Source organism: Cupressus sempervirens, chromosome 1 (assembly GCF_028749045.1).
Source record: "Cupressus sempervirens isolate cs-2001-9-10 chromosome 1, ASM2874904v1, whole genome shotgun sequence".
NCBI lineage: Eukaryota > Viridiplantae > Streptophyta > Pinopsida > Cupressales > Cupressaceae > Cupressus > Cupressus sempervirens.
Genome location: NC_143118.1, coordinates 574,310,501 through 574,382,589, shown reverse-complemented (window position 1 = coordinate 574,382,589; position 72,089 = coordinate 574,310,501). Strand labels below are relative to the sequence as shown.

The 72,089-nt window shown below is 33.1% G+C and overlaps 1 pseudogene; it reads right to left on the bottom strand.

Moving 5' to 3' along the window:
- Window positions 1–56,808: 56,808 nt before the first annotated feature.
- Window positions 56,809–57,779, bottom strand: LOC149578723 (potassium channel KAT2 pseudogene; annotated as a pseudogene).
- Window positions 57,780–72,089: the final 14,310 nt, after the last annotated feature.

Here is a 72,089-nt window from a genome sequence, read left to right as displayed (position 1 = left end):
AAGCTATTGTAGGTTGTAATATTGCTAAAAATAGATGTGCCAAGAATTGCAAATGGATATTTTGTTGTATCCACTATTATATGTGTAATATCCACTTGCATAAATTCAATACCTATAACTATATTAGGTGGTTAGGGTACATGCTATGTCTCCTCAACCTCTTTCCATCATCAGTGGGAGTATTGGCTTCTACATAAATTGGACTATCTAGTTGTGGTTGTGCAGTCTCTTTTAATAATGAAGATACCAAGGTCATATTTTTAACTATGGTGTCCTCTATTTCCTTTTGTACATCCTCATAATTGACTCTCATAAGAATAAATTCTCTTCTTTTGTTCCTCAAAAAGGGCTCAATACCCTTCAAAATTTTGTCCATGTCCTTCTTAGAGTTAACTTCACACAATTTGTTAATCATTTTTATTTTCAATTTTGTGTCCTCTTCTGTCACTCTTTTCTTCCTATTTAATATCCTATTGTATAGGTCCTTTAGAATCTTATTCTTAATTTTATCAAATTTTTTGTTCCTCAAAATCATATTCCTCACTATAGCATTCTCTAGCTTCCTTATATCCATATTATTATACAAGCCATAATACATTTTTAACTATACAAAATTGTCATCATTTATAATTTGCATGTTAAGGTTTTCTACCTTTGGTTTCTAGGCCTTCTTTCCTGCTAGTGTTCTTCATTCTTGTGCTACTTGCTTCACTAGTCTATCCTCAATTTCATCCTTTGATTCCTCAAAATAACTAACTTGTAGAGTTTTTCTTCTTTTTTTGGGTCCACTAGTAGTTTGCTTGAACTTTTTCTTGGTAGGTGGTATGGTTTTCTTTCCAATTTTACCAATCTTTCTAATTTCCTCTATGCAATAGATGTGATAACCTCTAATTTCTTTTCTAGTAGCTAAATTGCTACTCATTGCACTTGCACAACTTCTAGATATGGTGCATGTGCACTTGGTTTAGTAATAGTTACACCTTCAAAAGGTGCTACAATAGTAATAGGTGTTGCTTCTATCACCTTAGATTACACACCTATTGTAACTACTAGTGGAATTCCTTTGGCCTCATTCAAATCCTCTTGAGTCATGCCAAATTCATTAAGAATAGAATATATCATTTTCTCTAGTTTCTTCTTTCTTTCCTTACTGTGAAGTTTAGAATGAACTTCTCTCACTTTCTCTTCAAAAGTACCCTAGGGCACTTAGTGTCCTTCCTTGACTAGAGTATGATGTGTGTATACCATTCTATGATATTTTCACTCATCTCATATCCCATGGGCTCCATGAATTTCACGATAGGTTCTATTGCTTCCATGCATGTGTTATTAGTTTCCACCACAAAGCATAAATCATCTTTATACTTCTCTACCATGGAAGGTGTTGGAAGATTTGGTAAATTGGTTGGAAGCATGAATATTGATGATATTTCTATGGAGGAGTACTACTATGATGATAAGTTACATTCATGACTGATTTTGTCATTGATGTCAACATAGTAGTTTTCTGTGGTATTTGATAGAAGAACATCAAAAATATCAAGTTGGTATGGAAGAGTAGTTGAGTATTATAACTATTTGAGGTCATGGGAGATAATTTTTATTATCAAGTATATGAAGTTAACATTGAAAGGATAAAGGATAAGTCTAGAAGAAGTTTTGTAAGTTTTGGTGATGTCTATTTTGAGATAGAGTTTACAAAGGCATGTTCTGGTAAACTTGTTATATCTCTTAGTAGAGTTGATATCTTGAGGATCGAGGTTGAGGATAAGAAGAAGACATGTTTTTGATGACATTTCTAAGCTCTCTCATCATAATATTGTGTGTAAAAAAGGTTATTCAAGTTACAAGGTGGAAGATTAATGTTATCACTAAGTGTAACATATTTCTAATGTGGTCCTATAACAATTATTTGAGAATGTCCAATAGTGACTCAGAGAAATTTTTTGAGGATATGATATAAAGAAAGGACATTTTCCTTTATCCTGAAAGGTGTGAATATTATTTGATGACTAATTTTAAGTAGTAGTGGAGTGTAAAATGTGAAGTTGAGCAAAGAAGAGTGGAGTGAAGGAAACTTCATTGCTGAGGTTCTACTAAGTGATCGAAGGTTTGGTATTTGGATCCGAGATTTGTGACTTGGTATACAAGGTCTAATAGTGATTTTTCTAATTAATGAGATAGAGGAAAGGGGAATATAATAGTAAATTACTTGTTTGGGTAGTGATCTCGTCTTGTAGTTTAAATTGCATGTTTGGGTAGTGGGTTGATCTGGTATACATTGTACTACAACTCCTAATAGGGTTGGAATCTCCTAATAGGGATTAAAAGTCTCTTAAAAGGGAAATTGTAATAAATGTTGTAATAGACTCCTAATAAGGTCTATCCTCTAAAAAGGAATATTTATATTAGTACATCATCTTGTGGGCATCATTCCCACTAGGGTTTCCCTAGTCAATATATCTGGTATAATTGTCTATATGAATTTTATTATGGTTGTTGTTTACTTTTTTTGCATTGTTAATTTTTATTAAAGAAGATAAATTTTTCAATTTTTGGATAATTAATTCACCCCCACCTCAGTTATTTTGGTTTACTATTGTTTTGAACAATTGGTATCAGAGCATTAGGTCCTTGAAGATAAAGTTTAACAACTTTGGAAGATGCATGGTGAACATGTTTAGGAAAGATAATCTAATATAGAAGAAAAAGATGAAGAAATTTTTTTTGTGTATGGATTTGGTATATTGGATCTTGACTAAATTAGTGAAGATAATCATTGCTAAAGTAGATTTGGAAATTTTCACTGAGGTAGAAAGAGATCTTTTCATGTGTGACATGAGAGCTAGAGAAGCACTATTGACTACACTTCTTGAAATTAAGTACAATCAAGTAAAATCATTTGATACTTCACATTTGATTTGGAAATATTTGGAAAATAGTTTTGAAGGTGATGCATATTCTATGAAGTTGAGGCTACAAAGTTGGATTTGTGTGTTTCAAGATGCTAAAATGATTGAAGATGATTCTATAAGAACATATATAGGTAGGATATCAAAAATTATTGTAGGTATTAAAGATAAAGGAGGAACCAAAGAACATTATGAGGTTATATGGAAGATATTGAGAAATCTAACACCACCATTTAAGTCAATAGTTTAGATGATACAGTTATTTATATCTTGTACCAAAAATTTCACAATGGAGACATTTCTTGGAGAATTGAAGTAGTTGATAATGAACTTAGATGGTTTAGAGAACTAACCATAATAGAGATATATTTTAGTGCCTTGAACATTTGAATTAATTTATCAAGGACCACAAGTGCTAGGGGAGATTTTTCTAGTAGTAGGAGATCTGAGGAGGATAGAAAATTGAAGGAGTAGCCCTTCTGGTAAGAAGAGAAAAGGAGGTAAGAAAATCTTTAAATGTTGGACTTGTGATGAATATGGTCATTATGCATCTAAGTGTCCTAAAAGAGAGAAAAATTATAAGATAAATCATAAACCTAGAAAAGATAGAGAGTGTTTGTATTGAAATGAAGATAATGATTCTAATGAACAAGCATTGAGTGTTAGTGATGATGAAATTGGATTTGTGGAAATTAAAGAAGAAATTCCTGAGAAGGTAAATTTGGTATCACAAGTTGAGAAGAAATCTAATTGGATAATTTACAGTGGTTGTTCACATCATATGATAGTGACATGAACAAGTTTGTTGACTTCAAAAGTCAAGATGGAGGAATTGTTAGAGTTGGAAATAATGTCGCATACCAAGTAAAAGGTATTAGATCTATAACTCTTGATGGTAAAACTAACACTAAGGATGTATACTTTTTTGGTGGTTTAAAGCACAATCTCTTAATGTTAGACAACTAGAAGACAAAGGTTATCAATTGAAATTCACAAAAAAGACATGCATGATCAAAGATAAAAAAATAAAAAGGTAATTGGAATAGGAACTAGATCTAGAGGTAATGTATTTCAAAATGAATCCTACTAAAATGACATGTTCAGTCACAAAGGTTAATGATAATTGGTTATGGCATAAGGGGATTTTTTATATAAACTTTGAAAGTATTGTGAGAACTAGTTGAATGTTTGTAGTTAGAGATTTGCCAAAGATTGTAAAACCTACTAACACAATTTGCAAGGAATGTATTTTGGCTAAGCATAATAGAACTTCTTTTCGTAGCAAGAAGCTTACCACTATAGTGAAGTTGGAGATTGTACATATAGATCTCATTGGTCCTACAAAGACTAAAAGATTCTATGGTGAAAGGCATTTTATTACTCTAGTTGATGATTTTTCTAGAATGATGTGGGTTTCATTTCTTAAAGAGAAATTTGAGGAATTTAATAAGTTCAAGATATTCAAGAATAGAGATGAGAATGAACCCGATATCAAGATTAAATGTTTAAGAACAAATAAAGGAGGAGAATTTACTTTGATTGAGTTTAACATGTTTTTCCAAGAAAATGAAATTAAAAGAGAACTATCATCTCTAAGAACCACTAAATAGAATGAAATTGCTGAAAGAAGAAACAAGTTAGTTATAGAAACTGTAAGAGCTATGTTAGTAGAGAATGATGTATCCAAGATATTTTGGAGAGAAGCTATGAATACATTAGTCTACACTATGAATAGAGTGAAAGTTAGGAAAGACACAAAAAAGACCCCTTATGAACTATGGTTTGATCACTCACTTACTGTTAAGTATTTCAAAATCTTTGGAAGTAAGTGTTACATAAAGAGAGATGATGATATTAGTAATTTTTATGCTAGAAGTGATAAAAGTATGTTTCTTGGTCATTCATTGAAAAGCAAGGCTTATAGATGTTACAATCAAAGAACTAAGACTATTATGGAAAGTATAAATGTGAGAATCAATGAAAAATTTAGAATACAAGAGAGAATAGTTGATTGAAATTCAGATGATGATGTTATTACTAAGCCAAGAAATGATGAGGTATTTCTTGAGACTAACAATTATTTTTAGAGTGAAGAAGAGCCAAGGTAGGAAAAAAGCTCAAAACCTTTAGTAGAGACAAGAGTTAAGATAGCAATTCCTACTTCAAGAAAGAATATGACAAAGAATCACCCATCTGAATAGATTATTAGAAGTAAAGATAAAAGTGTGATTATAAGAAGTAGAGTAAATGAAGAACTATGCTTGATACCTCAAGTTGAGCCTAAGAATGGAGATGAAGCATGTAAAGATGATTACTAGAAACAAGCTATGAAAGAGGAATTGGATCATATAATAAAGAATGAGACATGATAATTGGTCCCTAGACTAGTAGAAAGGAATGTGATAGGAACTAAATGGATATTCAGGAATAAGATGACTAAGCAAGGAGAAGTTGTAAGGAACAAAGAAAGATTGGTATTTAAAGTTTACTCACAACAAGAAGGAATAGATTATGATGAGACTTATGTTCTAGTGGCTAGAATAGAAGAATTAAGATTATTGTTAGCCTATGTAGCATTGAAAAAATTCAAAGTATATCAAATGGATGTTAAGTTAATGTTTCTGAATGGAGAACTTAAAGAAGAGGCATACAATGAGCATCCTGAAGGATGTCCTTTGATAGATAACAAAGACATAGTATGTAGACTAAGGAAAGCATTATATGGATTGAAGCAAGCACCCATAACTTGGTATGCAAGGTTGGACAAACATTTGACAAAGCTTGGATATAACAAAGGTATGGTAGATAGTAATCTATATTGAAAAGAAACTGATGATGGTTTGATGATTTTAGTAATATTTTTTGATGATATTATATTTGGAGGAAATGAGAAAGAAAGTAAGAAGTTTTCAAAAGAAATGAAGAAATAATTTGAAATGAGTATGATAGGAGAGATGAAAGGTTTCCTAGGATTGTAGATTATACCAAATAAAGAAGGAATCTTTATTTATTAGACTAAGTACTTGAAGGATTTACTAGAATGGTCTGGTTTAGAAACATGCAAACCCATTGGAACGTCAATGCTAATTGGACACAACTTATCTAAAAAGGATGAGACATCTACTGTTGAGAAAAAAAAGTACAGATCTATGATTGGAGGATTGTAATGTCTAACTCACACAAGGTCAAATATAGAAAATTTAGTTGGAATTGTTGCAAGATTCTAGGTTGATTCTAGATAAGCACATTATGTAGTAGTCAAAAGGATATTCGATATCTAAAAAACATCAAAGTAAAGATTGTGGTATGACAGAACTAATGATTTTACTCTAAGTGCTTATACTAATGCAAATTGGATAGTATGGATGATAGAAAGAGAACTAGTGAATGAGATTTCATTCTTAAAGGAAGATTGGTTTCTTGGTTAAGCAAGAAGTAGGATTGTACATCTTAAAATATAGTAGAGGTGGATTACATTTTTATAGTAGTAAATAATTGCAATCAAGTCATTTGGATGAATCAGATGCTAAAGGATATAAGGATAGAAATTAGTAAACATATTGTTATACATTGTGACAACACAAGCATGGTAAATATTTCTAAGAATCCAGTATTGCATTTGAGGACTAAGCACATTTCTATTAAGTATCATATGTTAAGATAAAAAGTTGTAGAAAAGGAAACCAAATTGGAGTATGTGAGCACTAAAGACAATATTGTAGATATATTCACTAAGCCTCTTCCCAAATAGACTTTTGAGTATTTGTGAGGTATGCTTGGGGTTATCTCCCTTCCTACATCAGAGTAGAAGATGTAAGAGTGCATCAATCTAGGGTAACAAAGCACCATTTTTTGTCTAGAATAAATGTTGATGCTTCCTATATGGGGGATTATCTATGATGGATAGAGTCATCTAGGACTCTTGTTGGTTGTTGTTTTGAATAGTGTCATTTAACACTCAAGCTAGTAAGAATCACTTGTTGTAGAATCTGATGTAGAGATGTTGGTTGATGAAACCTTTGACATTGATGTTAATGGGGGAGAGTATTGCATGAAAAACATTATGCTGAGGAAAATGTTCAACATAACCACATTATGTAAAATAACATTTTGGTATAGAGCACATTGAGGCATATCAATGGGGTAAAATGATTGATGAAGAGGATTTGAAGATGAATAGCCTTTTGTCGGTATTCTTAGAACTAGATGTTTCTTCATCTATGTTTCCATCAATGCCAAAGGGGGAGATTGGTTGGAAGCATGAATTCTAATGATATTCCTATGGGGGAGTACTAATATGATGATATGTTACATTCATGATTGAGTTTGTCATTGATGTCAACATAGTAGTTTTCTATGGTATCTGACAAAAGAACAATAAAAATATCACGTGGGTATGGATGGCTAGTTGAGAATTGTAACTATTTGAGATTATGGGAGATACTTCTAAATATCTAGTATATGTAGTTAACATAAGATGAAGAACTGATAAGTCTAGAAGAAGTTATGTAAGTTTTGCTGATGTTTATTCTGTGATAGAGTTTACAAAGGAATGTTTTGGTAAACTTGTTATATCTCTTAGCAAAGTCAATATATTAGGGATTGAGGTTGAGGATATGAAGAATACACATTGATGATGACATGATTAAGCTTGTTCATCAAAATATTGTGTGTACGAAATGTTATTCAAGTTACAAGGTGGACAATTAATGTTATCACAAAGTGTAACATGTTCTTAATGTTAACCTATAACAATCATTTGAGAAGGTCTAACAATCAACTCGAGGATTTTTTTTGAGGACTCGATATAAAGGAACAATATTTTCCTTTATCATGAAAGGTGTGAATATGATTTGATGACTGATGATAAGTAGTAGAGAGTGTAGAATGCAAAGTTGAGTAGAGCAGTGCAAAAGTGAAGGAAACTTCATTATTGAGGTTTTTTTGAGTGATCTAAGGTTTGGTATTTGGATCCAAGGTTTGTGACCTATTCTACAAGGTCTGATAGTGATTGATTCAATTGATAGGATAGATGAAAGAGGAAGATAATAGTAAATTACTTGTTTGGGTAGTGAGTTGTTCTTGTAGTTGAAATTTCATGTTTGGGTAGGGGGCTTATCTTACATACATTTTACTACAACTCCTAACAAGGTTGGCACAACTCTTGACAGGGTTGGAATCTTATAACAAGGATTCAAAGTCTCTTAATAGAGACTCATTTTACTAAATGTAATAATAGACTCCTAATAGGGTCCATCCTCTAACAAGAAATATTTATATTAGTACATCATCTTGTGGGCATAATTCCCACTAGGGTTTTTCCTCTGATTAAGGGTTTCCCTAGTCAACATATTTGGTGTAATTATCTATGTGCATTGTATTGTGGTTCTTGTTTACTTTGGTTGAATGGTTAAGTTTGGTTAAAGAAGATAAATGTTTTAATTTTTGGATAACTGATTCAAACCCCCCCCCCCCCCCCCCACCTCCCCCCCCCCCCCACCAAGTTATCTTGGTGGACTATTGTTTCTAATAGACTGAGGTATTATGCAACTTTGTTTCATCTTAGTTTGAAATATCTTCATCATTCTATCTATGTCACTATCTCTAACATTTTCCAGCTTTTCCCTATAGCATCAAGTCACAAACTTCATTGCACACTCATTACTTTCTCAATTTGTCATCCCTAGGAACTTCTTTGTTGCATAGTAAAAAAAAAAGAGTTAGTAAGGACTCAATTTTACAATCTTATCCAATAACTGTACTTGAATTATGTCACATAAGTTCACTTTTCTCCTCTCAATAGGCATTACATAATTTGAATGCAAGAATATACCTGGTCTTGAGCTAACCATTGTACCATGGTTAAACTTGTACCCTAAAATCTAAAGAATTCATTCTTGGTCTTCTTTAGTTTTGCAATGCTATCTAATAATTATACTTTGATTATCTCACATAAGTTCACCTTTCTCCTCTCAATTGCCATTACATAGTTTGCATGGAAGAATCTAGCCGGTATCAAATTAACCCTTGTACTATGGTTAAACTTGTACCCTAAAATCTTACTCAGTACCTTGACTCATTTATCTTGAATTGTATCCACCTCCATGTTTCTTCCATCAAATCTAGTAAATAGGTTTTTCTCAACAAACTTCCTTACATTTTTGTCATTTATAGGATTTCATCCCTCATTACTTAGACCTATGACCTTATCAATTAGTTCATTGTTAATTTTTACATGTGCATCACCTAACCAAAACATTTCATCATGAATCATACTCAAAATGATTCTAGTCAAGTCATAATTGTCAAACTTTGTATTAAATATATATTTCACTAGGTTTAACTTGTTGAGATGTGCATACACATATTTCAAGGTTAGGTCATTATTACACATGAATCCTAAGTCCTTATGTATATCCTCATCTCCAATACTTTTAATTTTGTAGTGGATATAACTCTAGACATCTTCTACATGAAGCAAATTTTGTGGGATTTGCAAAAATGCACCTAATGGGTCATCCACAAGAGAAACAAATGGATGATTCTTGAACTTGTGCCTTGGCCTTTCACTATCATCATATAATTTCTAACTAGCCATTGAATCTCTAACTATATGAAATAAAAATTTAGTTTGAGCTTTGTAAAATACCTTGAAAGTCACATGTTTTAGGGATTCGACATCTTCACAATTCAAGAACTTATTTTTGTACTTTAATTCATTGTAAAATTGTTCATAAAGTCTTTGTAGACAATTCACATGATTAAATAATACTCAAAATATTTCTTGTCATCTTTAAATAACTTCAAATTAGACTCTGCATTAAATGTGTATCTACCACAAATTCCAAAATTGTCACTGACTACTAGTAAACTTGTTTTCCATCTTATACCTTACCGCAATCAAATCTAAGCTTGTGCACTTGACCATAGCTTTCTCACTATGTCCTCTACCTTTTATTGACTAAAAAACTTCTAATTTTCTCTCTAACATTAGTTCTAACAAACTAATGCACTACCCCTATGAAAACTACTTAATTTAGATACGATGAGTCACAAACAACTTCTAACTTCAATCTCTCATTAGGTGCATCAAAATATTTTTCCTCCAAAACTGTCTAAGAACTTTCTAGATCATTACATTTTACAAATGCTTCTTTGAATTCATCAACATGTTCCTTGATTGCTTCCTTCTAACTATTGTCACTCCCACTATCATTTTGTGTTATTTTTACTTCTCTAATTAGGATTCCTATTGAAGTTCCTTTTATCGATTCTACAAAATACAGGTGCATTCATTCTTTGATTGGTTCTATTCTAACTATCAGGTGCTATACAATTCTTGCAATGTATCTAGGATTATTACACTTCTAATATACAAACTATTTCCTTTCTCCATCAAATCTTCCTCCATCATTAGATCTTCTTTGCGTTTGTCCTCTTCCACTAGCTATAGGCTTAGTGTTCCTAACATTTTTCTACTTTTCAAACTTAGGTTTCTTGTATGTCCATAACCATGACAATTATAATAATATAAATTAGTAATAGGTGAAAGATTTACTTGTGCATTCTCTTTTCATATGACCAATTTAATTGCATATGAAACATATACCTCTAAACTCATATCTAACTTCCTTGGTTGATTCATCTTTCTTAAGTTTATCAAATTTCTCTATTTTCTTAGGATCATCATGTCTCATAGAAAGGTTAACTAGTTCAATCTCTATAGATACTTTAGTAGTAATACCTAATTCAATCTTAGATCATAATCATTAGGGGATTCAACAACTGGATATGGTTCTTTTATAATTTCAATTTTCCTAGTAGATTTCTCTACAATAGGGTAACTAGGGCTGATCTTATCATAAGAAGGTCTCTAGTGGAATATACGTTCATCAATTTTCTCACTATTGGAATAAAGTTTCTCTAACTATTGCTTAGCTTGTGCCAATTTTTATTTCACAATAGTAGTGTACTTTTCTAATTTTGCATGCTCAATCTTAATAGAATGTAATTTAGATGTTAGTGTATCATCTTAATATGGAAGAACTTCCATGTCAAGAGGGTTTAGCCCTCTGAGTAAGTGGTCTATGGTCATGTCAAGCAACTTAAATGGGTCTTTGCATGGATCTAGCTATTTTCCCCTACTCTCTCTCTCTCTCTCTCTCTCTCTCTCTCTCTCTCTCTCTCTCTCTCTCTCTCTCTCTCTCTCTCTCTCTCTCTCTCTCTCTCTCTCTCTCTCTCGCTCTAGCCTATTTCTAGAAAATTTCTCTATGAAATTGAGTACTTTGACTTTCTAGGTCAAGGTCAACCTTGACCCTAACCAAGGTCAAGGATGAGCTTGACCCTGAACCCAAGTCCAATTTTCAACTTCTGAGAGTTTTAGGATATTCAACTTTGGAAAGTTTCATTTTCATGCTTCCAGGTTAGCTATTTTAGGTCTTAAAATGGTAGACTCTTAAATTAAATTTAATCTAGGTTCATTTCTATGTTAGCCTTGTCTAGAAGTTTGTGCCCTAGATCTCTATATAAGGAAGTCTTCTTCCCTTATTTGGACATCTATGATCTATCCACTTATCATTAGTGACTACCTAATTTTTAGAAGGAGATATTATATTGGAAGATCCATTATCAAGAATCCATTTTGAAGTGAGCAATCATTTTACCATTCAAGTATTCAAGTTTTCCATTAAAGATCAAGAATTGAAGCATCCAATCCTTTGAAGGGATTTGGTTCAAGCATTCAAGATTTATCATTTAAACCTTAGATCTAACCATCATGGTGGTGTGATCTTCCTTCAATATCCTTTGTTCATTTTCTAGATTTATTCATTCTTATCTCAAGGTAGATTCCAAGCATACAATCATGGAGGTTTTGATTTACATTTTCTAATGTTATGTTCAAGCTTTCATTATTAGATTTATTGTTACTACTTGCTAGGATTCTCTATTTTAATTCCATTATTAAGGTTGATTCCAAATTGGGGTTTGACTAAGGAAAACAGAGAATTAAAGTGTAGATTTTGATACCCTTTTCATCAAGCTTGAGGGCTCTATGAACATAAATTTTTTTGAAGCTATGTAGTTCAAAGTCAACTTTTTGGGGTACAATTGTGCCCCAAGGTAAGATTGTGCCCCTCTATCTCGGTCAAGGTCAACCTGCCTTCAAAAGGACAAAATAATTTTGGGTTTTCTCTCTTGATATTTCTAGTCTGGGATAGGTTGCAAAATTACTTAAAACTAAACACAAACAATAGAAATTAGCATTGTCCAAATTTTTTTACAACCTAGAGTTGTCATTGCACCAAAAGATAGACCTGTGAATGCCTGATACAACCACCAGACTTTTAAAACATAGGAGGTAGTTAAGCCATGTCATTAAACCCAAAGGGGAACATTCATAGGTAGTCTAAAAATCCCCTCCTCAATGTTATCCAAGGAGATTTGAATTTGTGACCAAGCTCTGATACTGCTTGTTAAAAGCTAGAGTTGTCATTGCACCAAAAGATCAACCTGTTAATGTCTAATACAAACACTAGACTTATAGAACACAGGAGGTGGTTAATCCATGTCACGAATCCTAAAGGGGAACATTGGTAGTTACTTCAATAGATTCATCCTATTTTAAGGTAAGTATTTTTCTTCTATTTATTTCACATTTCTGGAACTTACTTCTCAAATAGAAAGACCATAGGATCTATTCTTTTCTTCATATTCTTCATTGCTTGATCCATTTGTCCATTGATCACTTACTTGTACTTAATCAATTTGGATCATTCATTTTTGGGAATTTGGGTTGAGGATAGGTCTTATTTCTTCCTATGCAGTTTGGTGAACCCAACACACTTAGCCTCTTTTCTTTAGTGGAATTATATTCCCTATTCTATTTTGTGGTGTTACATTTCATTTAATATTTGTTAGGTTTTTTCTTGCATTAAGATTAGATTTAGTTTATACTCATGCATTTTATATTCAAAAATAAATAAAAATCTATATTAAATAAAATACACAAACATTTCTTTCATTTCATTTACTATTAAGATTATCAAGATACTTTGGTGTGTGGGTATGTTCATTATTACCCTTTTTTTAGCATTTATTTACCATAATTATGACATTTATGAGAGTATCATTCATTTTATTATGTTCATGATCTTTCATTTTATTCTCTCTTATGCTTTTGTGAATTCAACTAATACTAGTCTTCCTACATTCAAAACTTTCATTAAAGATTCATGTGGTAGAATAATTATTCTTTTGGATTATGTGAAGGATTTGGTAGATGATACACCATCTCTTAATCTTCCTAATCTAAATCTTATTATTCCTAATCCAATGGCTAACCCTCCGTCTATTAATCCTCATTCTTCCTCTACTTATGATGGAATTCAAGATATAGCTCAAGATATAGATGTACAAGACTTCTTTGATTTACCTTCTCCTCTTATTCATGATGATATTAAAGGAAATAGTAAAGACACTTCTTCCAAACTTGTTATTCCACCTTAAACAACCTTCACTTATGAACATGATAAACAATCACCTCTTGTAGAAGATTTACATGATATGTACACTACATGATATAATATGATAACTAAGCAAGGTTATAATGGTTTGGGGCTTGGAGTTAATGAACATGGTATTAAGTATCCCATTCTTACACCTTCTAAACTATATTTTCATGGTTTTGGGTGTTGAAAATCTAAGTTATTTAGAAAAGTGATGTTAATCATCATCCTTCTCTTCATGAGCTTCTCCCAACACCTACTTTGGATAATTCTGATATTCATCAAGAGGTGGCTAAACATGGGTATGTTGAATTAATTAATTCCATAAAAAATCTTTAAACCTATACTTCAAGATGCCTTATATAAGTACAAATTTCATTTTCATTATTTTAATACACACATAGTTACTATTTGTAGACATTTCAAATTGTATTTTCCATAACAAGCTACTTTAGAAATTATATCTCACTCTTGTGTTGTTTTAAAATTACTTTAGAATATTGATATAGGGGATTCTCCTTTTTTGATATAATATAGATTTATTCTCCTCTTGTCTCTAGACTAGGGGACAAGAGGTGTATTTCCATCTAGTCTCCTAGGATCCATTGAGCCTTTTATTGGGCTTAAGTGGTATTCTTTCTTCCTATTTTTGTATGATTTTGTATTATGTTTATAATCTTTCATAAAATCTATTCAAGATATCTTTTCTAAGACATTTTTTGCAAAGATATCCCTTGTCCTCCTCCCTAGGGGGCAAGGTTCTTCCTTCTTTCTCTTTGTCCAAGGAACTGCTTTCCTTATCTTAGTTGCACTTATTTATATTTCAATATTATTTCTTCATATAGATAGATGTTTTGACTATGGATAATCTTTTAATATAAGAGGTTTTTTTCCTAGGTCATCACCTCTTCTCTATGTTGTAAATTATGCTTTTTATAAACTCTTACCCTTGCTTTGGTGTTAGAGTTTTTTTCCTCAATCAAAAGATTCATCTTCCTCTTCTTTATAGGGGCCTTGATGATTGAATATTTGTTCCCACTTGGTTTATCTTTGAAAGACAATATTTTATCTAAATGTACTCCTCTATGGTGGGGGTCTTGTCGATAAGATCTCTTTCTAGTTGTAAGGATCAATATTCTTCACTATGAATATGGTATACATTATTGTTAATAGGATATTTTGTTGCATTGTGAAGTAGTTATCCTCTTCCTCTTCCTTATCATGTCTAGTAGACAACCATGATAAGGAAGGGGGCATATATAGGGTATCCATTATACTATAGATTTTTATTTATATGATAAATCTTGGAAGGTAACACATATAAGTTGCTAAATCTTAAAGAGACATGCATTTCTCAATTTTATATTCTAAATCCTCTAAAGATAATGCACATAAGTTGATAAATCTTGAAGAGACATGCATTGCTAAATCATTTGAAGGAAATGCTCATATGTTACTAAGTCTTGAAGAGATATGCATTTTTCAATTTTCAATATGCTAAATATTTTGAAGGTAACACACATAAGTTGCTAAATCCTAAGGAGACATGCATTTCATATTCATAATGATACAAGAAGGTAGATGTATGGATATTCTAGAAGATGCCAGAAGATGAATTAAAATTGAAAGCATAGTTTTTGGGTAAACTATTAGGTTTGGCCACCTTTTGGGCTCTCCCACTCTCTTGGTGATTCACAGTAAAGTGGGCATCTTACTAGTTAAGGTAATTACTTTTTCTTTTCTTTATTTTTTCTTTCATGCTAGAAGGATTGGATCATGAAGATATGTTATTTATAGTTTTTCTCTTGTCTTTCTTATATAATCATTTATGTTTTTATCATAGCTTTCCAAATATGACATTAGTATGAGACATATTTCTTAGCAAGGTTTCTTGTACTAGTTGATTTGGGATTGTTTAGTACTAACCCTTTCTTTTCTATTGTTTTGGTTTTCTTTTTGTTTTTGTACCCTTGTGTGTGTATGTTGGGTTAGAATTCTTAGCTAGGGGCTTGTGTCCTTAGCTAAGTGTTATTTTATCTTGTGGTGAATCCACTTGGGTCTCTTCTTTACCAAGAGGTTACATCAAATCTATATTCTTTCTAATGTGGGGCTAAATTTATCATCTTAAATAGAAGCACTTCCATGTTAAGAGTGTTTAGCCCTCTGAGTAAGTGTTCTAGGGTCATGTCAAGTGCCTTAAATTGTTCTTAGCATGGATCTGGTTGTTTTCCAAATATTCTCCTTCTCTCTTCATTTCCAGCCTAATTCTAGCAACTTTATCTATGAAACTAAGAACTTTGACTTTCTAGGTCAAGGATAACCTTGTAGGTCAAGGTCGACCTAAACCTTGACCTAGGTCATGGATGACCTCAACCTGACCTAGGGTAGGGTTGACCTTGTCCCTAACCCTAGGTCCACTTTCCAAGTACCATGAGTTATGGGATACTAGGCTTCAAAATTTTTTTTTTTTTCTTTTAGGTCAATTACTTTGGGTTTCAAAATGGTAGAATCTTAAATTACATTTAATCTAGGTATATTTCTAGGGGTTAATGTTAATTGGAATTTAATGCTACTATGTCAGCCTTCTCTAGAATTTTGTGTGCTAGATCTCTATATAAGGAAGCCTTCTTCCCTCGTTTGGACATCTATGATCTATCTACCTAATATGAAGTTTTGATCCACTTATTATGACTAACTACCTACTTTTCATAAGGAGATATTATATCGAACAATCATTATCAAGCATCCATTTTCAAGTGAGCAACCAATTTTCCATTCAAGCATTCATGTTTTCTATTGAAGATCAAGGATTTAAGAATTTAAGCCTTTGAAGGGATTTAGTTAAAGAAATCAAGATTTATTATTTAAACCCTAGATCTAACCATCATGGTGGTGTGATCTTCCTTCAAGATCATTTGTTCATCTTCTAGATTTATTCATTCTTCTCTCAAGGTGTATTCCAAGCTTATAATCATGGAGATTTGATTTACATTTGCTAATGTTATGTTCAAGCTTTCATATCAATATACTTGTTTATATTTCAAATACAATTGCATAATTGTTAAGTATCATAGCTTTATTGTTAGATTTAATTCTACTACTTGCTACCATTCTCTATTTCAATTCCAATATTAAGGTTTATTCCAAATAAATGTTCAACTAAGGAAAACCCCTCATCCAAGTTTTAAAAAAAACATTTTTCTTGTAGATATAGGTGTTGAATAATGAATTAGGTGCAAATTTGGATACACTATTCATCAAACTTGCAAGATATGTGAACATAATTCTCATTGGAGCTATGCAGGTCAAGGTATACTTTTAGGGCCACAATTGTGCCTTGAGGTAAGATTGTGCTCCTCTATCTAGGTCAAGGTCAACTTTCTTTCAAAAGGACAAAAGATTTCTAGGTTTTCTCCATCTCAAAATTTCCAGTCTAGAATGGTTTGCTGAATTCCCTAAAACTAAAAATAGAGATCAAAAATTAGAATTTTCTAGATTCATGCTATTTTGAGGTTAGTATTTGTATTTTTTTCATTTTAAATTTAAAGTACATACTTTTTCATACCAAAGATTATAGGATCTCCTCCTTTCTCTCTATTCTGCATTTCTTGATCCATTTGTGCATTGATCAATTCCTTATGGTTAATCAATTTGGATCATTCCTTTTGGGAATTGGGGTTGAGAACATTTCATATTTTTTTCCTATTAAATTACTTCACTCTACTAGGATATAAGGTCTATATTCTCAAATTTTAGATCAGATTCACTCTTACTACTATCTTGCTTAAGACTCAATTTAAGCTCCACAATATTCAACTCAAGTTTCAAGATCTCATTTTCTTTCTTGATATTTCCTACTTCATCATTGTCACTAGTTTGCACATTTGATTCCTTACTAGATTTTGGATCATCAATTTTTCTTTCAGTGTTCTTATATAAACTTTTTCATCTTCACACCTATCTTTCAAGTTATCTCTTTCTTCTATAAGAAGGTCAATTTGTTCAAGAGCTTCTTCAAGATTCCTCTTTAACTATTCCATATCCATAGGGATCTTATCAAGTTGGTAAGCCTCTTCAGAGTAACTATCCTATGATACCAAATGTTACAAATAGATAATACTAAGAGTGAGACGGGTGAATTAGTATTCTACAAACCTTTTCCCACAACTGAATATTGTTAATTACTTTATAACTTTCATATGAAAGTAAACCAACAATTTTGAATAGTAAATATAACCATGCACAAAAAGAAATCATAACACTATTATTTTTCAACAAGGGAAACCCTGGCCAAAGGAAAACCACAGCGTGGATGATACCCACTAGATGATCCACTAAACAAAAGAACCATGTTAAGGATATTAACCCTATCAGGAGTCTATAAAGTGCATACAATGTCTCAAGTTCTTGTTAGAGGGCTAGGCCTTGTGAGAAGCCTCAACCCTATTAGGAGTTGCTTTAACCATGCTAGGATTTGGTAGATTAAATACAATAAATGTGAGAAGATCCCACTACCCTAACATGCAATTATATAATTAATTTCTTCACAAGAATAGGTATACATATAATTCTTTCTAATCGCTAAAACTCACACTTTATCTGATCATACATCAGATATCACATCACATAAGGCCCACATATCTTTCAAGCTATCTTCACAATAGTTTGTATGTCATACAAATTTCACATCAACTTCCAATTCTTTGCACAAGATAAGATCACTACTAATATCATGTAAATTAATAATTCTCTACTTAGTATGCCTTCATCTATTCACATGCTTGACATAATATAAAATCACTTATGTATTAATATTCACAAAGTTGGCTCATCATGACTTAGTAATTATTTTGTTACCAAAATAATTCCTTAAGTCATACAATTCATATTTCTAATATGCACAATTTTATTGTCTCAAATACTTAAACTTTATTGTATCTAAAACTTGTGTCTTATTGTCTATACACATCTATGCACTAATTTACATCATCATAAAATTTTCATCAAGTTATCCAGAACTATACATGAGATAACTTGAAGTGTTCATTTTTACACATCACATCTATCTCTGTACTACTTCAAACTATCTAACACTTAAACAATTTTCTATCTATAAATGCATAAATGAAATGTTGAATACATGTTTCCATAAAGGAAACCTCTCTAGACATCTAACTAACCATATTTCAAACACATGGTTATTTATGACCTGAAAGATAGGGTCATATCTCTTTTCCAACATTGTTAGAAGATCATCCTCCATGAAAACACTTGGCATAACCAACATTCCATTGTTTAATTCCCAAACATTTCTTAGTGTTGTATCATGGTTTCTTTCAAAAAACCATTTCCTAAACAACTCAAAACTCCCCATTGATGTCTCTACATCCTTCAACCAACTTTGTCATAGAAACCATCATCAATCTTCAATCTAGGGCTTTTTAGGATCAATTATCTTTTCTTCATTGTTTCATTTATTGAAGAAAATAATTTATAAAAGAAATCATGATGCACATTCCTATGTTGATAGTCCATTTTTCCAAAAAAAATCCCTTTGTGGAGGCATCTTACCAATTCAAAAAATTTAAATAGAAAAAGTTTTCAAAGAAAATATCTAGGCATTTATTTGCAAACCTCTAATAACAACAAAAAAACTTGTTCATAATAATTCATACAATGAAGGATGAGAAATCAAGATTCACTCACACAAGGTGTCTTGATTCACCATTAATGTTTCAAAAATCAAATTATGCATGTAGCACAATAAATTTGGAAACTAGTCATTGATATGCAAGAAATCTGACTTCTATGATTCAAACTCGATGTTATGTCATTTTTTACTTAGTGGGACAGATTTCATCTTCTTTATTTGTCACTTTTGTTAAACATCCTGTACTTTAAATTTGAAACATAATGATAACCCTTGATTATCTTTCCATCTGACATTAAAAGAAAGCTATGCTTTCTTGATTGTTATTTTAGAAAATGGGCCACTAAATTTGAAACATAATGATAACCCTTGATTATCTTTCCATCTGACATTAAAAGAAAGCTATGCTTTCTTGATTGTTATTTTAGAAAATGGGCCACTAAGATGCGTGTAACTTTGTCGCTTTCTTTCTTTGGTTAATAATCTTGCATGTTTCTTTTGTGAGAATGAGACCACCATAGATCTTTAGATATTGGAAGGTTATGATTTCTACATGCTATTGTATTAAAAGGATGGCCTACAGTGACATGTTGTAGTTCCTTGCATTATATCTTTTGTTAAAACATAGACATCTTGGTTTTATGAGATAAAGAGAAGTGTAGATCACCTTTTGATATGATGTTTGGGAAGAAAAAGTTTAATGTTATATGAATAATATTAAGAGTGAATCAAAGCATTCCACCTAGTATTTCATGTTGACATCATATGTTTTTAAAGCTTACAATACAGCTAGGCCCACTAACTCCATGTGTCATTATCTCACATAGTTGATTTTGTTAAAAAACTTTCATATTTCTTTTCTGGCTTTGTGACCATTGTAGATCTTCATCTCAATTAGTGGCTGAGAAAAATGCTCATTATTTAGACTTGTTAAATAAAATGGGCCCACTAACTCCAAATTTTGAAAAATTGCATTCTTGCACTTTTTAAATACCATGCATCTTGATTTTATGACAATGCAAGGATCATTGATCTTGTCTTTGATCAATGTTTGAAAAGTTTCCATACCACTCCATGTTGACATTTAGGTTAATTTTTCTATCAGTGACTCAACAGTTAGTCAAATGGTTACATTTCTACCGAGCTCTATAGTTTCTACTGAGCTTATCATTCATCCTATAGTGTTAACTAAATGTTTTAGTTTCTCTTGAGCCAAGTAGTCAAAATGCAGTGCCTACCAAGAAACTAAATCAGTTTAGAGTGTTTTCTAAGCTTCTTGGTGTTTATTGAGCTTCAAAGACTATGTACACTACAAACTAGATGTAGTAAGGGCTATTGAGCTATTCAACAGAAGTGAAGAAGATCATAGTGTTAACCAAACTCAAGTATGTTAACCAAGCTCTATTATATCTAAAAAGCTCATAGTGTTAACAATGTGAATCTAGTGTTGACTGATTCATACAATGTCAACTGACTGATTCAAAAACTACTAATTTTCTTAGTGTTGATTGAGTTTGAGCTACTTGGATGTGATTAGTATGGACCAAGCTTCAAGTTCAACTGAGTACCATAGTTTTCTAAGCATTGAGAGTGTTTGTAATGTATTAGTACATTACCAATTTTGTCTTCTAAACCTAAGTTATAGTAGTTGGTCCAACTTTATGAATTATGATGAAATTAGTATTGTAGCCAACTCGAGTAATTTGTTATTTGGATTGGTATATATGTAATGCATTGTATCATATCCAAATATGTCATTAAAAGAAGATTATGAAGTATGTGAGTATGAATTAAAGAAGGCTACAAGAAGTATAAAGGACAAAAGAGATTTATCTATCATAGTTAGGTGATCATTGTAATACAAGGAATCTCATTTAGTAAATTAGATTTGTAGATTAGAGATCATCAACTAGTTCATCCTAATAGGTGTATCACTCAAATTTATTAATAGGGTAGACTTAATACTCTTTTTTTAAATGTCTTAACCAAGTGCATAATTCATTATATGTTTGTAAATCCTTTAATAATGTAGAACTTAAAGTCCTTATTCCTTCTAACATGACATATCATGAGAAGGGGTTAATTGTAAGCCTTAGTAGGTCAACTTTATACTAGAGTAGTAAGGCTTGTGGTTATCATCCCCACCCTAGTTTTACTTTCTAACTAAAAGTTTTTGGATCACCATAGCTTGTGTGAAAGTGTTATGAATGTTTAATTGCTTTCATTCATTCATGTACACAATTAGATCAAAATATTATATGAAGGATTAACTGGTGAAATAAATTATTTTTTATTGGTTCTTGATTCACCCCTCCTCTGTTAGTAATCTTACCAACCTTAGATTTTCAACAATTGGTATTAGAGCAACAGGTTCTCACATTATAAGTTGAACATCTTGAGATAATACTAGAGGTAATGAAGGTATATAGGCTAGGTAAGGCTATTGAGAATGAAAAGTTGGATCTGGAATTGGCCATTGGACAACTCAAGATAGCAAAGAGGCAACTCTCTCAATCATTGAAAATAAGGAAAGATCTTGCAGTAGAAATGGATTAAAATATCTAGATTGAAAGTACAATTTAAGAGTTATGTCCTAAAATAAATTTAGATGAAGCTAATGCAACACTCAAAGATATATTAGAGAAAAATTCCAATCTTCAAGAAGAAGTTAGAAAGTTGAAAAGAGAGCAAGAAATCCAATCAATTAGATTATGTGAAGTCATAGAAGAAAAATAAAAAGCTAAAGAAGTGATAGAAGATAAGGGTAATGAAATTCAACAACTATCCCTTTAGCAATAAGACTTTATTGATCAAATCAATGATGGAAATCAAGAGCTTATCAATCTAAGGACAATGAATGAAAAACTATAGAATGATCTCAACAATGAAAATAAAACTAATAAAAGAATGATGAAATCTCAAGAAAGCATGAATCAATTGAATGAGAAAAGTTAGCATAGACACAAAGGAAAAGCCCAATTAGGATATAAAAAAGAAGGTGAATCATCTTAGAAAGGAACTCAAAAGAACAAAATTCCTATTTGTAATCATTGTGGTAAGATAGGTCATACATCAAACAAATGCTAGAGAAATGGTAAAGAAAAATTTAATAGAAAGTGTTACAGTTGCAACAAGCATGGTCATAAAGCAAGTGAATGCATAGCAAAACCTAAGTTTGATGGAAATTTCCACAATTGCAAGAACAAAGGACACAAATCTTTAGAGTGCAAAACCAAGAAGTGGAATCCAACAAAAAAAATTATGAAAGAAATATTTAGATGGGATTACAATACATGGTGTGGATGTCACTACTGTGGTGAGTTTGGACACATTGGAGAAAACTGTGTGAAACATCATATGAGGAAAATAGATACTACAAATAGATATTTTATTTGTACAGAACTTGGACATCTTTCTAAGAACTACATAAACATAGGAAGAATCGAAGATGAAAAGAAAACTAAAGCTAACAATATTAGACAAAAAATGAGGTAGAAATGTGTAACAAAATCTTTAGAAAATGCAAGCCAAAATCATGAAGTGAATGACACCCAAGTCAATGAGTTGGGTGGCACAATCATTTAAACTAAGTTATATATGGTGATTATTGGAATTGTGATTTAGAAGAAGTCATCTAAATTAGCTCTAGCTAGCAAGAAAAATCATCCAATCAACATTCAAGATGAAAAAGGATCACTAAGTGATGATGGTAAATTTAAGACCTTACTAAGCTAGGTCAGGTCACAAGACCTTATCGAGTGAAGTGAGGATACACTATAAAATTGGAATCAGATATTGAGTGGTAGTGACTCTACCAAGTTGTGAATGACTCCAAAGCATTAAAATCCAAACCAAGTGGAGGAGAGGCTATTATCAACTAAGTATGAAGAAAAAAGCATTAATGGTGATAGAAAAGAAGAAATTTGTTGAACGAAATAAATTGATTGCATTATATCACTATGAATTTTATAGAGCACAAAGAAAATAATGCATTTAGAGCTCCTGAGTGGTTTCAGTATTTTGTGTTGAAAATTGCTTGCATTTTTAGAAAACCTATTGAGAAATTAAGAAAGGTTCTAAAATTTTTGTATGTGGAGTCGACTACAAGGAACCTACTTTCAAGTTGAGTTTGGTGATTATAAAGGCACTCAACCTAGTTGGTGTGTAGTCTCAAATTCTACCCAAGGTATTACTCACCTATTATATTCTTTCATTCTAACACTCTTCTATTCAAGAACTTGATACTCTATAAATGAATGAGGCATTCAATGAATTATGTGTGGATGGTGTATTAAATCTCAAACATCAACATTTGGAAACCTAGGTTTAATGCATATTTCACATATTCCATGGGATTTTGAAGTCAAATGGATTAGAATTATCCAAAGCCATGTTCATAATAGGAAATTATGGTTCAACCAAACCATTCAAATTACAAAGAAAATGATTCACAAAATCATAGGACGACCAATGCTAAACAAAGTAAAGACAAGCAAAATCCTAGGTCAAGTTGAATTTGCTAAGTGAATTCTTACCAAGTGGAACTAAAGAGGCATGAAGCTTAATGGTGTGACAAACATGGAGCTGAAATTTGACATACATGTGATCTCTTAGAAAATATACAACTCTATTCAATTGAAAAATATGTCATGTGAAGTTTTTGATCTTTCATACAAGGTGGTAAAGAATAATATATTCTTTGACCTTACTGAGTTGTTGTGGAGCCAATTCAACAAGAACATGGAGAGCATCAGTGTGTCAAAGAATAAGCCATGTATTTTAAACTCCATTTTTTCTTGTCTATTCTTCTTTTTTCAAAAGCTTTTCCCTCTCAAAGGTTTTGTAGTATGGAGGAAGGATGTTCTAGTTTTATATCAAATAAGTGAATATATTAAAGAAATGGGTGAGAATTTTGATAGCATCATGGATAATTATTTTGAAACATTCAAAGAAAAGATAAAAAATAGGTTTAGGATACCCAAGAAGCTTGTGGAAGACTATAAGAAAGATATATGTTTCATGGTTGACTGTGATAAAGTTTATATTCAAGTAGTCAGAACTAAAGTGGCATGGGTTAAACCTTTAGAGTATGATGTTAACATTGATGACACTAAGGATATCATTTACATTCTACTAAATGAGCTTGTGGATCCCAAAGCCACCTATTTTGGAACATATGATGAAGAAAAGGCAAGAATTGAGCTTGAGATCAAGCTATCTCAATAAATTAACAAAGGAATTAAGAGGATAGAAAAGTTAATGTAAAACACAAAGCAAGAAAGTTCTCCCCTCACAATGGCATAAAGAAAAGGAGATTATGTAGAGCATGATAATAAAGAGGACAAAGCAGAGATATTTTAATCTAAGAGGAAGAGCCTCCCAAGAAGAAGGGGAAGATCATTATGACCATACCTACCAAATCCTCTCCTACTATATTTATAAAAAGGGGAGCCAAATTCAAAAGCAAATTGAAGTTAGGTGAAGATACATCCAAATAGATTATTTTCAAAAGATCATTACCTATAGTCCAAGAAAGATTCAAGAGGGTGGAAGAAGGAATTGGCATGGCATGTTTTAAGTTTCTCAAGTATGAAACAAGGAATATAGAAGAGAAAAGGTAGATTGAGGGTACTCTTGTGACTAAATTGGGCAAATGGAAGTACTCACCAGGTGAGGTTTCACAACAAATTCTTAAAGAACTTATGAAGGTAGTAAAACCTTGATGGGAAAATGATGAAATGTCCCTTTTCTAATTTTACATGATATTTCCAACCTTTAATCATATCTTTAAGATCAAACAATTAATATCACAAAGATCCTCCAAATTTCTCAAGAAACCCCAAATCGGGTATGGCAGAAATTGTGCCAAAAGCTTCACAGCTTCACCAATTATTAATAAATCTGAAAGTGGACATTCTTACAGAAATTTAAGCAGCATAGTATCCTACAAAATGACATTTCTAGATCCGTATAACCTTTACACAACAGTTCTCAAATGTAGGACAAAAACTATGCTCATCGGGCTCCCGAAATTAACACAAAAATGCCCGGAAACACCACACAACACTAATAAACTATCTCAAAAGTTTAATCACGTCCCAATACATATATTCAGCTCTATTTTAATAGCTTAAAGTCTGAAATACAGCAGCAACCAAAACTGATATGAAATGCTCAACTGAAAACACCAAACTCATGCAAAAAACACACCCAAAAACCCACAAATCTACACTGTTCAGCACAAAGGCAAACTCTGTATGAGCATGCACATGGAATGGCTTCAAACTCCTGTCCTTAGCCTTCCTGGAAAACTGCAAATTCCCGTTCTTGGATCTCCCTGGAAACCTACAAACTCCTGTTCTTGGGTCTCCTTCTCCACAGGTTTGGCAGCCTCTGAAGAATAACAAAGAATGAGCAAAAATCAAGTTCTCCTCCTCCCAAAAATGCCTCCAAACCCCTTAAAAGGGGCCATAACCATAACTCATGTCCAAGAGAGGTTAATGAAACATATTTTAATAATAATTTCATTTATTAGTCCAATAGTTTCCAAAGATTAACCCCCCTTTTTCTGAAACTTCACTTTCTTGGGCATGCCTATCTTAGCAAAGATTTTTTTTTTATTATTATTTGAAATGGGGACATGACAAGTCCTCCCCTCCCCAAACATTGCTTGTCCTCAAGCAATGGCTAAACAATAAACCAATCAATCCACCTGGATCCCAAATGTAGTCATGAACTATACTACTACCAATCAACACAGGCTCCTGCAATATCCTCTGAAATATGACCAAGAGGAATCCATAATCAAATTGACAATTATAGCTCAACCAAACTCCAAAATCACCACCACCATAGTCAAAAACCCATGAGACAAAAACTCTTAGAACATTAGAACCCAAGTAAAGTGGACAAATCAAACTACTAACATAGTAAATACCATCAACGCATCCCACTGGCCTATACGAAATGTACAATCCAACTCTGCAACAATGGTGAACGCTCTCAAATGAAACTATACCAAGTATGGAGAATCCACACACTATACAACTCCTGTAGTCAACACAACTTTACAAATCACCGGCCACTATCTCATAACCATAACTAACCATGCACCCCTGATGGTGAAAAGCCATCACAAGACAAATAGCAAGAATTGGAACCCAAACCAAATCTTCCTGCCATCAACTCCTCAACACAAGGATCAAATGCTAACTGATGTACATACCTTGCAATATAATTTTGATAAAAAAAACCAACCTTAGTCAACAACTCACCATGAACAAGTGATACAACCCACTGTGACTGATCACCAGCTAAGTCAGGAGATGTCATAGCCAAAGGAGTAGAATCAATAACAACACCCACTGAAGCATCACTCTGAAACTCCTGCTCTAAGTCATGTATTATCAAGCTGTCAACTGTAGAACCTATCACCATGTCATGCCCATCACAACTCTCATCTTGAGGCATCAAATTGTCCCATAACTGATGATAAGCACTAGGAACCAAAGTACATCTATGTATCATTATCTCATTAATATGGTCATCAAAGGTAAATTGATGAGCATACCTCATAGTGTAATGCCGATAGAATGCACCAATCTCAGTCAGTGGCTCAGACTGTAATCTAGATGAAACTAACTGCAATTGATCATTAACCATGTTGGAACTAACTACTACCTCTGAAGATATCACCAAGGGAGTAGTGTTACTAGTAGGAACCATGCCAACTGCCGACTCACCAACATCACACATGATCTTTGATAAATCTCTAGTCTCTGTGCCATCAATACTAGAGGCCACCACCATGTCAGGCATACAACAATTTGCTACAACACCCAACTCAACTAAACCTAACTCTAGTGGGAATGAACCTGATATTCCAATGTTAGTATCAAGAATGGATGCATCCCCATCTCCACTGTCTCTGACAATCTCGGCCATGGACATCCTCGGATCACCAAACACCACTGCTTGTGACTGTATAGAATTAGGTGAAGACTGTAGTCGCTCTAACTCCATGGTCACCTTAGCCAAATGAAACTGTGACTCCTTGAAAGCCAACTGTGTACTCTCAAGAATCTCAAAAGTCACCACAAGCTGCTCAGTAAGCTCACTCACCTCATCTTCCTTGGCCAACAAAGCATCATATGCTGTACTGCCCCACTTCATAAGATAATCTCTGTCGGCTACCAACTGCATATAATCCTGTCTCATAATCTGGATAGCCTCCCATAAAGAGTGGAACTCTGTCAAGGAAAGATAACTGCCTCCCTGCTCATCACTAGTAGGAGAACCCCATCCATAAACTGCTAAAAACTGACGAGCAACATCGAAATGCTGGCAAGTGATAGCAATGTCTTGGTCACTAACTCTCAACTGATTAGACACATGATGGCACTAGCTTGACTGTCTCCTACAAACCTCCTCTGATGCACTGTCTAAAGGAGTATCCTCAAAGTTACTAGTCTCTAGAGTATTACCATCCATATCCTGTGAATCAAATCTAAAACTCATATCAACATATGGAGTATCAAAAACATTAGCATTGCTGTCCAACTCCTCTATACCCAAGGAAACTAAGTCTTCAAAATTGCCCACTGCATCCTCCTGGATGTCATCAATGCCAATATGATCCTGGGACTCATCTATACACACTGCCAAATATGAAATATCATCAACACATTCTAGCAAGTATGGTTGACTGGATATATGAACAAAGCCCAACATCGGTGTATAAAAACTAATACCAACATTGGACAAGCTACTAGCACAAGGAAAGACAACATCGTGCAATCCGCTAATCAAATCCATGATAGCACCCAAACAAACACTGCTACCAAAAAGTGTTAAAGATCTCCTGTCAACTGAATGCCAAATGCCAATATAACAATCTTGAGTCCATATCTGTAAACTAGAATCAACTGGTAACTCAAGAAAAATCCTCACTTGAGTAATATAACCAATACCAACTAACTCCACATACCTATCATGATGAGATAATGAATTCAAAATACTATCTTCACTCACCTTCAGCTAGCGGGATAAATCATGTGAAGTACTACCTGCCTCAACCTCATGTGATGAAGCATCTAACTGTGCCTGGTACTCTTTCTCAGCAAAGTCATGAATGCTCAATGTTTGCTCATCTCTACCAGGTATCTCACCATCCTACACAACAACATCCTCATAATCATCATGTAAACCCACTACACTGTAGTCACTGCCTGTTGTAACTATACCATCTTGAATACCTGTGGCATCACCCTTTGACAACCTGTAAACAATTGTCTCAATTTGAGTATCAAGTTGACCGTTACTATCAATCTGTGTAATATCCTTTCCCACCACCTCCTGTGGCAGAGTAGAATATGAGACCTCTACCTGGCTATCAGCTAGTTTCTCAAACTCCTCATGCAAGTTCTTGGGAATTGTGTCATCTGTCCTGTGAGAAAATCTACCAAATAGAAATCCAGTCAACTTATCCACCTTAGTTGGGTCAGATAACATGGCATTCATTATACGGTGGTGCTCAACCAACTGTTTAGACATGTCATGGCTTATTTTCATAATTTTATCTCAAATGTCTAAATAACCATCCTTTCTACTATTTTGACTCTGGCTATCAATTGTCCAAGATCGTTCCCTCTAAGACTCTATACTATACCTGTCCATTCTGCATAAAGTAGAGTGTAACCCCAATAGGATATAACTTCTTCAAACACCAAGAACTAACATGAAAATAATTAGAAGTAGCATGCAACCATAGATTTGGACATGCAACTAATTAGAAGCAACATGCAACCACCAAATTATGACATGCAAGATCTGGGTAGTTGTCAAAACTGACATGCAAGATCTGGGTAGTTGTCAAAACTGACATGCAAACTTCTACAACCACCAAATTCACCAAGAACTAACATGCAAATGATTAGAAGTAGCATGGAACCATAGATTTGGACATGCAACTGATTAGAAGCAACATGCAACCACCAAATTATGACATGCAAGATCTAGGTAGTTGTCAAAACTGACATGCAAGATCTGGGTACTTGTCAAAACTGAAATGCAAACTTCTACAACCACCAAATTCACCAAGAACTGCAAACTTCTACAAACCCTTAGGCTGGCAAGATCATGGCTCTGATACCACTAAAATGTCCCTTTTCTAATTTTACATGATATTTCCAACCTTTAATCAGATCTTTAAGATCAAACAACTAATAGCACAAAGATCCTCCAAATTTCTCAAGAAACCCCAAATCAGGTATGCCAGAAATTGTGCCAAAAGCTTCACAGCTTCACCAATTATTAATAAATCTGAAAGTGGAAATTTTTATAGAAATTTAAGCAGCATAACAGCCTACAAAATGACATTTCTAGATCCGTATAACCTTTACACAACAGTTCTCAAATGTAGGACAAAAACTATGCTCATCGGGCTCCCGAAATTAACACAAAAATGCCCGAAAACACCACACAACACTAATAAACTATCTCAGAAGTTTAATCATGTCCCAATACATATATTCAGCTCTATTTTAATAGCTTAAAGTCTGAAATACAGCAGCAGCCAAAACTGATATGAAATGCTCAACTGAAAACACCAAACTCATGCAAAAAACACATCCAAAAACCCACAAATCTACACTGTTCAGCACAAAGGCAAACTCTGTATGAGCATGCACATGGAATGGCTTCAAAATCCCATCCTTAGTCTTCCTAGAAACCTGCAAACTCCCATTCTTAGGTCTCCCTGGAAACCTGCAAACTCCCGTTCTTGGGTCTCCTTCTCCACAGGTTTGGCAGCCTCTGAAGAATAACAAAGAATGAGCAAAAATCAAGTTCTCCTCCTCCCCAAAATGCCTCCAAACCCCTTAAAAGGGGACATAACCGTAACTCACATCCAAGAGAGGTTAATGAAACATATTTTAATAATAATTTCATTTATTAGTCCAATAGTTTCCAAAGATTAACCCCCCTTTTTCCGAAACTTCACTTTCTTGGGCCTGCCTATCTTAGCAAGGATTTTTTTATTATTATTATTTGAAAAGGGGACATGAGAAATGAAAAGAAGACTATCAAGGATATCTTTGAAATTTTTTTAAAGCAACTCATGTTGAGTCTTAGTGAGAAGGAAGTGAAGGAATCCTTGAAGAAAAATGAGAAGAAGTTCACCCTTAAGTTAAACACATGTATGATATTGCTTAAGGATATTGAATATGTGGTTAAGATAGCTACTAATACATGTAAAACATCTAACAATTGCACAAACCCAATGAATTTTTTGTGCATATATTATGACAAAGATGGTGAAGATGAGGAAGAATAAGTAGAAATAAATGATGATGTAAATCTTGATGATGAGGAGGAAGAACGTGAATCTACTAGAGGAAGTCTTCAAGAGATACAAAGCATTGAAGAATCTAATGCAAAAAATATTGCATCTCAGATTATGACCTCATTTCCTCACTCTTTGAGAACAACCTTAGTTAAATTAGGCTCAAAGAAAGCTTTTACCAAGTTGGTTGTGGATACCACTTCTACACCAAGAACTCAACCAAAATTTGGTCTATTAAGTCAACTGTTATATTAACTAAAGTTCCCAACACTTCATCTATCAGGAAGCAAATTCCTCCTATTAGAAACAATAGTCCACCAAGATAACTAAGGGGGGAGGTGAATTAGTTATCTGATGATTAAAACATTTATCTTTTTTAACCATTCAACCAAAGTAAACAACAACTATAACAAAATGCACATAGAAAATTACACCAAATATGTTAACTAGGGAAACCATTGATCAGAGGGAAAACCCTGATGTGAGTGATGCCCACAAGATGATGTACTAATATAGATATTCCTTTTTAGAGGATGGACACTATTAGGAATCTATTAAAAAATTTAGTACATAGAGTCCCTATTAGGAGACATTGAATCCTTGTTAAGAGATTCTAACTATATTATGAGTTGTGGTACAATGTATGTAAGATGAGCCCACTTTCCAAATATGCAATTTCAACTACAAGAAGAGCTCACTGCTTAAATATGTAATTTAATGTTATGTTCTTATTTGTTTGTACTATCAACTAAACCAATCATTTTTAGACCTTGTAGACTAGGTCATGAATGTTAGATTTGAATATCAAACCTCAGATCACTCAGTAAAACCTTGGCAATGGAGTTTCCTTCACTTCCACACTACTCTGCTCAAGTTTACATTCTGTTCTCTCTCTACATCAATATAATTTGTATCATTACTTTGGTAAAGGAAAATATCCCTCCTTTATACTAAGTCCTCAAAATAATTCCCTTAGTTTTCTGTTAGACCTTGTCAATTAATTATTATAGGACCACATTAAAAACATGTTACACTTTAGTGATAACATAAATTTTTCACCTTGAAACTTGAACAACTTTCCATAGACACAATATTATAATGAGTGAACTTAGCCACATCATTGTCAACATGTCTTCTTCATGTCCTCAATGCCAATCCTTAGAATATCAACTTTACTAAGAGATATAACAAGTTTACCAAAACATGCCTCTGTAAACTCTATCTCAAAAAAGACATCACCAAAACTTACATAACTTCTTCTACATGTATCCTTTCTTCTTTCAATGTTAATTGCATATACCAAATCCTCAAAAGTATCTCCCATAACCTTGGATGGTTAGAATACTCAACTGGTCATTTTTACCAACTTGATATTTCTATTGTTCTTCCACAAAAAATTGCTATGTTGACATCAATGACAAACTCATTCATGAATGTAACATATCTATAGTACTTCCCAATAGAAATATCATCAACATTCATGCTTCCAAAAATTTCTCCCTTTAGCATTGATGGCAACATAGATGAAAAACATCTAGTTCCAAGAATACCAAAAAAAGATTGTTCATCTTTTCAAATCCTCTTCATCAATCATTCTCCCTTGTTGATGTACCTTAATTTTCCTTTTGACAAGCTATCATTCCATTTTGTACTTATGTCAAACATAATATACTCATACCAAACTTCTACAACTATCATGCATACTGCTTTACCATGCTATTTTTCATGCGAAACATCTTCCCCATTAACATCAATGTCAAAGGTTTTAGTAACCCAACTAATTCTTACTTAGCTTGAGTGTCAAAAGGCACTGTTCAAAACAACATCGAACAAGATTCCTAGATAACTTTGTCCATCACGAATACTCCCCCATACAAAAAGCATCAACATTCAATCTAGACATCAATGGTGCTATGTTACACTAGGTTGATACACTCTTGCATCTTTTACTCTAATGTAGGAAGGGGCATAACGCCAAGAATACCTTGTAAATACTCAAAAGTCTCTTTGGGAAGAGACTTGCTGAATATATCTACAATTTTCTCTTTATTGCTCACATACTCTAATCCTATTTCCTTTTCTACAACTTTCTCTCTCAACATATGAAAATTAAAAGAAATGTGCTTGGTCTTAGAATGCAATACTGGATTCTTAGACATATTCACTATACTTGTGTTTTCATAATGTATGACAATAGGTTCATTAATTTCTATCCTTATATCCTATAACATCCACTTCATCCAAATGAGTTGATTACAATTATTTTCTGTCATAACATACTCTACTTATACTATAAATTGTAATGTAAAATCCTACTTCTTGCTTAACCAAGAAACTAATATTCCTCCAAGAAACAAGGCTCCACCATTGGTGCTTTTTCTATCATCCATGTTGCCTACCCAATCTGCATTAGTATAAACACTTAGAGTAAAATCATAAGATTTTTCATACTACAATCCAAACTCAGACATTTGTTTTAAATATCTAACTATCCTTTTGACTATTACATAATGTGCTTCTCTAGGATCAACTTGGAATCTTGTAACAATTCCAACTACATTTGTTATATCTAGCCTTGTGTGCATTAGATATTGCAATTCTCTAATCATAGATTTGGACTTCTTTTGCTCAACAATAGGTGTATCATACTTTGTAGATAACTTGTGTCTAGTTACCATGGGTGTTCCAATGGGTTTGCATGTTTTCAAACCAAACCTTCTTTCAGTAAATCCTTCAAGTACTTAGTCTAAGAAATAAAGATTCCTTCTTTATTTGGTACAATATGCAATCCTAGGAAATATTTCATCTCTCCTATCATACTCATTTGAAATTCTTTCTTCATCTCATCAGAAAAATTCTTACTTACTTCATCATTTCCTCTAAATATGATATGGTCAACAAATATTACCAAAATCATCAAACCATCATCAATTTATTTCCATTATAGATTATTTTTTGTCATAGCTCTTCTATATCCAAGTTTTTCCAAATGTTTGTCCAACCTTGAATACCATGTCTTGGGTTCTTGCTTTAATCCATACAATGCTTTCCTTAGTTTGCATACTATGTCCTTTTCATCTATCAAAGGATGTGCTTCAAGTTGCTCAATGTATATTTCTTCTTTGAGTTCTCCATTCAGAAATGGTAACTTAACATCCATCTGATATAATTTGAATTTCTTCCATGCTAAATAGGCTAAGAATAATCTTATTACTTCTATTCTAGCCATTGGAGCATAATTTTTCTCATAATCTATCCCTTCTTGTTGTGAGTAACCTTTACATACCAATCTTTCTTTGTTTCTTACAACTTCACCTTGCTCATTAATTTTGTTATTGAATACCCATTTAGTTCCTATCATATTCTTTTGTACTAGTCTAGGGACCAACTCTCATATCTCATTCTTTACTATCTGATCTAATTCCTCTTTCATGGCTTGTTTCCAATAATCATCTTTACATTGTGCATCTACATTCTTAGGCTCAACTTGAGATATCAAGCATAGTTCTTCATTGGTTTTGCTTCTTTTCATCATACCTTTCTCTTTTCTTCCCATGATCTACTTGGATGGGTGATTCTTTATCATATTCTTTTCTAAAGTAGGAGTTGTTATCTCAACTCTTGGCTTTACTAAAGGTTCCAATCTTTGTTCCTACCTTGGCTCTCCTTCATTCTACAAATCATTGTTAGTCTCAAGAAATGCTTCATCATTCCTTAGCTTAGAAACAACATCATAATCTAAATTGTAATCAACTATTCTTTCTTTTATTCTAAATTTTTCATTAATTCTCACGTTTGCACTTTCCATAATAGTCTTAGTTCTCTAATTATAACATCTATAAACCTTGATTTTCAATAAATAACCAAGATATGTACTTTCATCACTTCTAGCATCAAACTTACCAATATCATCATCTCTTTTGATATAACACTTACTCCAAAAAAATTGAAATAGTTAACTATAGGTGAGTAACCAAACCATAGTTGATAAGGTGTCTTGTTTGTGTCTTTCTTGACTTGCACTATGCTCATAGTGTAGATTGTCGTATTCACAACTTCTCTCAAAAAAATATTGGATACATCATTCTCTACTAACATAGCTCTTGTAGCTTCTATAACTAACTTGTTCCTTCTCTCTACAATGCCATTCTATTCAGGGGTTCTTAGAGTTGATAACTATCTTTTAATTCCATTTTCTTAACACAACATGTTAAAATAATTTGATGTAAATTCTCCTCCTCTATTTAATCTTAAATAAATAATCATCATACTAGATTCATTCTCAACCCTATTCTTGAATACTTAAACTTATAAATTTCCTCAGATTTCTCTTTAAGAAATGTAATGCACAACATTCTAGAAAAATTATCAACTAGAATCATAAAATAGCTTTCACTATAGAATCCTTTAGTCATTGTAATGCTCCTAAGATCTATGTGTACAATCTCCAACTTTTCTATAGTGGTAACCTTTTTTTTGGGAAAAGAAGTTATGGTATGCTTAGCCAAAACACACTCCTTGTAAATTGTGTTAGTAGGCTTTATAATCTTTGGAAAATCTCTAACTATAGAAATTCTAATAGTCTTCACAATACTATCAAATTTTATATGAAAAAATCTCTTATGCCATAACCAACTCTCATCTACCTTTGCAACCAAAAACCTCATTTCAATAGGATTTAACTAATCTAATTCCTATTCCAATTACCTTTCCATCTTTATCTTTGATCATGCACATCTTTTCTGTGAACTACAATTGATAACCTTTGTCTACTTATTGTTCAACTCTCAAAATATTTTTCTTTAAACCATCAACAAAGTATACATCCTCAGTGTTAGTTTTACCATCAAGATTTATAGATTCAACACCTTTAACTTGGCATATTACATTATTTCCAACTTTGATAATGCCTCCATCCTGACTTTTGAAGTTAACAAAATTTCTCATCTGACTAGTCATATGATGTGAACAACCACTATCAATTATCCAATTAGATTTCTTCTCAACTTGTAACACCAAAGCTACCTTTTCTAGACTTTCTTCTTTAAATGCCACAAATCCAATTTCATCATCACTAGCACTTACTGCTTGTTCATCAGAATCATTATCTTCATTTGCATACAAACACTCTCTATCTTTTGTAGGTTTGTAATTTTCCTTAAAATTTTCTCTCTTTTAGGACACTTAGATGCATAATAACCATATTTAACACAATTCAAACATTTAAAGATTTTCTTACCTCCTTTTTCTCATTTTACCAGAAGGGCTACTCCTTCTACAATATTTCTATCCACTTAGATTTGCTACTACTAGAAAAATTTCCTCTAGAACTTGTGCTCCTTGATAGACTAGGTTGAATATTCAAAGCATTGAAAGTTGTCTCTATTCTAGTTAAGTACACAAATTGTTTGAGCTCATTCTCAACTACAAGTTTTCCAGGCAATGATTCTATTGTGAAATCTTTGGTACAAGATATCAACAAGTGTATCATCTAAACTGCTGACTTAAATAGTGGTGTTAGATTCTTCAATATCTTTCATATAACCTCATCATCTTCTTTGGTTCCTCAATGAGCTTTGATATCGATAGTAATTTCTAATATCATGTCTATATATGTTCTTATAGATTCATCTTCCATCATTAGCATCTTGAAATGCACAAATCCAACTTTGTAGTCTTCACTTCTTAGAATATGCATCTCCTTCAAAACTATTTTTCAAAGCTTTTCAAATAAAATGTGAAGTAGCAAGTGATTTTACCTGATTGTACTCAATTTAAAGAAGTATAGTCAATAGTGCTTCTCTAGCTCTCATGTCACACATAAAAATATCTCTTTCATCCTTGGTACAAATTTCTAAATTCTTTTCAACAATGATTTTCTTCTCTAATTTTGTCAAGATCCAATATCCTAGACTCTTACATAACAAATGTGTCTTCATATTTTCTTTCTAGCTATCATAATTTGTTCCATCAAACTTCAAACTATCTTTCCTAAACATGTTCAACATGGATTTCCCAAAGTTGTTAAACTTTACCTTTAAGGACCTGATGATCTGATACCATTTGTTAGAAAAAATAGTCCACCAAGATAATTGAGAGGATGGGGGGGGGGGGGGGGGGGGGGGTGGGGGGTGAATTAGTTATTAATGATTAAAATATTTATCTTCCTTAAACAAACTTAACCATTCAACCAAAGTAAACAATAACCATAACAAAATGCACATATTGTAATTACACTAGATATGTTGACTAGGGAAACCCTTGATCAGAGTGAAAGCCTCAACTATAATTATTCTTGTAAGATGATGTACTCATTTATAAATATTCATTGTTAGAGGATGGAACCTATTAGGAGTCTATTACAACATTTAGTACATAGATTCCCTATTGGGGGACTTTGAATCCCTATTAGGAGTTGTGGTACAATGTATGCAAGATGAGCCCACTACCCAAACATGCAATTTCAACTACAAGAAGAGCTCACTACTCAAATAGGTAAGTTATTTTTATGTTCTTCTTTCTTTGTACTATCAACTAAACCAATCACTATCAAACCTTGACAATGAAGTTTCCTTCACTTCTACATTTCTCTGTTCAACTTCACATTCTACTCTCTCTACTTACAATCTCTCTACATTGATATAATTCATGTCATTACTTTGATAAAGGAAAGTTTCTTTCCTTTGTATTGTGTCCTCAAAAAAATTCCTTGATTTGGTGGTTATACCTTCTCAATTAATTATTATAGGACCACATTAAGAACACATTACACTTTAGCAATAACATAAATCTTCTACCTTGCAACTTGAATAACTTTCCATACACACAATATTAATTATGGTGAGAGAACTTAGCCATGTCATCATCAACATGTCTTCTTCATGTCCTCAACCTCCATCATCAGGCTTGACTAAGAAATAACAAGGTATTCTTGATATTAGTACCATTTCTACATTTATTTATATTCAATCTATTTCTACAATTATTTCTATTCTGAGTGTTTGGATGTCTAGTGCAATGATAGTTGAGAATCATTCTCAACTGAGCACTATAGTTCTAAATAAGGGTAAAAAAGAGGAAGAAATTTATCTAGCTAAGGACATTTTTATTCTAATTTGGTATATCTCTCTCCTGACTCATGATCAGATGGATACCTTGGGATAACTATTAACAAAGAGAGCTAAGAAACATAAGCTTAGAGAAGAGAAGAAGAAGAAGAAAAATCAAGTCCTTGAGGACATAAAGAGCATATTTATTGATGCTCTAAGTATTGAGGTTGAAATTACACAACCTATTCTTGATTAGCTAACATAAATTATCCAAAAATTTGATGAAGATTTGAATGGATAGGAAAAACTACTACAATGAGCTGAAAAAGACTTGAGAACAAAGGATTGGAGCAATTTACACAAAAAATTGCAATAGATCAAGTAGAGTTGTCTACTATTCTTGTTTCACTAGAAACATCTGTAAGTAACATTATTTCACTATTTTTCAAATTGAGTGACACATCTATCTTCACAAAGGAGATCAAGGATAAATTTTCAAAGATAGATGGGGATATAAAAGAAAGTACACATCAACTATCACTTGACTCAAGTTATAGTTCTACACAGTTTACAAAGATAAGATATCTGACAAATCTACAAGCCAAATTTTGAAGGAAGAAGCTAGAATGAGGGCTACACTTGCACAAATTTAGGGTGTAATTATTCCAAACTTGGATGCATTATAGAAAAACATTGCACGTGCAAAGAATTTCATCCATGGCAACAACTTCTCCATAGCTGATCACATGATGAAACTATCAGTAGAAGTTCAAATAGCCTTGCAGGCAAGTAAGGTATTACTAGAGAATTGGGACAAAACTATGGTACTAATTTTGAAGGTACATTCTCATTTCTTGTCACATTTTTCTATTAACATATAGATATTATACACCTTTGGCATTTGCATCAAAAAGGGGGACAAGATATTGTATATTTTATTATTTTAGAAGAAGAGAGAAGATATTGACATAGTGAGAAAATATTACTATACTCTAGATGTATGTATAGAGGAGAGATATATGTATGGGAGAGTAGTATAGTATTATACAGATACATGTATAGATAAGTAGAAAATATATTTACAAAATAAATTTTGAAAAATTAGAAAAATAGAGTACGCTACCAAGCTACAATAGCAGGAAGTCAAAACCAAGTTAAAGACTTAGAATGATGATAAATAATTTTTTTCTTATAGCTTTGAATGGTCAAATTGTTGGTTTGACAAGTGTTATTGTCACTAATGCCAAAAGAGGAATTTTTTGACATTTAGGTCAATTTTTAAATTAGTGGATCAATTTCTCTATCAGTGACTCAACACTTAGTCAAATGGTTAGATTGTTACTAATCTCTATAGTTTCTACCAATTTGATAAATCCTATAGTGTTAACAAAATGTTTTAGTTTCTCTAGAGCCAAGTAGCCAAAATATAGTTTCTACCAAGAATTTGAGTTAATTTATAGTGTTTTCCAAGCTTCTCATTGTCTACCAAGCTTCAAATACTATGTATAGTGAAAACTGAGTGTAGCAGAGGCTATCACGCTATTCAAAAAAAGCAAAGAAGATTGCAGTCTTAACCAAACTTTAGAATGTTAACCATGTTCTATTATATCTATAGAGCTCACAACATTAACAATATGAACCTAGTGTTGACCAAGCCATGTAGTGTCAATCAAGTGATTCAACAACTATTGAGTTTCTTACTATTCACTGAGTCACATAATACTAACTAAGTTTGAGCTACTTAGAACAGATTAGTATGGACTAAGCTTCAAGTTCAACTGAGTGCCAAAGTTATTTTGTGTTGATAGTATTTTTTGTGTATTAGAACATCATCAAGTTTGTATTCTAAACCTAAGTTATAACAATTGGGCTAACTTTGTGAATTATGATGAAACTGGTATTGTAGCCAACTCCAGTAAGTTGTTATTTGGATTGGTATATATGTAATGCATTGTGTCATAATCAAACATGTTATTAAAATAATATTATGAAGTACATGAGTATGAATTAAAGAAGGCTACATGCAATATAAGGGATAACAGAGATTTATTAATCATAGTAAGGTGATCATTGTAATACAAAAAGTCTCATTCACTAAATCAAAGTTGCAAATCAAAGATCAACCACTAGTTCATCCTAATAGGGGCATCAATCAAATCCTTTAACCAAGTAGACTTAATAGTCTTCTACTAAATCTCTTAATTGAGTGCATATTGTTGGTTTTTTAAACTACCAAGTAGAAAAATACCTAATACCAAGATAGTGAAGATAAATTTAGTCTAAGGATTAGCTATTTCCTATACTCAACTAAGAGGTCTTCAGATTTGCACCCAACTTCAACAAAATCATAAAGATTTTCTACACTTTAGTCTCTGGAAAACCAAGGCAGGTGTACCTAAGGGATAAAAGATTCAAAACTTGATACTATCTTCACATAACATTAATTCAATGACATTTTATTACAATACCCATCCCCTATAGTAGATGTTTGTTCATAATTATTCTCAGATTTATAGGTAATTCTAGGTAACAATAGCTAACTAAAATACAAATATTAAATGCACTATAATATCACTATCTCAACTTATTCTTATACTCCTTGTCCATATCATAACTAAACCTTTCCTATAGGTGCTATTTTTACCTCATTTGATCAAATCCTCTTCATCAATCAAATAAATGATAGTACTTAAATCATATAAGCAATTGTCTTACCGAAAAGTAGCAGATTTGACATCAGTGACAAAACAATGATTGAAACACATTTATCATACTTGTATCAATCTATTTTCAACAATATCCTTCTTTGGAATTGATGGAAAACCAAACTGAATAGGCTTAATTAGCAAGACCAACAAAATACCAAAAAGAAAACAATTCCTTGTACTGAAATCTCTCCATCTATCAACAACTTTCATCTTCTAAATAGGTTGCAAAAATTTGTTATGATCAACAAACAATAAAATTATCCTTATGACTTCCTCTTGATCACTTATTATACCCCCCTCTACGTTATCTCCCTCTTACTAGGTAGATGTAATTAGAAGGTACACTTTCTCCCTTAGCACTTAGGATTAGGTAAATTAGTTAGCTTTCATAAAACTTAGTAAAAATTTCTTCGTCTTATTTCAATTCCTTTATCTCAATTCCTATATCTCCCACTTTGACAAAATGCCAAAGACTTGTCATTTGAATATGTAGATATAGATATTTTCAATTTCTCCCTCAGTCACCTTGCTTGCAACTAGTTTGTAGTTTCAGCTCTTTGATTATTTTAGGTAGATCCTAAAGTAAGACCAACTACATCAATGTGTAACATATGTCAATCAACCATTTTGATATATGACACTCCTCATGTATCTTAGATAGCCTTTGATAGGGGTATCACCCAGTTTACCTCTTAGATACTCATGAGAATCCTTGGGTAATTCTTTCGTGAAGATATCAACAATTTTCTCTTTTGTATTAACATATTCCATCTTCACCTCTTTATCTTGAACTAATTCTCTCAAGTAATGATACTTGATTGCAATATGCTTAGTCTTTGTATGCATCATAGGAATCTTTGATATATGTATAGCACTTGTATTATCAAAATAAAGTATCATAGGTTTAGTGATTTCTTCCTTCATACATTTGAGTAGTTGTTTGATCCATACAATGTTTATACAATTTACTATAGTAGCAAGATATTCAACTTTAGCAGTAGATTGAGAAATGCAATTTTGTTTCTTTCTAGTCCATGTAACCAACCTTTTGCCTAAGAAAAATGGTCCTCCACTGGTGCTCTTTCTATCATCAATATTTCTAGCCCAATCAACATTAGTATAGGATCTCAATTCAAATTTCTCATTTTTCTTATAGTATAGACCATAGTCCTCTATTCCTTTCAGATATATCGTTATTCTCTTTCCAATCATGAAATGATTCTCCCTAGGATTAGCAAAGAATCTTGCAACTATCCCTACAGATAATGTAATATCAGGTCTATTGTGTATTACATATTATAATTTTTCAAGCATAGGTCTATATAATATTTGATTCACCTCAACTAAATCATCATTCTTTGACAATTTACGTCATGTCACCATAGGTGTACTTACTATCTTGGAATCCCTCAAATCCAAAAGTTTTTAGTATCTCCTTTATATACTTTGACTGAGTGACATATATACCATATTTCATCTGACGTCTTTGCAAATCCACAAAGAACTTGATCTCTCCAAACATAGACATCTCAAATTCTTACTTCAATTAATTTGCAAAAGCCTTACATCAAATATCTTGTCCTTCAAATATGATATCATCAATGAAAATATCAAATAACAAAATACCTTTTCCTTTATTTGTCTTCAAGTACAAATTTTTGTTATCATCAGTCCTCTCAAATCCAATCTTCACAAGATAATTATGAAGCTTCTCATATGATGCTCTTGGTGCTTGCTTGAAACCTTATAAAGCTTTGTATAGTCTACATACTATATTTTTGTTGTTATCATCAACAAATACTTCTATTTATTATATATAAACCTTTTCCTCTAATATACCATTCAAAAATGCAAACTTAACATCCATTTGATAAACTTTGAAAGCTTTATATGCAAAGTAAGCAAACAGATTACTCCTAATCTTGCAATAGGGAAAGATGGCTCTCCATAGTATATCCCTTCCTCTTGAGCATATCTTTTTAAAACTAATTTTTCCTTCTTCCTTGTGACTTCACCATTTTTGTCTAACTTGTTTCTATATATCCACTTGGTACCAATCACATTTTTGTCTTCTAGTCTAGCAACTAGAGTCCATGTTTTATTTTTCTTAATTTGTTCAATCTCTTCTTCCTTGGCTCTTCTCTATTCCACATCTTGTAAGACATCTTTCACTATTTTGGGTTCTTACATGCTTAGAAAAAATATATCATTTCTCAACTTATTCATTGTCATTGGTATAACATCTTTATCTCTAATGATTTGTGTAGTAGGGTAAAGTCCCTTGACATAGTTAGACAATCTTGGTTTAGCTCTAACTTCTACATTTGATCTCTCAACATTTGATCTTCTACATTTTAGCTCTAACTTCTACATTTGATCTCTCAACTTTTGAATCACTATGTATGTCTCTATTAGGTAGCTCAACATCTCTTTCATGTATACTAATCTCAAAATAAAAATGTGCCTCAACATTATTTTTATAACTTGGCACTTGAAGGTAGCTCAATTCCTAAATGCAACTTGGCATTCATTGTATGTCACTTAATAGTCACTAAAACTTTTTTCTATCTTGCAAATTGATTTACAACATCTTCTTTAGTAGGCATACCTTCATATAAGTATAAAAATAATTTGTATCCTTTTGGTTCCTTTATGGGTTCATCCTCATATACTTCTTTATATTAATCAAATTTCACATTTTTACTTTCCACAACTTTGTTAGTCTTAGTATTTAAACACTTATAAGCTTTACTTCTTGTGGAATTACCAAGAAATATACCTTCTTCAGTTTTTGGATCTAGTTTACCATTCCTAAAATCTTTGAGAATATAACACTTGCTTCCAAATACTTTAAAATATTTTACATTGGGTGATTATCCATACCATAGTTCAAAAGGTGTTGGATGAGTACCTTTCTTGACTTATACAAAGTTCAAGGTATAGACAATTATACTTACAAATTCTCTTCAATATTTCAAAGAAAAAAATTTCTCCATCATGAGTGTCCTAGCACAGTCCATTATAGACCTATTCCACCTTTCAGCAATTCCATTTTGTGGAGGGGTTCTATGAGTAGATGTCTATCTTTTGATTACTCTATCATTACAAAAAATCTCAAACTCATTTGATGTAAATTCTTCTCTATTAGATCTCAAACATTTTAGAATTTTACCTATTTCCTTCTCAACTCTTGCTAAGTACCACTTAAACATTTGGAAAGCATCAAATTTATGTTTCAAAAACATAATTATCATTATTCTAGAATAATAATCAAAAAGCAACATAATGTACTTATTTTCTTTGTATCTTTGCACTTCAATTGGTTCACATAAGTTTGTATGAACAATCTGAAGTATTCATTTAGAGGTATGAGTCTTACTCTTAAAACTAAACTTTGTCATTTTGCCTAACTGACATTGTCTGCAAATTATATTGTCAGGCTTCTTCAGGTTAGGAAAACCTCCAACTCTTCTCATGTTACTAATACTAACCAAGTTATCAAAATTAACATGACATAACCTCTTGTGCCAAACCCATACATAATCAAATTCTAAGTAGCATCCTCTATATCAAGGTAGAATATATTACCTCTAGTTTGATCACCTTTACCAAATAGTTTTCCATCAGTATCATATATATTAGCAATCTTATTTTCAAACTCAACCTTGCATCCTGAATTGCTTATTTGTAATGCACTCAATGGATTATAGTTAAGTCCTTCCACATAATAAGCAATGTCACATAAAATATTTTTAGTTAGTTTGATAGAACATTTTCCTTTTATCATATATAGTGCATCATTACCAAAGCTTACACTAATTCCATCATAATATTTCAAGGTAATGAACTTAATTTTATCTCAAGTCATGTGATGTGAACACCCAATGTCAATGATCCATTTTTCATTCTTGTTCACACAAGACAATAGTGCAATTGCTTCATCCTCATTAGGTTCATCCTTCATTGTAGCAACACCACTAAACATCATCATGATCATCAATTTCATCTTTTGTTTCCTCCTCAACAATATAGTAAGACCTCTTTCCTTTGTCTTTATAATCTTTTTTTTCTTCATCTCTTCTAATTTTGTACTTGTCACCACCTCTGTAGTTCTTTACTAAAAATCTAGTAGCAATATGACCAACCTAATTTCAATTGAACCATATGATAGGTAACTTACCATTGAACTTGCCTTTACCTTTGTGAAATATCCTTGCTAATAGTGCTTCAATTTTTTATATATTCTCCTCATTTTTATCACTGTCACCGGACACATATTTTGTCTTTTTTTCCCTTCCTTTTATTAGGTTCCTTCAATAAAAACTTATCTTTGAAAGTAGACTCAATACTTTTAGGATTTTAATTATCAAAATTAGTGATCCTACCTACTAGACCTTCAAGATTTAGATCATTCCTTGGCATACATCTTAGATCTTGTATTGTAGAAATTCTAATAGCATACATGGGCAATAGTTTTCTCAAAACTTTTCTTATAGTATAATGATCTATTTTACCTGTAGCTCCTCTTATTTCATTAACAACATCATTTATCCTAGAGAAATATTGAGCAATATCCTCACCTTCTTGCATTCTAATATCATTGAAATTACCTCTGAGACTTTCAACATTGGTTATTAGAACATTCTTGTCACCTCCATAGATTGTGTGTAGAGCATCCCACATTTTCTTTGCATAGTCACAAACTTTCATGTCATCAAACTTGTTATATCTTAGAGAAAGAAATCTCTAGCATTGCCTAGTTGTGTTCTTTCTTCCTTTTAAGATCTTCAATAGTTAACACTCTAGTAGGATCAACATGCTCAATAGAAATGGTAGATTGTGCATGATCTCTAAGTCCTCCAAGGTGTAGCTTCATCAGACTTTCCATGCAAAAATTTTATCTCTATTATGTTGGGTATCTCTCTTTTTGACATCTTGATATTTGTCCTTCTAGTACCTTCAAACTAGTCCTCTTAAGTGGATGTCTCTGATACCAATTGTTGGAATTCTTTTGAATAACTGAGAGATGGGTGAATCAGTTATCCATGGTTCATATGTACAATTAAAACTTTTCAGAGATTAGTGAACCCATTAAATTTTCATCATGCATGCATCCATTAGATTATGCAATCCTTTTGAATTCACCTTAATCCTTTTTAATTCACCTTAAGATGGTTTACCATGAATTTTGTACCACGAGCTCAATAATCTTATCTTCCACATGGTTCACATAATCCAATAAATCAACCTTGTTGGCTTAGATTCATCAAATTCTCAATATTTCTAATAATGATGACACTTGACATTAATTGGCTTCTGATGCTCAACACATACTATGTTGACTGGCGCTTGACATCCATTATCAAATCACTCAGCACAAACTAAAGTTGACTGGCACTTGACATTTTTTGGAAATACAATAGGAAAGGTAAACTTTTGAGGGGTAGTGAATTAGTAGTTTAAATTTGGACCCACAAAACTTTCCCCACATGTCCATCTCATGGAATCAATGAGTAAAATGAAATAATATATAAAGAATATATGTAAACATGTAAGCATTCACACACATGACACCAAATATGATTACCTAGAAACCCTTCAAGTGAGAAGGAAAAACTAGGTTGGGGATGAAACTTATAAATCTTCACTACTATAGTAAAAAAGTGCATCCAATGAAGGTTACAATATTTTGATCATGAGTCATGATCTATGCTATGAAAGGTTTACCCTATTAAAGGCTTACAAAGATTGTTAGGTCTCACCTTGTTAGAGGACTTTAACTTATAACTAAGTAAGAACTCCATTAAACGATTCAATATAGCCTATTAAGACTAATCTATTAAGAGATTTTGACTAAAATCACTTATTAGAATGTCTCAACTTTGATCCTACAGTTAGCACTTTCTTGCCTTATAATAGATCACCTCTAAACATTTGTCTTCTTGATCTATCTCAATCAGATGTCTCTATGCTATATACTCTTCTTTATCCTCTATTCTCCTCTAACTAATTTGAAAATTCAATCTCACTTCATAACTTCTAACCCACCACAAATTCTCTATTTGTCCATGCAAACTTCTCTCTTCACTCCATCAATTCCTTGATCTTAATGATAATTTAGGGTTTTTTCCTCCTTAAGAAGACTTGGTGACTTAGAGTTAAGTATTAATCTACAGCTAAGATTCATCTATTTTGTTGCTTACTTCTTCCCATTTTATGATTGGCTACATGTAATTACATATGGAATCAAACTAGAGATTTGTCCTTATCTCTAAAATATCAAGATTCAATCTTAAGTGAGCTCAAAAATGGTTTACATAGTTGTTTGTGCCATTATAAATAAATATGTCAAAATTTTGTCACTCGACATCTAAATTCTTTGATGCTCAACATGCACTAATCTTTCTACTACGACTCAACACTTGCATTACTTGACATACACTATTTACTCAGCTCCTATGTCACTTGACATATATTTTCTACTTTGCACTTAAGTGACTCAGCACATGAGTGGTTTGGTACTCACTATGACTCAACTTGGTCTATAATTTTCTTGACATATGTTACTTGTTCACAATGAACTACGCAAATAAATTAAGTGTGTTGACACTCACTTATCAAAAGCAATATGTGATCAACAATCTTCCACTTTGACATGAGTGTCAAAAACACTTGACTATATATTATCATTCTTAATCTTATGAGAATAACATGTCTCAACTCAGCTTATATACAAAACTTTAGATTTCAAAATTTTTCAATAACTTAGATACTTTAAAGTTTGATAACTCCCCCTAAGTTGATATGTTTATTCTATATCCAAAATTGGGTACTCCTATTGAGTAAATGTGTCTTTGTTGATACACTTTGACTTCATGCTAATTATCTTTCATCTAATACTTCTTGTATTTTGATGCTTTCTCAAAAATATGTCTCCCCCTTTATCTTATTTTACCCCAAAAATCTCTCTCTCACCCTTTTTATTCGACTCTCTCCCAAAAATAGATATCTCCCCCTTATTAACACTTCTATGAATGGGCTACACATTGATTGTGTGTTTGTCTAGAAAAGACTATAGACATCTAATATCATCTTAAGAGCCACATGCCAATTCTCACATGCTATATCAAATGAATTGATTTGTATTGCAAGCTTGACAACAAGGTGAACTAGACCATCTAAGGTAGAAATTTTGGGGTTTTTCTTTAGTAGGGTTTCAACATAGCCTACCTCCTTGTGCATTATTTCCATATGGGTGTTGAGGTTTGCTTGGATGCTAGTCAGTTTGGCCTTTATGTTGGCCTCATTTGCTATCAATATAGCTAACTAACTCTATGTTTGAAGTAATGTCCTAAAATACTTCTCACTCTTAGCTAGATTTGTTGGTAGTCTTACACCTAATGTAGAGATTTAGCTCTCTAGACTCACAATGTGATATCTTGTCTCTTGGGTGAAGAGTGTTAGATTGCATAATTTTGTGTATAATGAGAATATGTTCTCAAGTACCTTCTTTGCATCCTCAACCTTAGCTACCAATGCAACTTTTGTTAGTGATATATGATCAGATATTATCTCATTTACTTTGTTTTGGAACATCTTTCTTGTCCATTCAAGTAATTTGGCATTTGTATCCAAGTCTTCATTACTAACCTTCCCCACTATATTTGTCAGTTGATTCATTAGTGGCTTAGTTTCATTTGGAGTTGGCAGACTAAGTGCATCTAAAATATGTCCTTGATGTCTTGAGGTGCCTTCTTCTACCTATGCTCCCTTCTAAACATCTCCATATTGAATTACTTCTTCTTCCTTTTATGAACTCAAGCTTGGCATTGAGATTTTCAATGGGGCAACATCTATGCTTGGCTTTTGAAGAGTATGAATTGATAGAGTTCCAAATACTAGGAAGGTTACCAGAGGTTGGATGGAAGTTTTCTCTTTTAGTTGAGGTGTCATCTCACTCTCTTTTGGATTTTACTATTCTTCCACAATGACTTTACTTGCACCTTATCCTTGTGTAGCAGGTATAGATCAGTTTATCTGACTTGTTTTTATAGTAGCAACTTGTGCTTCCACTGTGCTCTTTTCTATAATATCAATCTTGGAAATTTTATCAACCTTATTTGGTGTGGCTTTTGAGATCTTTACCAAAGTTTGTACATTAATGACTAGAGGGGTGATGCAAGTTGGTTCTTGTGTATTCAAATTTTCCCTTACAACATTAGTCACTGATTTTTGTAGCTCATCCACACTTACCAAAATAGGATTATCACAAAGTTTGGCCTATAGTGTAGATTGATCTAAGATCTTCTTCAAATCATCTTTAGTGAGGGGATTAATGTTCTAAGGTGATAGTTTAGAAACATCTTTGATAGTTATTGTCTTAGTAGTCTCACTTGTGACGTAGAGAAATGACACTTAGAAATTGTGTGTCTTACACACTCTATTCTTCTAGCTACTCAGGCTTAGCTTTTACCTTGTCATCTTAATGCTTTTCAGTTCCTCCTCCAACTATGTTACCTTTACCATCGCCTCCTTCATCATCTTTTACTTCAATGGGTTCTTCCTCTCCTTCATTTACTATTGTCAACCCATAAGTAAGTTTTCACATCTAAGTGGTCTTCTTGACAACATGCTCGATATTGTGTTGCAAAATGTAGAAGGCTCTATATTTAGGTACAAATCTAATTAAAAACTTCTTCACAAGCTTAGAAATTTGTGCCTTTGTTAATTCTAGCATCACTTGGGTTAGAGATGTTTCCATTATCTATTTCTCCAAGTTTAAACAATAGTTCCATTTTTGTTCAACTCTATCATATAGACTCTTAGGCATTAAGTTGGCAATTTCTAATGGAGTTGCCTTTAATTTTTCATCATGGCATATATGGCTTTCTCCACTTTTTTTTTCTCTACTTTACTCAATTTATCAAAAATTGACATGACCAAATAATAATAGGTCTAGACTATTTCTAACATTTTTACATTAATTTTCAAGATCTGAGAGAGAATTATGACTCACCACCTTAAATTAGTTGTTGTCATCTGATTATGTTTTCTCTTCATTAGAATTTGCCTATGCCACATACTTTTTTCTTGGTCTCTTTTGCTCTTAACCTCCTTGTTCAGTTTGTTTTTTCTTCTTCTTGGCCTTTTGTGTAGTTTCATGGGTGTTGGCTCTTGTAGTAGGTGCAGTGGGTTTAGCTTGTCTTGGTTTAACAATTTTCTTAGCCCTTGCTGTAGGTTGTGCCTCGGCCTTCCTCTTCTTTGGCTCAATAGGAGTAGGTGATTCCTTAGCTTCTTCTCCCTTGGCACTTTTAGTTTCCTCTTCTTTTTGATCTCCTCCCTTGCCTTGTGTTAGAGTTAGAGGTGCTTGTGCTTGGGTTTCTTCTTCATCTTCATCCTCTTCTTGTTCTTGTTCTTCCTCTTCCTCGACACCCTCTCCAAACTTAGCTTTCAACTTCTTTACTATCTTATCCTTTTTCTTCAAAGCTAAAGCAATCTCCAATTCTATGATAATTTTGGATTTTACCATGTCATAGTCTCTAAATACCTTTTCACTTTTTTCTACCTCTTCTAATAGTAAAGTTGTGATGGTTGCAAAGGCTTCATCCACATTTATTTCATAATCAAGTGGCCTCAGCCATCTTACTCTTGGTGTAGCAACTTGCACAAATGAATATTCAACATCCACAAGAAAACATACATCATTATAGTGTTTTTCAACTAAGGATACTAGTATTCTTAATCTTTCCTTCATTTACTTCTTCAAGTCTTCAAAGTAGCTTATCATTAGAGATTCAAAATTCTCTCCTAGATGCTCAATATAGTCACCAATCTACATTGCTACTGATCTGTTGGTTTTCCATCCCATAGTACCAAATGAGGGGAATGTGTTTTGCACATAAAAGAATATAAAAATGAAAATTGAACCAAATTTGCATTATGCACTCTTAGTTTTCCTGATTGCTCCAAGGTTCTCCATCAATTGTTGTAATTGTTGTTTAGCTAGATCATGTGTATGATCTTTCTTTACAATATTATATCCCACATCTACAACTATATAAGGCACACTGATTAATCTACTAGATTGATAGAACTTTTTTAATATTATCCTTACAAAAAAATTAATAAGAGGATAAGTGATTTTATCTATTGTCATGCCTCTTTTATTCCAGACAGCTCCAATGTTCTTCTCAATCACTTCCTTAGAATCACTTCTCAGTGGCTTAGGCTGATCTAGGGTTGGGTAACTAGTAACCCTATGGATTATCCTCCTATTTATTTTAATAGGTCCATTTTCCATCCATAATGAATTATCATGGATTCAGCTAAGCTCTATCCTTATCTACATTGTCTTTAATATATTAGGAAAATCTAGGGCTTGTGTCAATCAATTTCTCTCAATGATTTTGAACTCTTCCTTCAAAACACCATTATCAAAACAAATTTTATATGTCTCCCTAATCTCCATGTCACCAATGCTACTAATCTTGTAGTTATAGCATTTTCTTACATCTTTCACCATTATTACATTTGGCAAAAACATTAATAATGCACCAAAAGGGTCTTTCTTATACACAATGTCAGGAATGAATTTGAAAATAGGTTTCTTGAGATCATTACTTACTAATTTAACATTCAAAACTTCCTTCCCTTCTACATTCTTCAAACTAGATGCCATAATGAGAAACTAGGGTTTACAAAATTTTAAACTACATAGCTCAACTCTTGATAATTACCTTGTAAAATCTGAAAAATTGGTGTAGAATCACTACTTAGATGTATTTCTATATTTCCGTCTAATTTTCTCACTCTTTCTTGAAAATGAAATGATGAAAAATGAGTTAAAATTAATCAAATACCTTTTGGAAACCATACAATTAATGTTGAGTGCTTACATAGTTGTAAGGTCAGCATCAACCAATTTCAAGCTCACTCTACATCCATTGACATTTCCATCACTCAACAACCACTATGAGCTTGCCATCAACTAGCTAGACTGCTAGCTTGGCATCTTCTAATATCACTTAGCACACATAGCAAATATTTCATGCTTGGAGACAACATGAAAAACATAAAGATTTATCTTGAATGTCTAACAATATCTTGTATCTTTGTTCATGCTAATTTAGTCCTTTTAGTACAAGCTTCCTTTCAAACTAATATGTGATATAATCTTTGACTATCAATCCCACATACCTTTATATTGCCTAGTTTGATGAGGTGCGATCACCTGACCCATTAGGTGAAGTGATCCCTTCTCCATTTGATGTGTTTCAATCATCCTTCTTTTTCCATGTCTTATTCATTTCATTTCTAATGTGTTCAACATCTACTTTTCCTTTTCCTTTGTCAAGCTCATATCTTGGTGCTTTTGAACTAGTTGAATAATATCTACTAATGTAACCAACCTTCAAATAGATAAAACATGTGGTTTGACTTAACCACCTTTGATAGTTACCATTGAAGTGTTTCCTAATAAAATTCTCAAGAACATGTCCATATTCTTGATAATAATGATAGCTATATCTTGCATTATAATCCCAGTTATAAGAGTTGCTATTGTCCCTTACCTCTATTTGATTGTGTGATGACCACATGGGTTTTGATTTGCATTCAAAAGCTCTATGTCCATACTTCTAATAGTTGTAGCAATATCTTTCAAATTTTTATGCATGCATGGTCCTAGTTCTACATTCATGTGTCTGATGACCTTGCTTGTTGCACTTATGGTAGTGAATCATGCTCTTATGATTGACATTCTAATTTGTAAACTTGCTCTTGCACACATTAGTAGTATGTCCCTTCTTATCACAAATATGACATGTAGGTTTGGAGTTCTTACCTTCATTGTTCCTTTCTTCTACACATTTGGATGACTTTCCTCCTTTAGTGCTAATGTACCTTATCCAGATGTATCATTATTGGATTTAGGGGATCTCAATAATTGCTCAAAGTATTTGATGCCTTTATTTGGTTTGTTGAGACTTTCAAAAAATTCCTTTTCCCTCTTTAGATCACTTTGAAATTGTGTATTCTACAACTTCAATGTAGTTATATCAATGTCCTTTAAATTCAACTCATGGTTGGCATTCATCATTTGACCTAGAGTATCGAATTGCATGTTGGAAATCTTGGTTAATTTTGATTATTTCTCTTCTAGTATGTTGGCCAAAATTCTTTTTTCTTCTTCAATCATGGTTTTGTCTTCTATGTCTTTCTTCTTTTGTTCAACCACTTCACATAGTGCTATAGCTTTTGATTCTTATTCTAATTTGATATTTATGATTTTCTTAGGTTGGGCTCTATTCCTTTCCATTAGATCTACAACTACTACATCAAATTCATTGGAATCTCCATCTACAAATTTATCTTAGTAGTGTCTATCTCTTTGTATTGTGTCTCATTCTCTACAATGGCAATTTCTTTCCTTTTATTCAAGGATTTCTTTAGTTCTTCTCTTGCTTCATTTAGTTGATGTAGTATGAGATGTATTTCAATCCCCTAGTTCTCAATAGTCTTTCTCAACTTGTAGACTTCCATTTCAAAATCTTTCCTCTAAGTTGTAAAGATTCTCTTTTAGAGAACAAGGCTTTGATTCCAATTGTTGGAAATACAATAGGAAAGGTAAACTTCTAGGGGAGGTGGGGGGTGTGAATTAGTAGTTTAAACTTAGACCCATAAAACTTTCATCGCACATCCATCTCATGGATTCAATGAGTAAAATTAAATAACATGTAAAGCATAAGCATATAAATCATGCAAACATGTAAACATTCACACACATGACATCATATATGATTACCCAGAAACCCTCCAACTAAGAAGGTAAAACTAGGGTGGGGATGACACCCATAAATCTTCACTATTGTAGTAATAAAGTGTATCTAATGAAGGTTACAATGTTTTGATCATGAGTCATGATCTACCTTGTGAAAGATTTTCCATGTTAGAGGCTTACAAAGAATGTTAGGTCTCACCTTGTTAGAGTATTTTACCAACCTATTAGAGATGTGACTTGTTAGAAAACTTTAACTTAGAACTAAGTAAGAACCCTATTAAAGGATTTCATATAGCCTGTTAGCATTACTCTATTAAGAGATTTTGACTGAAATCACCTATTAGAATGTTTCAACCTTGATCATGTGGTTAGAACTTGCTTGCCTGATAATAGATTACTTCTAAACATTTGTCTTGTTCATCCTTCTCAATCATATGTTTGTATGCTATATACTCTTCTCTATCCTCTGTTCTACTCTAACGAATTTTTCAATTCAATCTCACTTTATAACTTCTAAGCCATCATGAATGCTTTGTTTGCACATGAAAACTTCTCTCTTCACTCCTTCACTCCTTCAATTCCTTAATCTTACTGATCATTTAGGGTTTCATCCTCTTTAAGAAGACTTATTGACTTAGAATAAGATATGAATCTATGACTAAGATTCATCTATTTTTTCATTTAATCCTTCTCATTTTTTGATTGGCTACATGTAATTGCATAGGGAATCCAACTAGAGATTTGTCCTTATCTCCAAAATATCAAGATTCAATCTTAAGTGAGCTCAAAAATGGTTTACACAGTTTTTTGTGCCATTACAAATAAATATGTCAAATCTATGTCACTCAGCACCTAAAGTCTTTGATTCTTGACATGCACTAATCTTTTTTCTATGACTCACCACTTACATTTCTCAGCATCCACTGTTTACTTGGCTCCTATGTCACTCAACATGTAATTTCTACTTGGTACTATTGGTGTTTTGAAATGTTATAGGTTTCAAATTACCCTAATGAGAACAAGACACATCTAGGGCTAGCTAACTCCCATCTTTAGCATGTCATTTCAGACACTGGTCCAACTATAAGGCTAGACCCTTCTTATACTTTAGGCTCTACAAAACCTAGGTGGGTGGACCTTAGATTCAATTATATGGTACCAATACTAAAACATATTCCTGAATCCATTAATAGTAGATTTAACCTTATTTTTCCTAAAGACTCATGCAATATAACTAGTCAGTGCCTTATCCATTGGGCAATTCTATGAATCAAATACATACATATGGATACCTAAGACATATTCATATATTTAGATATATGATCTATCCATTCACCTTGTCAATAGACATCTATCTTCATAAGAATTCTCACTACTTACAAATATCCTCCTGATGAAACCTGCAACCCTATCAAGGTAAATAAAAATTTACTTGGCTCTTTGTTCCAATAGCAAACTTATCCTAACATACAACCTTAAGGGATTACAAGTGAGTGTAAGCTCTTTGTTCTTAAAGACAAAAAATTGTAGATAATAGAGGGAGGAGATGAGAATTAGAATGAAACTAAAGAGATTTCTACTCAACTATATTCATTTCCTTGAAATTATAGATTCATATGCCTTAAATTAAAACATAGAAATGCCTAACAAATTAGAACTAGTTGTATTATCTTCACTACTACTATCATACAAGAGAAATTGCTGAAGAAAATGTGGTGTCACGGTAATGAAAACACATCAAAACTAGAACCATTGGTCTCACAGATCTAAGAAAACTCAAGATTGGAACCCCTATGATATCACAACGTGAGTCCTTTTCTTCAAAATTGGAACCCTGATAATGAGAGAGAAAGAGAATGATATAGAGGAATGAATTCCTAGATCTATTGTGAAGATGACATGTGTCCACTTGGAAAGCCTCTCCTAGCAGTGAAAATAATCTCTCTAATCTCTCTCTGCAACTGGTAAATCAAATCCTCATCATTTGGCCTCCAAAAGTACAAAATACCCTAGATATTTAATGAGAATCATAACTACTTTTGATGCCAAATTTGAACTCAATAAAAAAGTGAAAAATTAGTTAAATGGTCTTTAGAGGCACAATAAACTTATAAAAATCAATTTTTTCCACAATCAAGCTTTTATATCTACCTATTAACCAACCTTGATACTCAATGTTGAAATCTACCCATTCTATTGAGAATGCCCTAGAAAACATAAATCTACTTATAACTAGAACTAGAGAGCACCTGTGCAAAATCCAACCTCATATTTGGAAAATTCATTTCCTCCCAATTCCAATGGTATATTGAAGTGCCTATTTTGGCTAAAAATTTCCCCTATGGTGGCCATTTGAAAATTGGGCTCCCAACCATAGCTTTCAAATTACATTTGGAAAAAATTTTACCTTTTCCAAAGTTAAAACTATAGAATAAAATCCAAATTTATTTAAAAATTTCTGACCTGCACATACTTTTCTGGAAAAAATATTTAAAAATTAATCTTTTAAAACTTTGTTTGAAATTTCTCTCACTTCTCAATCTAGGTCAAACCTTGTTGACCACCCTCACCACATGTCAGCACTAGATTGGTTCATTTTTTTCTTTGTCGTCTAACCCCTTGAATAGGTGCCACATGAAATCATTTCATTCATACTCTATTTTTCCATGTCAGCATGTCATGTCACCATGCCATATCATCAATCATTGTGATGCTATCCTAGTTAGCATTCCACCATGTCATCAGTGACATAACAACCTCATGACACATGTCACTCTCTACCATGTAAGCACCTCAAGAAGCATGCCACATCTAAAACTTCTACCACATGTTAGTTCTTGACTCATTTACCTCACCACCAACTCACTACTACATGTCAGTTTTTTATTGAGTCACCATGTTGCTATGTTAACAGTCAAGAAACTTTGTCTTGTTGGCATGGCAACCATTGTTGGATCTACCATGTGTCACCATCTTGTGCATCAAAGATATTTTCTCACCACTACTTTTTTAGGAGGTCGCTAGCCAGAATTTCAACTTTCTAAGATGCCACCATGTCACTACCAGTGAGATCCTCCCATTTTCTAGTGGTGATATGGTGACCACCAGAAACCTCAAATTTTTTGTCACTTTTCTTCCAATGATCTCAACTTGCATTCTAGCTCAAAATGTATCCAGTTGCCTCTAGCTGTCAGTGACTAGGTTGGCCCACCACACAGGCCACATCTTGCAAAAGCCTTTTGTCTTGTAGACACTTGTTTATTGTGTGTGGTAGTATTTAAAAACACAAGAAAGTGGTTCCCTCCCCAATGTGGGATAAATCCTTATAACCCTACTCTATTCTTCTTTAGCAACTTCTTTATGAATATTGTCCCTTTTCTTCATCCTAGATGTGGACTTGATCTTTTTCTTTGCTTCATCAACATCTATCTTCAGATTCACTCATCATTAAAAAATATTTTGCAAGTGCATCCATATCAATACTGTCAATTATCTCAATTTTTGTGTCTTAGAATTTTTTTGCATTTGCTGCTAATATTTTCCTTATTCCATATTGTCTCAAGAGTTTCAATTTAGTCCCATCATTTCCATATTTCATAGATGAATATGGAGTAGATAAAAATGTCGTAAAAGCTCTACATCAATGGGAGGCATGAGAAGTAATCGTAAGAAATCACTTAGATATGGTAAAAAACCTACAAGTTGAGCACAAAATGGCTTAAAAACTTGGCATAATGGATGAACATCAACCTTGAACTCGGAAGCACCATGATTGGAAAATGTAATATTTCTTAAAGGAATTTTGGTAAAAAGTAACTGGCCTAAACTACTAGCTAAGCTTCACCATAGTTCCAAGAAATCCCTTTTAAATTATTAGTTGTGTATGCAGAACATTGAATGCCTCAACAAATACTATAGAAATAGAAACTTTAAAATTCACAAAATACATACACCCAACTTAATGTATGGCAAAAAGTGTCACATAGATTAGCCTTGCACATCTAACCCAAAAGTAGTTGAACCTTATATCTTTTTCAAGCCTCATGAAAAGGGCTTTCACTCTCCTCAAGTGCCAGAGGTAGAGCATGTTAAGCAAGCTGAGTGCTATCTACTTTGGATTGTCTATTATGGTCTATGAATTCTCATCAATGTATGCCACAAAGAATTTGACAATAATTTCAATGGTAAAAATCAATGCATCTACAATAGTGCTAGCAATTCAAAGCTTCCCCCATCTGTGTACACCAATAAAGCCTATCTGGAATGGATATACCCATGCATAGTATGCAACCAAAGCAATAAAAAATGTCTCGTGAGTAGAATCATATGGAAGAATTATATATTTTCTTATACGGTTCTGAATGTGGTCTCTTCCCCTAAGAGGAGGCAATAATAGACTAGAAAAATGGTAATCAAAGGCATGATCTCCTTTCTATTTTTCTATGTAAAATTTAGTCACAACCAAAAGTTATGCAATGAGTTGTGGGTATCATCTCAATATTCTCTTCTACCAACTTGAAGTCATTTGCTAAGAAAATAGTGTAGTCCCTATTTTATCCCATGTGTTTCTTAGTCTTAGTTTTTCTTTTAATCAATTCTAAAAATTGTGAATTTGTGTCTGGAAGGCCTGCTAGTTGGCCTTAAAAATTGATTCAAAAAAGTAACTAGGCCACGAAAATCAGCATGAGTGTTCAATCCTACACACTCTAACATACTATAAATTCTTAGCCCATGAAGAATTCCTGGTCAAAATATTTTAATCACCAAACATCCATACTTAAATTATCCTGCAGGCAAATAGCATTAAAAAAGATAAACTGGGCTCGGGTTCGACATTATAAACTAGGTTATTGATCACTTGGAGTTCTAAAAACTAGGATTTAGGTTCTTTACCATTCAAAGGATAAGAACCAATAATTAGGGCTTATTACAAATAATAGGATTAATTTGGTGAATTTCTGAAAATAAGTAAGAAATTTTTAACTAGGAAATGTGTCAAAAAGTAATTTTTGGTAAATTGATGAATATAAGAAAGTATGCATATGGATTCATCATGACTTGAGAATTTCCATACTTCAAGGATTTCTAGGACACAATGTGATTGTATAATCCATTTAGGCTTACAGATCACAAGATCAAAGTTATAACATGCCAAATAGGGGTACAAATCAATCTAGATACCTTAGTCATAACAAAACAATGTAAACTGGTTTTTTAATCATGTTAGCAAACTGATCAAATAGACTTTTGATGATCTTTAAATTGGAAAATATGAATTTTCTAACCCCTAGAATACAATGCAAAAAGAAATTATTGATTTGGGTCAACTGGATCAAAGGTATAATTGGTCAAATAGGGCTTCCCAGAATTGTGAACTACACAAATGCATGAAACAATTAATGACCAACTTTGAGGGGTTTGAAACCTAGTCAAAAAAAATTAAAATGGGCTAAAAATTGAAAAAAATGTTATTTAATATGCACACTAAACATATCCAAAGTGGTGGGTCATGAAAAATTCTTGGGTAAAAGATATTCAATGACAAACTAGGCTACTATATGCATTTTGACACTAGCTCAAAATGGGACTTCACCAAATGATTGGGGATGTCAAAATAACATTGTGGATCACATGCATATGTTAAATGAAAGGTGTCAAGCCACTCAAACACCTAGGCCTCAAACCAACAACATGCTACATATGCATAAAAAGCATCCATAGGGCATTGATTCTTCAAAATTTTCAATATGTGACTGAAAATTGCATGGTCAATTTTTACTCCCAACAAGTACTTGAGTGCCTCAGCACATGAGTGGCTTGACACTCAATATGACTCAGCTTTTTCTATGATTTTCTCAACTTATGTTGCTTTTTTGGCATGAAGTAAATAACTTAAGTGTGTTGATAATCACTTGTCAAAAACAATCTGAGATCAACAACATCAATTAAACTTTACTCGACCTACACTATTTCACTTGACTTTCACTAATATTGACTTTTCTTAGCTCCAACTAATTTTCTACTCAACTTACACTAAATTTGCTTGGCACCTATTGTGCAAATTGTCAAGCTTGGCAGAAAAACTTTGTTTAACTTTTTCTTCTAAACTTAATCAGTGCAACCAAACTTTGTAACCTTAAGTAGATTATCAATGCACTATAATATCACTGTCTTAACTAATTCTTGTACTCCATTTCCATATCAAAACTCAACCTTTCCCCTAGGTGCTATTGTTACCCCCATTTTATCAAATCTTCTTCATCAATAAAAAAAATGATAATACTTAAATCATATAAGCAATTGTCTTACGAGCAAGTAGCAAGTTTGACATCAATGACAAAATAATGATTAAAATGCATTTATCATACTTGTGTCAATATATTTTCAGCAATATTCTAATCAGAATATCTTACACATTGATGAAGATAGTTCTACTTTAGGGGATTCCTAACGTAGTTAACTTTTGTAAAGAAGAAAAATAAATAAATAACCAATCTTAGACATATGACCAAAGTTAGCCTATTATTCAAATATCTATATAATCAAGATGTATGAAGTAAAGGAAGCTAAGAAATATTTATTGGCTTTGGCATTGTTGTCAAAGAGGGAGAGATATACTATAGAGGGAGAGAATTACTAAACATGAATACATTTGAATATAAAGAATTTAGAGAGAGTTTCTTAAATTGTATGGATGAGAATAAAAATAAAAATAAGGATATTGGTCACTCATGCAAGTGAAATATTTTGGATTGCATGGTAATAAAGACAGAGACTATATTCATGTACTTGTGACATTTTAGGGTGTTTCCATCAATGCCAAAGAGGGAGATTGTTAGAAAGTACAATTAGAAAAATTGGTGTATTACAATTGATGTCAAATCTTCTTGATGAGATATGTTTCTATTTGATCTAAATGTCATATCTATTTGATCGATTAAGAGGCCTTGTAAGATTTCTCATAACAAAAGCACCTAGATGAAAGATTGAGTTATGAAAAGGATGCTACAATGGACCTTTGATTAGTTAGACTTTGAAAAATAAAGTGATTCTTTAAATCATGTAGAATAATTCAAGAAATGTTACTTATGTAAATCTTGACTGAGAAAGAGAGTAAAAGTTCAAGGAATTTTGGATTTTATTCTAAGTGATGTTATTGTGAACCAAGCCATATTAAGTGCCAAGAAAATGAACTTTTGAATGATCATCAATATCCATCAAGAAAAAAAGTTGATGCTAAGATAGAAGCTCAACAATGACTAAGAAAATTAGTGATGACCATGTTTCAAAACTTAGTATTGACCGAGAGAGTATTTTGGATGCATATGATAAATCATGATATTCTAGCTGACTTAATTAAATTCTTGGGATAAGGAAATGGTGTTGAAGATAAGATTGATGATTTGGATTATTTAATTTAAGGATAATTGTTGGTGTAAAGAAGTATTTACTTATTACACTTACTTAAGTTTACTTAGGTTAATGCATTATTTAATTATTTTTATTTGTGAGACACTTAGGAGTTTGTGCACCTTTTTGAGCTGTCATGTAGACAACATAGGAGTACACAACTCTATTTAAGCACATGGTGTCTACAACATTGTTTTGTGTGTCTCACCCTTGTAGGCTTATCCTCACATCATCGCACATACTTTTGTGCTTAATGGAGGATAACCCATATCTGGTGGACATGTGCTTGGTTGTATGACACATCTGGTTGTATGATTACAAGGCATTCTAGATGTATCTCAGAGGCCTTTATATATAGGCACTCCTAGTGTACTTTGGCATTGCACATTACATGGAATATTGATGACATTGTCATTCTGATCATACTCTCTCTCTCTTTGGTCTACTGTGTGCTTGTGTTTGAGTTCTTAGTTCTTGGGTGAATTTTGCCCTTAGGAAAATTCTTACATGGTATTAGAGCATAGAGACTTTCTCATCACATAGCCATTCGAGACCATGCTTGCTTCATCACCTCAGCCTAAATCTGGAGTGCTATAGAAATTGAGAGCATCTAGAGCTAGATTTTACCTTGCCATTGCATCCAAAATGTTGAATAGGTGAAAATTGACTATAAACTCGGCTACCTTGGCTCAAAGTCGACCATGAGGAAAATTTTTTTTTGCAAATCGAAACCTAAAGGCCTCAATTTTCAGTATGGGTATGATTTTTTGTAGATTTATTTGATTAATTTTAGATTTGCAAATTTATTTTCTTCTTTTTTTTTTAATTCCATCAATTTTTGGAAACAAGCAAAGAAATTGACAGAAACAAGCAAAGAATTTTTTTTTAACAGACCTGGGTAGTGACACCCCAGATCTATCATTTGGAATATATTTTATTATTTTATCATAGGCAAAATTATTCATTTTGGTGTGCTAGCCATGTACTACAGCAAGATCAATATTATACCCCAGCCAACTATCTCCATCGGTAGGTAGCTCAATCCAAACTCCCAGTGGAAGCCTTTTACAATGGAGTTCTTTGTTTTGTATTGGGTGCGCCTTGTTTAAAAACAAAGCACCACCCTTTCCCACTACTAATGTGGGACTAAGCACACAATATGGCACCCAAAAACTCCTCAGATGCCTGGTGCCCTCAGTAATTTTAGGACATTGCACTTACTTGCACCGGCAAAATTCTTCGGTGTGCGCATTATGAAATTTGGACAAGTGAATCTCATATTCCACCAAAGTTAAAAATTCTCCCACCCATGATCTATTGTTTTCCTACACAAGCAAGGGTATTTTGATGTCAGAGATCTAGAGACATCTTTTGAGAATATTTTGAGATCCGGCATCGATTGTTCCTCCCAAGAAGGTATCGAGTTCGCTGTGTAGGTTTTCTGACATTCCAATTCTATTTGAAGCTTTTCTATCAAGGCAAGTTCTTTTCTTGCCCAGCATACACACCCACAAATCTAGCCTCCACCTTCACTATTTCACGGCACCCGACGGTTTGAAAAACTCTAGCAATGAACAAATCTGGCTTATCCTCACATCATTGCACATACTCCCATGCTTAATGGAGGATAACCCATATCTGGCGGACATGTGCTTGGTTGTATGACACATCATGGTGCTGATTATGAGGCATTCTAGATGCATCTTAGAGGCCTTTATGTATAGGCACTCCTAGTGTACTTTGGCATTGCACATTACATGGCATATTGATGACATTGTCATTCTGATCATACTCTCTCTCTCTTTGGTCTACTATGTGCTTGTGTTTGAGTTCTTAGTTCCTAGGTGAATTTTTCCCTTAGGCAAATTATTACAATAATATTAGGTAATTTTTGGGCAAAAGTTCCCTCTTTCCAAGGATTGAATTCAAAATATTTAAACCCACCCAATGAGTACAATATTCAATTTCATGTTATATTTCAAGTTCTAGAGTCATGACAGAATGGTATGGTCCTGATCTTACAATAAATCATGTATCAAAGGATTGTCAAGTGAATCAAAAAGTGATAAGATGCTATAAGGCTCCTATTGGTTGAGTGATTAGGTTTACATGACATCATAAATGGTCAAAGGATCATAATCCATAGAAGGGTCTTGCCCAATGTTATGATAGTAAATGATCATGAGATCATAGGTGTGACAAGAATGTGTTTTGTTGCCATGAGGGTTGATGATCATAGGATCATGAGGTTGACTTCCTAGGTTGCTAATTCTATGAAGGGGAGTGTTGTTGTATGAACTTAGAGTCATAAGATTGTAAGGTAAGGAAGGGGTGGAGGCCAAGGACATGACAAAAGATAGTTAAACTATGATCATAGGATATCAAGGGTTATTAATATGACTGCCAATATTATGATGGACTACAATCATAAGATCATAAAGGTTAGAACAACCATGTCTATGACATGACAATGGGAGAATAACGGTACCACTATCTTATGCCAGGGTTGTTATCATACCATCATTCTATATGAGATCGTAGGACTAGTTGTTTTCAAAGGATCATAAAGAGATTGTAAGATCATAGAAGTCAGTGTTATGAACAAAAGGTGACATGAGGGGCTTTGACCATAACTAATGCTCATAGTATCATGAGTTTCAATATTGACCAAAATATATAAGGAGCTTCACTGACCAAGCTAGAAAAGAGGGGTTGTCAACCAATTAGGTAGTAGGAAAGGTATAGAGCAATAGTTTAATATGGTTGACCTATGCTTTTCTATCTGATTTAGAAAATTTATGATAAACTAAGTAGCTCTTTGATGATAGATCTGATCTTTTTGATCTCCTCACCTATTGATCCATCTACTTAGTAAGAAGATTAATGGTCATTGTTCCTATCCTCTTAGAGATTGTTTGGTGGATAGGTGATCTTCTTGTGTCTAGATTTTCACTCAGGATCAGATCTTTTTAATTTTTACATTAATAATTCTCTATAGATTTGAAGGAAGTTGTTAAATTTTATCTTAGAGTAGAAGCTATCTGAGTTATGCTTACACTACAAAATCAAATTTTGTAATCTTTCTTAGGGTTAGCTCTTCTCTATTTCTCTAATATTGCCCTAGCATACTACTATAAATTCCCTCTTTCATCTCTGAATTATATGACATCATTTGTTTTCTCCTTTAGCCACCGATGCATTGTTTAAACTTTATCTACCTCTTTTTGATGTACTATGGATATCTATAAACCTATATTTATGTATCTCTTTTGACCTATAAATGATAAGGAGTGAATCTCTTCTTCGTTGTGTCACTCATTTGGTTATCTAATCTATATGTGGCTAATGGATTAAAGCAAGTATGGATTTTTATATCTTTGGATTTTCATGATAATTGTACTATGCATGTATGGGTAGAGATTGGTTTGAACACACTATTTTGGTGCATCCTCTCCTTAGAATAGATTAGATAGTTTGTTTCTATTCATTCCTCCCCTTTTTTCCTCTCCAAGAGCAGTCTAGGTGCATCCTAATTGCAAAGGAAGTTGATCTTCTCCAAAGACTTGGCCTCATTTCTCAAGTCCCACAACTTGGAGGTTGTTTTCATGTTTCACAAGGTTGTCCTTAGGTAAAAAATTTTGGATCAAGATGTAAAATTTTGTGACAACAATCTTTGGCACACCTGGTGGGACTATTATTAAATATTCTAAGTTTACTAGCATCAAAGAAAGATTTCATGTTCGTGTTGAGGAAAAATTATTGCCTTAAATATTAAAAGCCATTAAGAGGCTCATTTGTTCAAGGTACTTGGCAACTCTGAGCTTCAAGCATAATTTGATTTCTAGACCAAAGTTGATGTGATTCATTCCTAAGACATACAAAAGGGAATATTTTAGATGTGAGTTATAATACCAGGAGCTTTCATTTTCTAATCCAAGAAGAAAGGCTAGGGTATCCTTAGCACTAGTTAAGAGTGCAATACTAACACATACCCTTGTAAGATCTATCTCCACTCCTCCTATTGTTAGATCTTAGCCTAGAATATCATCTGCTTGTATCAATAGATCACTTGCTTGCATGCCTAGAGCTCATGCTTTCACCACCTTAAATGGTGTAAGTCCCCTCCTATTAGCCCAAAGGCATGACATACCAGTATCATCTCTAAAAGATATACCTAAGTTTACTAATGAAACCTCCATTTCTCCTGTTGAGCATATTCAAGAGGTGTCTAACATCTACAATATTCATGGCATCACTAAAAATGATGTAGCAATCAAGCTTCTAGCCTCATCCTTAAAGGTGAAAGGATTACAATGCTATAAGGGGTTTCCTCATAAATCTATTGCTGATTGGGTTGGGTTAGGAGAAACCCTATGCAAGCATTTTGAAGAAAAAAGTGATCACCTATCACTTTTAGAATAATTGACAACTATCAAGAGGGCACCCCATGAATGTATGATTGATTTAAATTATAGATTTTAGAAGACATGGGATAAAATATCTACTAAAGTGAAGCCTTCCCCTGGTAATACATTTTTGTAATATCTCAGAGCCTTCAACAATGATATTACTACCACTCTGTAGTTTGTGGGAGGGCATACTCTACCAAATTCTTATGAGGTTTCCATAAGAGAAGAAAATATCATGATACAAGGGAATTTAGCTCCAAGGCCCCCAATTCCTTTCTTCCTTGGCATGCCCAATCATTAGCCTAATGTAACCCCTATTCATAATTCCTCTATAAGTCAACCTCTTACTATGATCCCAATAGCCTCTACATCCTCTAATGAAGTTGATAGGATTGGAGCCATGATGCAAGCATTGATGTAGAATCTAGATAAGAGGATGCAAGATCAAGAAAAGAAGATGGAGGACATTAGTGTAGTGGTGCAAAAAAATGGGTAATGAGTTGCTAAGTATAAAGAGGTAGAAAGCTCAAAATAATAGACCTTTCCAACTCTAGAGTCAAGGTCCCATTCCCAGTAGATCCCTAAACTAGAGTCATGTCCCATATAATTAGTAGAGACCTATTGATCACTCTCATAATCAAAATAGACCTATCAACAACCCACAGACTACAAACACCAACCTAAATAGGGATTTAGTCCCTCATAAAAATCTTGCACAAGATCAAGATTTTTTCCCTTATTGTAACTACTTGTATGGATACTGCATGTGTCAGAAGGTAAAATCTTACTTGGTATCAATAGTACTAGAGCAAGAAGCTTCCCAATAATACTATGCTAATAAACATATTGATATTTTTTAGTAGGATGGTTGTTCTTTCATGAACCATCTGATGGAAGAGCATTCTAATCTAAACAAAAATCCCTGAGCTTATAGTACTAGGAGCAATAGAAGAGTTGTTGAAGATGTTACTCCTCCTCCTCCTAATCAAGCTTCAACATCAAGTGTAGAGCCTTATGTAAAAATATTTTCCCAGCAACATAATGTTATTCAACCTCCTAATGCTCCTTGATAGCAAAGAAAAAATGATAGTAGAGGAGATGTGAATGACCCTCAGGTGGTTCCATCACAACCTTCTACATATGCAGATCCTAAGGTTTCTACTAGGTCATCTAATACATCTTTTAGTGTAGTAGATCAAATGAGGAAGACTAATGTGAACATTTATACATAGAATTTTGTTACTGCTATACCATCACAAAAGAGGCTACTAAAATAGAAGTTGGAAAGCATTCAATTCAGATATTGGCCATCTTGCATGGAGAATGCCACAAGTTTTGTCCAACCATTAAAAAAGGTAGAAACAAGTAAAAAAGTTAGACCTCCTTGATTTTATGTTTCTCTAATTATAGGAGATAGGATAGTCCACAAATGCATGATTGATTTAGAAGCTAGAAGTTCAGTAATGCCCAAATGTGTTGCTAATATCCTAAAAATGAAATATGAACCCATTGTTAAGGATGTATTGTAGTTAGATGGTAGTGTTGTCAAAACTATGGGAATCCTTAGGAATGTTGAAATGGACTTACATGCATGCCCTATTTGTACTATAGTCCAATATATATTAGTTGTTGACGTCAAACCATACTTTAGTCTAATATATATAAAAAACCTTAGAGACAAGACTTGGTACTTATTATATATTAGAGAAAATGCTCTTGTCCCTAACCTGATGAAGAATAAAGAAGATAGATATGGGACATGGAGTATGTACTTTAATGGATCAAGAAATAAATATGGGTTAGGGGCTAGTGTGATGTGGGTTTCTCTTGCACTAGAAAGGTAGTACTACTCATTTCGGCTACAATTTAGTTGTACTGATGATGTGACTGAGTATGAGGCATTAATTTAGGGTCTCTTACTTAATCAAAGTAGAGGAATTCAAATCTTAAGTATATATGGAGATAGTGAGTTGGTGGTTAATCAGTTGAGGAATCTAAATATCACCAAGAATGGTTTTCTCATGTCTTATAAACATAGAGTATGGGATTTTCTTGAAAATCTCAATGCATTTAATATTTGAAGCATCCCCAAGAAATAGAATAGACATGCTAATAGACTTGCAATAGTGGGTGTATCTTATGATGTCCCAAAGAGCCTTGAAGATGAAAAGAGACAAAAGATTAAAGTGGTGATTAGACCTATTGTCCCTGCTAATAGTATCAATTGGCAGGTCTTTGAATCTAATGCACAAATTGTAAGTTTCTTGTAGAATGAAGTAGAATTCTTAGATAGAAATCAGCCAAGATTACATGACCAGTATGTTGATTAAATCATCAAACTTAGCTCCAATAAGTTTCCTAAGGGTCTCATTACCTTAAAGAGTGTCTTCAATCCTAATGAACAAGAAAGGGATAGAGGCATGAACCTTGCTACAAACAAAGATGATCATATGCTAGTTGCAGTTGTTGATGGAAGGATGCTAAACATGGGGAAGGTATGTTTTGAAAACAAAACAAAAAAAAAATTGTTCATCTATGTCAAGAATTTGATGATGTATTTTCTTGGACATATGATGATTTAAAGGGTTTTGACCCAAGTTTGTTTCAACATACCATAGATTTAGTTGATAATGTCAAACATGTTAGACAAAAGCAAAGGCCATTGAATCCCAAGGTTGATCCATAAATGATAAAAGAGATATCCAAATTGATTGAGGTCAATGTCATTTTCCCTATTAAGCATTCCTCTTGGGTGGAAATCCTTGTCCCTATTAGGAAGAAGAGTGGAGAAATCAGACTATGTGTAGACTTTAGGGATCTTAACCAAGCCTCCCTTAAGGATCATCACCCTCTCTCTTCCATGGAACAAATATTGTCCAAGGTTAGTGGTTCATAGAAATTCTATTTCTTGGATGGATTATCAAGTTATAACCAAGTGTTAGTCAAGGAGGCCGGCATACATAAAACTTCTTTTGCCACCAAATGGGGCAACTATGCCTATAGTAAAATGTCTTTTGGACTAACAAATGTAGGTGCCACATTTCAAATGGCAACAGAGATGGTGTTTAAGAACATTTTTTGTAGGTTTGTGTTGTTCTACCTTCATTATATCACAATATATTGAAAAAATGTAGCAAATCATTTTGGCCATCTTAGGCAAGTATTGATAAGATCTAGAGAGTATGGGATATCTTTGAATCCAAGCCACTAATCGAGGAAAATTGTTAGGAAACATTGTATCTAAGGATGGTTTCACCATTAATCTAGAGAGAAAAAAGGCAATACTTTCTCTTTCCCTTCCTAGTCATAAGAAAGGTCTACAAAGTTTCCTTGTTAGAATAAATTTTGTGAAGTGATTTATCCCTAATTTAGCTACTATGGGGAAACCTCTTACAACTATGATTAAAAAGAATATGGTCTTTTCATGGACCAAGAAAGAGAAAGAATGTTTTGAAGAGATCAAATGGTCATAGCCTTGGCTCCTACTCTCATCAATCTAAATTTTGATATGTGTTTCATTATTTACACCTTAGGAGGTGAGTCAAGTATTTCTACTATTTTGACTCAATTGAATAATAAGAATGAAGAAAAACCTATTGCTTTCTTTAGTGAAGGACTAAATGAGTATGAAGCAAAATATAATTATGTGGAGAAGCAAGTCCTTGTAGTCATAAGATATTTAAAAAAATTTAGACATCTCCTATCCCACAATAAGATCCACTTATTGGTCCCTTATGCAAGTGTTAAAGATTTCTTGATGAGAAAATATATTAGTGAGAAAAGAGAAGGTTGGATCACTAAGGTGATGGAGTATGATGTGGACGTCTAGATTGCTAGGTTGGTAAGAGGGAAATGAATGTTAAAGAAGATGATCTCATCTCATAGATCAGTTGAATTAGTTGCCTTGGTGTTGATAGAATAGGAGGAGGCAAGAGATGACAATCCAAGGAGTTGGATAGATGACATGATGACCTTCTTAGCAAGAAATGGATATCTCCAGGAATTGGATAGGGAAAAAAAGATAGTTTAGATTATAGTCCATTCCCTATGCCATAGTTGATGGTATTCTATATAGGAAGGACTCTAATGGAGCTTTGTTAAGATGAATTGGTGTAGATCAAGTAGAGAGAATGATTAAAGAGCCTCATGAGGGTCCTAATGGTGGCCACTTTCTAGCAAGAAAAATTACAATGAAGATCATGACAACCAATTACTACTAGTCATCCTTGTTCCATGATTTTCATAGACATGTAAGGAAGTGTGAAAAGTGTGCCTTCTTCTCAAGTAAGAAAAGACCTACAACCCTTCCACTTCATCCCATCTAGGTCAATTATCCCTATTCTTATTGGGGATTATATTTTATTGGTCCCAATAATCCACCTTCAAGCTCCTATCATAGGTGGATTCTAGTTGGTGCAAATTACTTTACTAGATGGACAGAGGTTGTAGCCTTAATAGATTCTATAGAGGCTTCACTACTGGAATTCCTTAATGGAATTGTTACTAGGTTTGGTTCTCCTTCCACAATAATATCAAATAATTCCAACTCATTTATAGGAGATTAGATATGTGCATGGGTAGTAGATCATGGTATTTACTTGAGCACTTCTTCAAATTACTACCCCCAAGGTAATGGCTTGGCTGAGTCATCCAATAAGAATTTGGTTAGAACAATCAAGAGGACAATTAAAGATAATCAAAGGTGTTGGAATCAGAAATTAAGGACAGCCCTATGGGCTAACAAAATAATGCCTAAAAGCACTATTTGAAATTCTTCATTCATGTAAGTCTATGGTAGGGAAGCTAGACTTCCTATTTCATTGAAGTTTCCATCCTTAGAGTTAGCTCATTAGGTGGAAGTAATTGAAAATGTTGCTATGTCCATAAGAATGGTAGAGTTGATGGGGCTAGAGAAAAAAATAAATCAAGTCACATAGACCTTGGAGACACATCAACAACAGATGAAGGGGAATTTTGATAAGAAAACTAAGCTCACAAATTCCAAAGAAGGTGACCTTGTCCTCAAATGGGATGTAGATAGAGAAAAAGTAGGGAGACACTCAAAATTTGATTCCTTATGGAGTGGTCCCTATATGATTATTAGTGATAAGAAGGCCACTATTTTCCATTTAATATACTTGATGGTGAAATTCTACCTATTCTAGTAAATGGAATGTATCTTAAACCCTATTTTTGAGAAAAGATGTTATTTCCTTTACATAGTTAGAGTAGTTTCCTTTTGTTTGTTCTTATTTTCCAAGAAGTGTCAAGCATATATTTTGTTGTAGAGAGTTTTAGTTCTAGTTTTACAAATTTTTAGAGGTAGAGGAGCATGTTATATGGCTCCAAATATAGAAGTGATTAATTTGATGAGTTTTTGTGGTTTTAGAGACTCCATAGCCCGATGGATCTTTTCATGGTCACTGGTCATATGCCAAGTAGGTTTGCATCCCCCTTGAGTCACCAAAAATGTTGGCCAAAAGTGCCCTCCCACCAAGGATTTAATTCAAAATATTTAAACCCACCCAATAGTCACAAGATTCAATTTCATGTTATATTTTAAGTCCTAGAGCTGCAACAGAATGGTATGGTTCCTATCTTATGATAACTCATGTATTGAAGGATCATTAGGAGAATTAAGTAGTGATAAGATGCTTAAAGGATCCTATTAATCAAGTGGTCATGTTTTCATGACATCACAAATAGTTTAAGGATCATAAGCCAAAGAAGGGTCTTCTTTGATGTTATGACACTAAATGATCATGAGATCATAGTGCTACAAAAATATGTTCCAACACCATGAGGGTCAACAATCATAGGATCATGAGGTTAACTTCTTGGGATGTTAATGGTATGAAGGGGAGCATTGTCATATGATCTTAGAGTCATAAGATCACAAAATAAGGAAGGGGTGGAGGCTAAGGTCGTGACAAAAGATAGTTAGAATACAATCACATGATCACAAGGGTTATTGTCACAGTTACCAATCTTATGATGGAATGTAGTCATAAGATCATGAAGGTTAGAACAATAATGTTGATGAAATTTTAAGGGGGGAATAATGGTACCCCAACCTTATGCTAGGGGTGTTATCATGCCATCATTCTATTGTGAGATTGTAGGAATTTTCACTATCAAAGGATTGTAAAGAGAATGAAGGATGGGCTCGATGCTATAAGACATAGGTGATTGTAAGAACCTAGAAGTCAAGGTTATGAGAAAAAGGTGATGTGAAGGGTTTTGACTATAATTGACACTCATAGGATTGTGAGTTTCAATGTTGACCAAAATAAATAAGGAGCTTCACTCACCAAGATAGAAAATGAGGGGTTCCTGATCAATCAGGTAGCAAGAAAGGTATAGAGCGATAGCTGAATATGGTTGACCTATGCTTTTCTATCTGATTTAATAAGTTGATAATAAAGGAAGTGTCTCTTTGTTGATAGATCTAATCTTTTTGATCTCCTAGAAACACTTTCATCATTCCCTAGGCCTAATAAATATTAAAAAAACCCCATAACCACTTGTCGGTCCTTCTACTCAGTCAAAAGATTAATGGCTATTGTTCATATCCTCTCAAAGATTTTTTGGTGGATAAATGATCTTCTCACATCTAAATTTGTGTTGGGGATCAAATCTTTTTAGTTTTTACACTAATTGTTCTCTATATATTAGAAGGTAGTTGTTGAGTTTTATCTTAGAGTGGAAGCTATCTAAGTTATGCTTACATTATAAAAGAAGATTTTGTAATCTTTCTTAAGGTCACATCTTCTCCATTTCTCTAGTATTTCCATAACATACTAGTATAAATTCCCTCTTCTGTGTATGAATTATATGACATCATGTCTTATCTCCTTCAACCATTGATGTATTGTGCAAGATTTATCTACCTCTCTTCTATGTACTATGAATATCTATAGCCGACATTTATGTATCTCTTTTGGCCCATGAATGATAAGAAGTGAATATCTTCTTCCTCATGTCACTCATTTGGTTGTCTCATCTATATGTGGCTAATGGATTAAGGGAAGTATGAATTCATATATCTATGGATTATCATGATAGTTATAATGTGATTGTATGGATGGTGATTGGTTTGAACACCCTATTTTAGTGCATCACCTCCTTAGAATGGATTAGGTAGTTTGTTTCTATGCATTCCTTCTCCACTTTCCTCTCCAAGTGCAATCTAGTTGCATCCTAATAGTAAAGGAGGTCGGCCTTCTCTAGAGACTCAGCCTCATAGTTCAAGTTCCACAACTTGGATGTTGTTTCCAAGTTTCAAAAGGTTGTCCTTAAGTAAAAAAATTTGCACCAGGGTGTAAAA